The sequence below is a fragment of the Ipomoea nil genome, unplaced genomic scaffold, assembly GCF_001879475.1.
Source record: "Ipomoea nil cultivar Tokyo-kokei standard unplaced genomic scaffold, Asagao_1.1 scaffold0100, whole genome shotgun sequence".
Taxonomy (NCBI): domain Eukaryota; kingdom Viridiplantae; phylum Streptophyta; class Magnoliopsida; order Solanales; family Convolvulaceae; genus Ipomoea; species Ipomoea nil.
Genome location: NW_017616528.1, coordinates 52,898 through 124,986, shown reverse-complemented (window position 1 = coordinate 124,986; position 72,089 = coordinate 52,898). Strand labels below are relative to the sequence as shown.

The 72,089-nt window shown below is 38.8% G+C and overlaps 1 protein-coding gene and 1 long non-coding RNA gene across 2 annotated transcripts; both read left to right on the top strand.

Moving 5' to 3' along the window:
* The first annotated feature begins 35,894 nt into the window (after positions 1-35,894).
* Positions 35,895-44,769, top strand: LOC109185390. The gene is made up of 3 exons (XR_002054977.1): positions 35,895-36,030; positions 37,738-37,745; positions 44,757-44,769. It is a non-coding gene; the product is annotated as an uncharacterized LOC109185390 (long non-coding RNA).
* Positions 44,770-48,088: 3,319 nt separating this feature from the next.
* Positions 48,089-52,526, top strand: LOC109180480 (serine carboxypeptidase-like 51). Its single transcript, XM_019330133.1, has 13 exons — positions 48,089-48,364; positions 48,469-48,563; positions 48,990-49,097; positions 49,214-49,454; positions 49,616-49,659; positions 49,742-49,809; positions 49,901-50,006; positions 50,089-50,288; positions 50,381-50,450; positions 50,813-50,863; positions 51,147-51,199; positions 51,944-52,076; positions 52,247-52,526. The coding sequence occupies exons 1-13, from the start codon at positions 48,232-48,234 to the stop codon at positions 52,319-52,321; spliced, it is 1,377 nt and encodes a 458-aa protein (XP_019185678.1). The 5' UTR covers positions 48,089-48,231; the 3' UTR covers positions 52,322-52,526.
* Positions 52,527-72,089: the final 19,563 nt, after the last annotated feature.

Here is a 72,089-nt window from a genome sequence, read left to right as displayed (position 1 = left end):
AACTAACCAGAAAACCATTCATTAATCCATCAGAAACCTACGACTCTAATGGAGAAGGTGGCCGTCCGGTCGTCTTCTCCCGTGGAAGACGACCGGACGGCCGGAAAATGTGGCCGGTGGCCGGAATTCGTCACCGGTGGCCGGAATCCGTCGCCAGAATTAAAATGACCTGTAATAACAGGTCATTTACCGGTTTTTGGGCTTCATTGACACAATTTGACATGTTTGAGTGTTTAATTGAACTTTTTTAAAGTTTAGGGACCTAATTGACCTTTAGGGTAAAGTTTAAGGGCTTATTTGACCCTTTTCTCAAATAAATATGAAATATGTGTATGTGTATTGCGTTATGCGTTTCTGTGTCTCGTGTTATGCAATTTTGTACCTTAAACGTATGGATTCTGTACCTAAAATAGATTAGTAGTTATGAAACTAACGCCACAACAATCCTAGCACCCTTGGGAGGTTTAAGGAAAGTGTATGCTACACATGACTTGGTCTTCCTTTCTTTTGTTTGGTTGGGTTTATAATCTAGATTTATAAAATCCTATTTTCGTTATTTATTTTTATATAAATAAATTTTGATTTCATACCAAGCGTTGTAATTAATTTTTCCTAAAAATTATATCCTTTTATTTATAAATATAAATAAATAACTATATATATATATATATATATATATATATATATATATATTGAATTCGGTGCACACCCCATAGTTAGCCGAGTCCATGAGCACACTCCCTGATCGTTGATTAAAATATTAATCAGATTTAAATTTTACACTAAATTTCCTAAAATACTCACAAACCGTTACTAATTCCGTTAAAATTTTAAGAATTGCCATTAGTTCACGGTTAACTTACTCATTGATTTCAATAAAAATAAATAAATAAATAAATAAATAAAGGTCTTAGGTTCGAACCTCATCCCAATCAAAGTTGGCATAATTAGTACTCTATTTTACTCTTATTAAATTATATAAATAATAATTTAGTAGTTACAACAAAAAATAATACATATGCATTTCTTTAATTTAGAATTATGTGTCCACAATGCCTTTATTCAAAAAAAAAAATATTCATTATCAATAAATTAAATAAGAGAAATAATTTTATTAGTTATATTGTCTTTATTTTTCTTCAATATAAAAATTCTTTATATTCAAATTTATTAATTGATTATATTCGCTACATTGTCCTTACAATGTCTTTATTCAGTGAAAAAAAATTATTAATTATCAATAAATTAATTAAAAGAAATATTTTCATTAGTTAAATTGTCTTTATTTTTCTCAAATGTAAAAATTTTTACATTCAAATTCATCAATTGATTATATTCACTACATTATCTATTATGTTTTTTGTGCACTATTTTTCTAATTAAATATCAAAGTTATAATACAAAATAATGCTATATATTTATTTACCAAGTATTTTATTAATACTATGAAAAAATTAAAAAAAATATAATTAATAAAGTCAACCATATTAACTACTTTGAGAGATTTTGTGACAAAGAGAGTATTCAAATCACACAACAAATTGAAGTGAGAACTACCTCGCAATGTCCTTGTTTGACAATCCGTAGTTAGCGGATTATACTAGCGAATTTGACCAGCGAATTTATTTAATTATTAACATTGGGTAGAAAAAAATGACCGCCAAATTATTAAATCAAATGAAATGGTTCATATTGTTCAGGTTATAATTTTTTTCTTTTAAGATTTTCTAATTTATCCTTAATTATATGATTATCCATTTAACTTTTCCGTTAATTCACCGTTAGTCTAATTCTAATATTAAAGTTTAATATAGAATTATAACTACACCATTAATCTAATTCTAATATTAAAGTATTAATAGAACTTAACCACAAATCCTAATGTCGGAATCTCCTCAAACAATATTAGTATATATTTAATATTTTATGCCCTAATTTTTATGTGTTCTCCCTTATGTCTCGTATTTGGTTTCAACTATACCTATACAATTATTTTATTAACAATTATAATCAATCTTGATTATATTATCTTGCATTTGTAAACTGAGAATTACCTATTTAACCCGCACGGGCTTAGCTCAATGGTTTAGTGGGTAGTATTTGGGAGAAGAGACCAATGTTTGAACCTCGGCAGCGGCAGTGCGAGAATTATGTCCAAAGTGGGCAGATTCCTTGTGCGTATCAGCATTTGGCCCTGTCTACTGAGCCATTGAGTCAACGCGATTTACAACTTCCCACAATGCTCTGTCGGGCCGGAGTGTGGGGGGCCCTTGGGGTTGAGGACTCAACCTTTGGGAGAAGAATTACCTATTTAAATACGCAAATTAAACCTTCAATTATCTATGCATGAACAATTTCAATATAATCCTGCCTTAATATACTTTAAAGTACTTATTTAAAAAAAAAAAAAAAAAAAAAAACATTGGGCATTCTCCCAATCGCGCAATGCGCGTAAAAAACTAGTATATATATATATATATATATATATATATATATATATATATATATATATATATATATATATATATTTTGAATTCGGTGCACACCCCCTAGTTAGCCGAGTCCATGAGCACACTCCCTGATCGTTGATTTTAATTTTTTGACGATTCAAATTGATTACCACTTGGATCCCATGTTATACTGATTTTAGATGAAGCATGGGTCTTTTTGTCCTTAAGCACTATATTTATTACTTTCCATTTCATTTATTTCCATGTTTATAAAGATTTGTAGCATTATTTCAGCTCTCCTTAATCAATATTTCTCTCTCTCTCTCTTAGTAATTTTCTTTGGAATTTTACGGCGGTGTGTGCGTGTGTGTGGAATGGTGTGTGCGTTTACTGTAACATGGCTCATACACCATGACGTGATGGTTTTTTTTTTTCATAAAATTATGCGTTTTGGTATGTGCGTTTCATGATACAGGCATGTACATTCTGGTTTGTGTTTTACTAGTTTCGGGCGTGTGCGAAACGTAGATATAGTATTGGGCTTGTTGTGTTTTTTTTTTAATTGTGGGGAATTTTATGATTGTGTGTGCGCGGGTGTGGAATGGCGTGTGCGGTTTTCTATAACAGGAGGTGTACACCATGGCAAACTATAAAACGCACACACCATTCCACACCCACGCACACACCGCCGTAAAATTTTCCATAATTTAAAATTTCAGATGTATAAAATATAATCAATTATTACCATTGATAGGGTCCCTAATAATTTAAAATATCAATTTCCATTCATAATCTCCCTAATATAATGCTTAAGATTCCAATTGAATTATATCCACAATTAAACATATATCTACAATTACTATTTAATCCTTTTGATTTAAATATATCCTTAATTACTTTCAAAATTTCTTATAATCTCAACCATTTATGGAAAATGAATCAATGGATATCATGAGATCTCATCTAGTATAGTGGTTGCACCAGATTCGAAGCCTATATATATATATATATATATATATATATATATATATATATATATAATTGCACTCTGGTGCGAATGGAGCGCCCAGGTGCGAATATGCGAATGCCTGATATCCGTCAACGTGTCCAGATCTAATGGATGAGAAACACTGATTTTAAAGAAAAACGCGGTGACATTTTCGTAAATAATTGAACATCGAAGTGCAAGTAAAATGTTGTACAAGTGCATGTAAAATGTATTATAGGTGCAAGTAAAATTTACACTGAGCATCAATACTAAGTGCACATATAGTTATAAGTAGTTGCACCTAGGTGCATGAATGTTTGTGGGTGCTAAACGATGCCAAACAGTACGAACTCAGATCAATGAATGTTAACAAGGCAAAATTGCATGCACTTGCACACGAAAGTAGGTACACTTGTAGGTGAAAGTAGGTGCACCCGATCAATGAATACGGACACGTGGCGTGCGCTGATTGGTTCGCATTTCTCTCCTGGACATTTATTCGCACCTGAATGCGACCCTATATATATATATATATATATATATATATATATATATATATATATATATATATATATATATGATAGAGTCAACTAATTTGATGACAACATATGGTTAAGAGTATGCTTGCAAAGTTTGATAAATATTGGGAAGTTGTGCATTTGATTTTGGTAGTAGCTAATGTTCTTGACCAACGGTATAAGTTAGGAGTTGTTCAATTTTTCTTTGACAATATTATGGACATAAAGTTGGATTAGGAATTGAAAGGATTAAAAGATATTGACATGGCTTTTATTGCGACTTTTGGATATTTAGTAGATGATGTTAAAGAATTGGCATTAGTCATAGGTGATGTCGAATTCCGTTATGTTAGGCGATTTGCGAATTGTGTCGGGCCCACATTGTTACTAGGGAGGCCTTTTCAATGACAGGTTGTGGGGAATGGTTTAATAATCCTCCCGATTTTCTTGTAAGCTGCCTTGCTAATGATTTAATGCAATAAGCTGTTACTCTCAAAAAAAAAAAAAAAGATATTGACATGGTTTGTTGCGTGAATATGAGTGTTCTTCTAATGCAACATTTTCAAGTAAATGCATACAATCTAATTTTGAAAGGGAGAATTTGAATCAAGATTACCCACTTAGGGACAAATTGAAATTCTTTATGCAAACTTCTCACATGGGTCATGGGTGAGCAATCAGAGTTGGACCATTATTTAGAGGCTAAGAGATTACCATTTGATGATGAATTGGATGTTTTACCATGGTGGATGGCAAACTGGATGGAAGGGATATCCATTGTTGAGTAAGATTGCCAAAGAATATATTAGTTATTTCAGTTTCTACCGTTGCTTCAGAATATGTTTTTATTACTAGTGGTAGATTGGCGTCGTATCGATGAGAATTGATTGTATTATATTTTCTGAACTTGATTACAATGAGATCAGATGATGTGAATATATAGAATAGAGAGTCACAGTGTGACAATGATAAGAAGTAGAGAGTCACAGTGTGACAAGGATAAGAAGTTCTAAACAAACTCATATACATAGAGTCCTAATACTCCCCCTCAAGCACAGTGTATACTAGTAACCTGTAGCTTGTCCCTTAAGGAAGAAAATCTAGGTCCAGGCAGAGCTTTGGTGAAGATATCAGCAAGTTGATCCTTTGTGGAGATGAAGTTGACTTGGATATCGCCCGAAGCTACTCGATCACAAACAAAATGATAATCAATCTCCACATGCTTGGTGCGCGCATGAAAGATTGGATTGGCACTCATATATGTAGCTCCTAGATTATCACACCATAATTTTGGAATGGAAATACCTGGAATCTGTATCTCACGCAATAATGACATAATCCATAAAACCTCAGCACAAACATCTACAAGAGCTTTGTATTCAGCCTCAGTGGATGACCTGGCAACAGTTTTCTGTTTCTTGCAAACCCATGATATAAGATTACTCCCCATGAAAACAGCAAAACCACTCGTGGATTTTCGATCGTCAAGACAACCAGCCCAATCAGAATCAGAGAAAGCATGAATGTCTCTAGATGAGCACCGTCATATGCGTAAACCATGATCAACTGTTCCCTTAACATACCTGAGTACCCGTTTGAGCTGCTCCCAGTGTGATATGGTGGGAGCATGCATATGCTGGCATAACTGATTAACTGCAAAGGATAGGTCAGGTCGTGTGACAGTGAGATATTGTAGTGCTCCAGCTAGACTCCTGTACTGTGTGGGATCATCATATAGATCTGAATTGAAGGGGACACTTTTCGAGACAGAGATAGGTGTAGAAAGGGGTTTGCATTCAGACATTCCAGCCCGTTTTAAAATATCATTCATATACCGTTGTTGAGATAAAATAACCCCATTGTCACTCTTAACTATTTCAATACCCAGAAAAAAATTTGGTTCACCAAGATCTCTGATTTTGAATGTAGCAGACAGTTTGGACAAGAGCTGAGACATAATACCCTGATCACTTCCCATTACAAGAATGTCATCCACGTACACCAATAGATAAACCAAAGCAGAGTCTTTAGAGTAATAGAACAGAGAGACATCTATCTTGGATGCTTGAAAGCCAACCGATAGTAAGAACGTATGTAGTCGATTAAACCAAGCTCTGGGAGCTTGTTTTAACCCATACAGAGATCTTTTCAACAAACAAACATGATTCGGGAAGTTAGCATCAATATAACCAGGGGGTTGCTTCATATAAACTGTTTCAGCCAGATTACCATTTAGAAAAGCATTATGAACATCTAGCTGTTTGATAGACCACCCAGATGATAAAGCTAGAGATAGAAGGAGTCTTACAGTCGTAGGCTTTACCACTGGACTAAAAGTGTCGAAGAAGTCCTGACCTGGAACCTGATTAAAACCTTTCGCAACCAGCCTGGCTTTATGCCTTTCAATAGCACCATCAGCCTTTCTCTTCGTACGAAACACCCATTTACAGCCAATAATATTCATACCTGCAGTGGGTGGAACTAGAGACCATGTGTGGTTATGTAGGAGAGCATTGAATTCTTGGTCCATGGCTTCACGCCACTCAGGATATTTGACAGCTTGAGAGTGACATGTGGGTTCCGTGGGATGCACCTGAGCTGCTAGAGCAAAAAGAGGAGCATCTGCGTTGTTGCGAGTGGCCATAGAGTGAGTACGGACATTGGGCCTGATGGACCGCCTACGTGGACGGCCTCGCCGGCGAGCAACAGGCTCCACAGGATCACCCGACGAGGCAGCCTGTCCGGGATCCACGGCTGGTTCGAATGAAGCAGGTAGCGGCGGTTCTGGCAGCTCATCATTGGACACGGCAGGAATAGGTGTGCTGTGACTGAGAACAGATTCCGCCCAAGGTCCAGAAAACAGAGTAGATAGATCCTGCAAAGAAGTTTTAGTAGCAAAGGGGAAAACTTCTTCATCAAATCTGACATGCCTGCATGTGTAAATCTTATTAGTATGTAAGTCCATGCATCTGTACCCCCTAAAGGACTCAGGATAACCTAGGAAGACACATGGAGAAGACCTGCATGACATCTTATGACGATTATATGGTCGAAGATGAGGGTAGCATAAACACCCAAAGACACGAAAAAAAGATAGGAAGGAAGGGATTTATGTAACAGGAGATGAGGACTGGAGTTATTTAATACAGAAGATGACATTTTGTTAATTAAATAGACAGCAGTCTCAAAGGCAAAATCCCAAAATTTCAAAGGAACAAAGGCATGAGCTAGAAGAGCCAGACCAGTTTCAACAATGTGACGATGTTTTCGTTCAACACGACCATTCTGTTCATGTGTATAGGCACAGGATTGTCTATGTTGAATTCCTAATTGAACAAACAAAGAATGCAACTTTTTGTACTCAGCACCTAAATCAGACTGAATGACCTTTATTTTGCAATTAAAGGACCGTTCAACAAGAGTACGAAATTTATCAAAGATGACATAAAGATCAGACTTTAATTTCATAGGGAAGAACCATGTATAACGGGAATAGTCATCCACAAAGATCACAAAATAACGGAAGCCAGAAGTAGATAAAGTGGGCGCGGGACCCCAAATGTCTGTGTAAATAAGATCTAGGACTTGAGAACTAGAGGAAGCAACACGGGGGAGGGGAAAACGGGCAGATTTGCCTAATTGACACGCATTGCATAAAGAATTATGACAACGAATATTATCACGAGACCCACTAACCAAACAAGAACGAAGTATATGGCTAAGAACACGGTTATGAGGATGACCCAGACGATTGTGCCAAGTGGAAGCCGAGGCACGAGCGGAAATAAACGCTGACGGAGCGAACTAGGTAATGAAAGTGTGTATAGTCCCCCCGAACTATTGCCCCGAAGAAGTATTTCCTTGGTATTGATATCTTTCACAACAAAAAAGGAGGGGTGAAACTCAAAAAAGACTTTATTATCGGATGCAAACTTCTGAACAGATAATAAAGAATTAGACAAACGCAGAACGTGAAGTATATCAGACAATGTAAATGATCTAGAAGGGGTATTAAAAGAGGCATGGCCAACATGACTAATAGATAAACCCATACCGTCACCGACAAGTGTACTTCTCCGATGTAGAAAGGGCAGCGATGTTTGGAGTTGCATGATTTGTGGCTCCAGTGTCCGGAACCCAAGTATGAGAATTTGACAAGGTTTTAGCAACTAAACCATTCTGAAACACCAAATTAGCCTGAGAACCCGAAGCCCCTGAATATCGCCGAAAACAGTTGACTGCCGTGAGACCGAAACTTTTGCAAATTTGACACGGATCATTATAGCACCAAAAACAATTGGCTCCCGTGTGACCAAAACGTTTACAAATTTGACACGGATCATCATAGCGCCAAAAACAATTGGCTCACGTGTGACCAAAACGTTTACAAATTTGACACGGATCATCATAGCGCCAAAAACAATTGACCCCTGTGTGGCCGAAACCTTTACAGATTTGACACGGATCATCGAAGTCACGTTGCTGACCTCCACGGTAATTAAGGTTGCCATCGCAGCGCTGCATCTTCTTGATTTTATGAATCACAAAACCCTAGCTTACTGATACCAGATGAGAACTGATTGTATTATTATTATATTTTCTGAACTTGATTACAATGATATCAGATGATGTGAATATATAGAATAGAGAGTTACAGTGTGACAATGATAAGAAGTAGAGAGTCACAGTGTGACAAGGATAAGAAGTTCTAAACAGACTCATATACATAGAGTCCTAATAGTATCATCGTAGTAGACTTTATCCAAATATTTTAGAGGCATTAATTAATGTGTTCTCAAAGTTGGTTGCTTGAAAGTAAAGAATTTTTATTTGAAGTAATCATTTTTAATTGATTATTCTTTACTTTACAATACTAATATAATATTTGTAGGTAACTACATATTGGAAGATTATGAAATTGATGATGATAGTCTGCATGAGTAGCTCAACTGGTCATAGAGGTGAAAGTTTGGAAGAATGAAATTGATGATGATCTATTCCTTCCTCATGAATTAGAAATTTAGAGGTATTTATTAAATTATATTGTTTAAATAACATTCAATTAAATATACATAATTATAATTTTACTATTCAATTTTTTTTTCAGGTTATTAATAAAGAGTTGAAAACTTGAGAAGTTAAAGAGTTTGGGATTAGTTTTAATGAAGAAATTGTTTTGTCAGCCGGATTTTGGGCTGTGCAAGCAGCCCAACAGCACAGGACCCCAAATTTTAGAGAACCCAATATTTAATTTTTACTTAGCTAGTTAACATATTAAAAGATATAAAAATTACAATTAATCTTAAAAGATTACATAGAGGAATGGTAAAAACATGTGACTATTGTCTTTCCTTTGGGAGGTCAAAGGTTTAATTCTAGCTTGTGATATCTTTTTTTTTTTCAAAAAATCCTTTTTATTATTATTAGAAAAAAATTAGGCTTTTAATAGGGTCTCATTTATTTTAAGAACGGGGGCCACACAAAACTTAAGAACAGGGCCACACAAAACTAAAAACCTGCCCTGTGTTTTGTTATATTTGGAGCAGTGAAGCTTTAAACAATTTGAGTATTTGGATATTTGGTTCTTATGTATTTATGTATGGATATTTGAGACTTTGGACATTTTGATTCTATTGATGTATTTTGGACTTTGTTTAAGGATTTGACGGATTAGCATTTGATGAACAATTTTAATATTTATGTATTGTTTAATACTTTAATGTTTTGAAGTATTTTGTAGTCTTTTATAGTTTTATTTGAGATATTTAAAATTTGAATGAATGTTAGGCTAATTTGCAATCTTTCCCAGATCAACAATTAACAAGGCGTTTGGTTGGAGGGATTTTAAATTCCCTTCCCACTTAATTCCCACCTAATTTCAAAGGTCATTAAATTCCGTAGTTTGGTTGGAGGGAATTGCAATTCCCCTATTTTCATGGAATTAAAATCCCATGTCCCCCCTGGTATTTTAATTCCTGGGAAAAAAAGATAGTGATGAGTCAAAATTACCCCTTCTTTTTTTTTTAATCTAAAATTAATGTCTAACAACAATAATGGACATTTTTGACTTTATACTACTTATTCCCTTTCAATTCCCATGTATACCAAACATTGGAATTGAAATTCTCAGTAATTCTATTATTGTCAACCAAACACTGGAATTTAAATTTCCACTTTATTCCCAGTAATTCAACTCCCATGGAATTACAATTCTTTTCCCACATAATTCCACCCCTCCAACCAAACGCCCTGTAAGATGAGTTTTTAGTTTTTACTTGAACACTAGTTCTCTATACGTGAAACAAATCAAATAAAAACTCATGTCCATGTGCATTTCGTAACACTTCGCTATACAATGAAACTAAACTAGAATTGAAATCTATAAAATTTGAAAACAAATTAGTAAGCTTGATACCATGTGTCATTCAAGCTCTGGATGAGATTATAATAGTAATAAATGATATGGTAATATGTATAAATGAATTAATAAATATGACTATAACTTACTACCTCTTACCTCCAAGAACATTGTCAATAATACATATTACCGCCCGTATGGACAGTTTAGTTGATCACAGGGTTAAAACTTAGGAATAATGACCCGAGATCAAGTTTCACTAGCAACAGTGGCTCTGTCTTTTAGGGAAAAGGGTCAAATAAGCCCAAAAAAAAAGTTACACTACCTAAGGTAGCGTTCCAAAATAACTCCTCTTGAGCTAGGAGCCTATTTTGGAATTTTAAGCTACAAGCCCAACTAGGAGCCTATTTTGAAATTTTAAGCTACAAGCCCCTAAATAAGCTCTAACTCCTCTTAAGCTAGGAGCCTATTTTGGAATTTTAAGCTACAAGCCCAGCTAGGAGCCTATTTTGGAATTTTAAGCTACAAGCCCCTAAATAAGCTCTACCAAACAATAGCCCCTAAATAAGCTCTACCAAATAGAGCTAGTGTGAGAAGCAACCTCTCAAAGTGAATGAAGCTCTTTGTGGGCAATAAGAATGTCAATAAAAGATCCTTAATAAAAACTCATGTCCCCATTTAAGAGTTGTGACTTTAAAAGTGTATATTAGCAAACCTACAAGTGCATGCATTCAATGATATGTAAATTAAATAAAGTACTTTGTAGATGTAGCTTGCCCTCTCTGTAATCAGTGTCCGGAGACTCTACATCCCATTTATTCTTTGACTGTGAGTTTCTCTTTGGCAGGAGTTTGCAACTTCTGATTCCCATAATGGTGACATGCAACTGCCTTTGGTTAGTGCTACTGTAGTTTCCAGGGACGTGGTCAAAATTCATGTTGATGCGGCGGTCTTCCCTAATTCTGATGAAGCTTATTTTGGTATTATTTTTTCAGATGGGGATGGAAGTTTTTTGGCAGCAAAAAATGGTTCTTTTAGAAGCCTTCGTGATGCTCATTTAGTGGAAGCCATGGCAATCAAAGAAGCTTTATCCTGGGCAACAGAGGTTTACATAAAATTGTAGTGCATTCGGACGGTCAAACGGTGTGTAATCTTCTCAATGAGACTTCAATAGATCTTTCTTATGCGGGCTGTGTGATCAGTAAATGCAAATCCCTACAAAGACACTTTGAAGTGGTGTCATTTCGATTTACTCCTAAATTAGTGAATAAGGCCGCTCATGCATTAGCAAGGGTAGCCTGTTCTCAAGTCCTTCTGTTTGGTTGTCTTTAATTCCTTCTTGTATTGAACATCGGATATAATAAAGTTCTATATTTTCCTTTCAAAAAATTAAAACAAAAGATTGTACTTAAAGAATGTGTTATGGAGTGCACTTAAAATTTTCAATAATTACCAATATAGCACAACAATTTTTTCTTTGCTGAGGCACAATTAATCTTTCTGGATCAACTTATAGGATTGGTTCTCAATGCGGAGACATAAGATCAATCTCTCTCTCTCTCTCTCTCTCTCTCTCTATATATATATATATATATATATATATATATATATATATATATATATATATTCAAACTAAATTAATGTTCCAAAAGAAAAATAAACTCAATAAACCCTCCAATTCCGTGGTCATTATTAGCCTTTTATTCTTCCGAGAGAACATCACTACAAGAATATATATATAGAAATCAACCAGAACCACCCAGAAAAATTAAATTAGAATGGGAATCCATTCAGAATTTGTATATGGAGGACATGTCATAAATCTCTGCAAGATCTAAGAAATAGGCAAGTTTTAATTAATTAATAAATAAACATATATTCACCTATTCTGATAAATTTAATTTTTAAAAAAATCCAAACTGATATACCATGATTACCATCTATTATAATCAGAATATCAATTTCCCAGGAATGTAATCTTATCATGATCTCCACTTATATATATATGAATTGAATCACATAAGCGAATTCCTACGAATTTTACACGTTCAAACACTACCTTAATCTCCACGTCCGACATATGATAGGTCGTATTCTTGATTTATGTCTGTATATATTTATAAATTCTAATTAAGGAATTTATGTATATATATATATATATATATTTATGTTACAAGAGAGGATCAATATATATTGAATACCTCCTAAATCTGGGAAGAAGTGAAAAGAGAAGAAACTATATATGTAAGATGGATACTTCATTGACTTACGAAGAGTCTCTTCTTTAAAGCAGTAGGTGCAACCCTAGAAAGCTCCGACAGTGACGCAAACAACACCTCTATCTCCTTGCAGCGTCCGCTACTGTTCTCAAAGAAATCAATCTGGGACGACACTTTCCTCTTACCCAGCAACCTTTTCCTGGGTCTCTTGGGCGCCGGCGGGCAGCTCCCGATCGCCGGAATCTTGTGCCGCCGACCAATCGGAGTTCGACAACCCTCGTCGTCGACTTTGGATTGGCCGCCGTCTTCTTCTTCTGCATCTTTGGGTTGTTGATGGTCGTTGGGTTCTGGCATGGCGAATTGAAGAAGCTAAGGTTTGAGGGAAGAAGATAATCTACGATATGATAAGCGTTTGTGGAATTATGGAAGGAGAAGAAGGGAAGAGAAGAGAGCGGCGCCGTGGGGCCCGGGACGAGGATGGAGAAGGGACAAGTTGCAAAAAGTCTGGTCCAAGAAAAAAGAAATTCAAACTGTCATTTTGATTGTTGGTACCATTTTAATTTATTAAGCAAAAGGTGGCATACCTTATGTCCTTATCCCCATCCCCACTACAAATATATATTTTTTTAAAAATTATATATAGTATAGGGAAAATAACGTTTCCGGTCTATATATTTATACAAAATAATGATTTTAATATTTTAATTGTCCCTCAGTAAAAAAAAATGCTAATTATATAGTATAGAGAAAATAATATTTTCGGTCTATATATTTATACAAACGAGTACATGTTTGAATTTTTTTTTTTTTAATTTTTCATGTAGCTTACAAAAAAATATTTTAGTGCAAATTAATTTTCTTCTCTCTCATCTCTTCTCTTCCCTCCAAGTCACCATATATCTCATCGAAACAAGCAAAAAAATTTCTCTTCTAATTTTTTTATAAGGGGATGATTTGGATCCCTGCTAACCTACCTAAACTGTTAAAGTTCAATACTTTTATACGATACATGTAAAGCTTGTTAGTCATCAATATAAGGATAAAGTTATAATTTAATATTTTAAATCTTTAAAAGTTCTTGTTAACCAATTGATTAAATGAAATTGCCTCATGAAAAGAGAGGGAATTTTTTTTTTAGTAACACTCACTTCAATAATTGAGAGAGTAAATTACTAATTTGTATAAATATAGGAATGCTTTTTTTTTTTTTTTTTTTTTTTGGGAAAAGAAGGAATGCTTTTTTTTTTTTTTAATTTAATAAGATTTACTTTGATCTTAAAGGTAAAATAATAAACATAGTTTTGGCCAAATAGGTTCGAGTTGTAGTGGAAGCGATATTGACTAACAGGGTCAATAGTACTCAACAACAAAAAATAGTCTTGATAATAAAAATATTTCCTTATTTAGTGCATTACAATTGGTTAATTACGAATCAAGTAATTCTTTAATTGTAATATTAATTAATTATGATACGGTTACCTAAAAAAATATATTTTTATTTTAAAAGTACATGCATTATTATTCTTCTTAAAGTTAGGGTCCGTTTGGAAAGTAGGAAAATGACTTTTGGAAAATGTTTTCTGGAAAATAAGTCATTTTCCAAAAAACATTTTCCTTTCTTGTATTTGGATGCACAACGGAAAACAATCCTTGCTTGTTTGGTTCATTTTCCAAAAAATGAACAAAATTGTATACTTTAATTTTTTTTTTTTACTTTATTTGATAAGTTCATTTTCTAGAATAACAACTTTAACCCAACAATAAGTTATTTTGTATACTTCAATTATTTTTATTTTTACTCTACTGTGTTCATCTTTCATGACTTACAATTCAGAAAAATAAAGAAATAATTCAATCAAAACAAATAAGCACAAGAACTCTACTGTGTTCTTCTTCCCACTTCATCACTGATTTACGGCTGAGTTTCCGTTCGCAGCCGGAAACCAATTTGGTTTCTGGTTTCCGCATGAACCAGTAACGGTTTCCGATGCGGAAATCAGAGAAATGGTTTCCACATCAGAAACAAAGAACTGGTCGGAAACCAGAAATCAGTTCCCACCGGATTCCGATGCGGAAATCAAATAATGGTTTCCGCATCGAACCAGTTTATCAGAGAACTGGTTTCCGCTGGGAAACCAGTTTCCACTGGTTTCCGATGCGGAAATCGGGAAAATGGTTTCTGCATCGGAAACCAGTGGGAACTGGTTTCCGCGGAAACCAGTTCTAACTAGTTTCCCTGCGGAAACCAGTTGAACTGGTTTCCGATGCGGAAATCAGAAAAATGGTTTCCGTATCGGGAACCAGAGATCTGGTTTCCGACTGCGGAAATCAGTTCCAGAAGAGGAGGTGTTGGGCTTTGGTTTTATGGTTGTAGAATTGTTGAAAGAGGAGGTGTTAGATTGTTGGTGGAGTTTTCTTTGCTGAATGTTGAAGGAGGAGGCGGAGGAAGTAAAGCAGTTTGAGTGTTTAGAAGATGAAAAATGACTTCCCCCCAAAAAAGGGGAAGTCATTTTCCAGAAAATTAGCCTCATTTTCCATTGACTATTCTTCATTTTTCGTTGACCACTCAATTCTCTGTCTAGCCAAACACCAGAAACTCGGAAAATGATTTCCAGAAATCATTTTCCGGGTTTCCAAACAGACCCTTACTATGATGAACACACAATAGAATAATACTTCAAAGTTGGGATAAAGGCTTTATGGAGTTGTTAACATTAGATTAGCATCTACGACCCCATTGGCTAGAAACAATTATATATATATATATATATATATATATATATATATATATATATATATATATATATATATATTAGAGATCAAATGCGGTAATAGGCTTCAGGTAAAAGATGGGGTTTAATCTCAACCCTTTATTAATCAAAATTAACATTCCAGATTAAAAAAAAAAATGTGGTGGTAATTTAGTCTTTTTGCATGTATGTCAAATTTAATGTGTGAGGTTTGTGTGCTTAAGGTGCGTCAGTTGTTGAAACTTAAGGTGTGTCAGCCTAAAATTTTAGGTGCGTAGTTTTCCTTCTTAAGGTGCGTTGTTTTTCTTCTTTAAGGTGTGTGATTTTCCTTCTTAAGCTGCGTTGTTTTCCTTCTTAAGGTGCTTTTTTCCACCAAGTGGCTTGTAGTCATTGGTATCCAGTTGCTCCCCTAAGTGGGAGGTGATAGGTTCGAACTATTTGAGGCAAGTAGTGTGTATATATGGTATCCCCTTTCATAAAAAAATAATAATAAGGTGTTTCTTTTCCCTTCTTAAGGTGTGTCATTTTTTAATTTTTTTTGCAGTCCCAAAAACACAACCACTATCATTTTTCAATCATGTTTCAGCAATCAGTTAATGGACATTGACAAAGTAACACAGAAGAGAAAGTGAGAAAGGAAGTAGAAATGTAAGTTTTATATATTGCTTATGAGTGGCCAGCTATAGCAATCAGTTCGTAAACATTCAACACAACTCGGTAGCAGATCATGGGTTTATAACAACATTTTTTTTGGGTGACAGTCCTTTTTCAATTCAGTAACATCCCAGGGTAACCATTGACCTTTGGTTAAGAATGGATGAGTCCCTTCCACTCCACACCCTCCAAATTATCCCACTTTGATTCTAGTATTATTATGGCATGACCATTTTTGGTCCTCTGTCAACAAAATCATTGAAATGTCATTAAACACAAGAACATTTCGATCTTTTTTATACAAAGTGAGTTCACTCACTATATTTTTATTTTTATTTTTATTTTTTGAAAAAAATATAATTGAAGACCTAAATGCCTTTGTATTTTACATAATTTAAACGATTTTGTTGATGGAGGATAAAAAATGGTCATGCCACAATAATACTAATATGCTGTGAAAAAGGACTAAAAGTGGATTACCACCTATAAATCTAGGACTATATGTGTGTGCGTAGTTTTCCTTCTTAAGGTGCGTTGTTTTTCTTCTTAAGGTGTGTGATTTTCCTTCTTAAGGTGCGTTGTTTTCCTTCTTAAGGTGTTTTTTTCCCTTCTTAATGTGACACCCCATAAATCTAAACGTTAATTGGGATTAATTAAGGAATTAATCCTAGCCTTCATTGATAATTTCTTCCTAAAATCCTGAAATTTCATAGTCGGACTAGAAATTGACTAGTCTTCTTGGTGTACCTTGTGCCTTGTGTGTTGTACCTCAATCCCTTATTCATCCAAACCTTAGTAAGGGTAACTTGGTCTTTTCACTAATGAGAGGTGCTCATGTTGCCCTAGCAAGACCTCTTGTCTTCATTCCATGCTACCCAAAGTTCTAAAAACTCTCCAACCTCTCTCTAAAAGAATCCTAGCTTGCTCTCCAAGCCAAAAAGGGAACTTTCAAGCTTTGCATAGTCTTCCACCAAGATTCCAAATTTCCAACACTACAAGGCTAGGAATGGTAAGATCTATCCTTCCCTACCTTTTCTTTACAAGATTCCCCCATCTTTTCTCTAAATCTTTCTTCTACCTTGTGGGTTTTGGGAGTTTGTAGAAGATCTAGTGGTGGGTGAAGTGCTAGGTTGATCTAGAGGAGCTTTGGTCTTGCTTTGAGGTTGAAGAAGGTGTTCTTGGTCTACAAGAGGTAACACATGCTACACAAAACCTATTTTCACTTGATAATAATGATTATTGGCTTCTATGTGACATTCTTGATGTGTTTGAGTGATTGATGCATTGTCTTGTGGTGATGCATTTTTAGAGCTTTTATTTTAGGGTTCTTGAATGCTATTTTATGAGTTATTCGTAGGTTCAAGTCATATCTTTGTTGTGTGGAAGATTTGGGGTCATTTGGACTTGAACTTGGCCTAAAAAGTGATTTTTCGCGAATGCTGAAATTTGGGTGCAGGGTGTACCCGTGGGTGGAGCCCTACCCGTGGTTCCCCCCGCAGGGAACATGTTTGGAATTGCGGAGATTTGTCCCCCGTGATCCCTTTTTCTTGGTATTTGATGTTTTGACCTCCCGTTGTTGAATTATTGAGCTTTTGTGAGTCTTCTTGATGTTTCGTATGTCTAGAACGATGAGTTAGGAATCCACGTTAGGATTTGGTGTCTTGTATCGTGCTAAGTGTTCAACATTGTGATTCATTGAACTGTGATGAATCTTGTGTGTTCTTCGGAACTACTTTCGGTTTACCCGTTTGATAAGCATGCTAGTTCGGTGTTTATATGCTAGCGTGTGAGTTGTTTGTCCTTTCCTATTGTGGCTGATGACTTGTGTTAATCATTGTTGTTGTCGGATTGTGATCCATTCCTTGATTGAGTATGGTTTCATATCTTCGTTGTGATCTGCTGATTGATTCCTATGATGGTGTTGTGTGTCTGGCTGTACCTTGATTGCACGGTTAATGGTATGGGACATTAATCACCAAGGTACAGATGTGGTCCTCGTGGTGGCGATGAATTGGTGTGATGAGATGATTGAGCTAGTAAAGTGGACAGTGTGGGGACTTATGTGTGAACGGATCGGTAGTGTAACTCCGGATGGCCGTTGGATACTTTACGTGTGGACAACATGGGAAACTTATCCCCGTTGTCAGAGATGGTAACTAACCCGTTGAGCTTGGAATCTCAATAGGGGGTGTATACACTTAAGGTTTCTAGCTCTGTTTCCATTGGGCTGCGGTCCTTGTCATTGCGATGACACTTGCATGTGATCCGGGTCGTTGCGATGACCACGTGAAGCATGATTGTTGATGATTTGGAACCCTCCACAATGATCCACTATGAATCGAGCCATGGTGCTGACTCCACGGTATATGACTTGGTTTGATAGTGTCCTATGTGGACTTGGAACTCGTTATGGTGTGAATCTTGCCTTCCATTGCTTAAGAGCATGTCTATTGTGAATCCTTCGTTGTGTGTCGCATGTTGTACCTTGTTGTTAAGCTTGTTGCTTGTGGTTTTATTGTCTTGTTGAGTATGCTGGTCTTTGACCTTTGTTGTGAGTGATTGATGAGTCCATTGATGTTTCCTCTCTCGGCTTTAAAATGATATATACTGTATACCCAGTTTCAAACGCTTTTGATTATATCTATGTATATATTATGATACTTAACGCGTGTTGATGGGTTACCAGCATTATTCGCTGACCGGGTATTATCCCTTATCTTTTACAAGTTGAGTAGCTTTGGAGAGCGCGTTAGTGGCATGTAGATAGATTAGATCTCTTCCTTTAATAGTTGTTGAGGCCTGTGAGCCTAAGTAGTTGATTTGTTAGACTGTTTAGTGGTTAGTGTTTGCCTGTGCACCTAATGTTGTGTAGGTGTGGCATAACATCTCCCGGATTGGTGTAGTTAGCTTCCGCTTTTCTTATGTTAATGTTTAGACTGCATCTCTTTTCTAAGCTTTAATTGGTTTTAAAGTTATTGAAATTCGGGGGTGTTACACTTAAGGTGTGTCGTGTCTTTTTTTTTTTTTTTTTTTTTTTTGGCAGTCCCAAAACACAACCACTATCATTTTTCAATCATGTTTGAGCAATCAGTTAATGGACATTGCCAAAGTAACACAGAAAAGAAAGTGAGAAAGGAAGTAGAAATGTAAGTTTTATATATTGCTTATGAGTGGCCAACTCTGGTGGTGTTATCAATCAATTATTCGTAAACAAGCTCTGGTGGTGTTATCACATTCAACACAACTCGCCCAGGGTTTCCACTGTCGATCTTTTGGGTGCATTCCCAAAGCCAAAGATAGAACCTTTGACCTTTGGTTAAGAATGGATGAATCCATTCCACTCAACCACACCCTCCAAATTATCCCACTTTGGTTCTAGTATTATTATGGCATGACCATTTTTGGTCCTCTGTCAACAAAATCATTGAAATGTCATTAAATACAAGAATATTTTGATCTTCTTATACAAAGTGAGTTCACTCACTATATTTTTATTTTTATTTTATTTTTTTGAAAAAATTATAATTGAAGACCTAAATGCCCCTGTATTTTACAGAATTTAAACGATTTTGTTGATGGAGGATAAAAATGATCATACCACAATAATACTAGGATGTTGTGAAAAAAGACTAAAAGTGAATTACCACTTATAAATCTAAGACTAGGACATATATGTGTGTGCGTGTGTCTTAATCAATCTATATATATCACAGGGTCTTTTATATATATCTTTTAGGGGTGTTATAATAAGTTTAAATTCTACTGGATTTAATAAATGCTTAGTCATTAATTGTTAATTATTATATATTTATTTAATTTATTAATTAAATATAAAATATACGATATACTTATTGTATAAAAAAATGTGAAAATTTCTTCTTTTTGGTGACGAGAGAAGTCCGCAACATAACGACTACTCGAGAATATGCACTTGGTAAATTCATATCACACAAAGCAAGGTAAATCGTACTAAAAAGAACATGTATGACGGGCTCGACCGCGAGGATTTTTGCAAGAAGCAAACAATTTTAGCTAAGCCTTGGAAACTGCTAGGAGCGGAATATATCCATACCTCTCTTTGCTTGGTTCTTTGTAGGATTCGAATCTTGCACATTGCGTCTACTAGTAAAGTAAAATTTATTAACTTATTTTGGGTCAATTGACTAGTTGAGTTGTGTTTTGAGCAAAATTTATTTATTTTTAACTAGAGTAATGGACATGCACCTCAAGAAAGGTAAAAGAATATAACAAGTCATTAATTAGTCTACACTACACACTCAATAATGAGGAATTTGGAGTCATCATTTTGTCAATACACATTTCAAAAATTAGGTAATAGCTTACATCCACCTTCAAATGTTGGAGCATAAAAATAAATTAATTAATTAAGAATAGAGGGGATGTGGGTAGTAGTCATATATCTTTTGACCTGTAATTTTTGAATATAAACATTATTTTATTTTATTTTTGGGGAATGTTAAAAAATGAATCTTCAATTATTATGAGAAATTTTTTTATTTTTTTTATGCACTATATATATTATTCACAACTACATTTGACTACAAATATATAACATAATTTTCAAGATGAATTACTTTTAATTGTGGTCTCCCAACAGTTAAGTTACTCCCACATATATATGATCTCCAAGTATCATTTTTATCATATTTGGTACACAATTTTCATTTTCGGGTCACATTTAGTTCTTTTAATCAAATCTTTAGTAAAAGAAAGTCAAAATGCGTCATATTTTCAATACAGAATCATATTGAAAAGGATTGTACTCTAATTTCGGGAGCTCCCGTCCACCGCTCTATCTTATCCTGAAAACTTAGTAAATGAGATTAATTTCAGAATGTATCAAGCAGTTGCTATCAAAACTATGCTATCAACTTATTTTGAATTAGTCAATTAGTTGAGTCGTACTAGGGGAGTAGTTCACGACCATACTAACTTGAACATTTTAGCGCTTTTGAAGAGCTAGAAAATATACAGGTTTAAGTTGATGTGTTTTGCTGAAAAATTGATAATTTTAGATACAATGGTGCAGAATGCGCTAGGCGCTGTTGGTGATAATGAACCACAATCGATTTAATATCCATAAAATAATATTTATATATATACACACGAAATATATATAAAATATTATTGGATATATATCCGAAATATATATATACACACAAATATATATAAAACGGACCCAACAGTTATATATACATGTATATCTACGAAAAAGATATACCAATATATATCAACCAAAAAGAAAATATAATCCTAGATTATAATTCCAAAACAACAAGAAAGAACGGATTTTTGCTTAGAGCATAATCCAAAACAAGAAAGAAGGAGAAGGAAGAAAGAAATGTACGAGTTAGGCGAGTGCCTTTCTTTCCTTAAAACCTTATTTGCTACCTCCCAAAAGTGCTAGGAGCGTTGTGGCCTAGGTTTCCCAGGATAAAACGTACAACGGTTCGACGTTTGAGCACCCAAATGAACGAACCCGGCGAACTAGAGCATGGGACGAACACAGCTACAAGAAGGGAGTAGGAGCAGAGATTTTGGAGCTGGGAAAACAGAATTTCAGTGTTGTGTGTGTTGTTTTTCAATCCGTGTAGAAACACTGCTGCTACACCCCTTCTTATATAGGAGGTGAGGAATCAATAGCATTTAGTTTAGCATTTAATCCACGATTTGTAACACCTGAAACAGCCACCATTATTGAGATTTAACTCAAAAATTCAAAATGTGGAATTAATACAAGATTAATCCTGTAATAGTCCAGAACCAACAAATGGTCCGCGCTGTTTCAGCTCAGTTACTTTCGGGATGCACGAAAGTTCGTGCTTCAGTGCACACGAGACTGAACTCTCGTGTGTCACAACACGAGAGTCAAACTCTCGTGTAAGTCACATTTGAGATTCTTGTTGCCAGTATAATTTTGAGTACTCCATTTATTGTTGATGTCTATTGAATGAATGCTTTTTAGTTTTTAATTTGATCATTTTATTCACAAAGTTTAAAGTGGAGAGATTAGAGAAAATACAAAAGCTCTTGCCTTTAGAACTGCTAAAACTCTATTACCGTATAGTGGTTCTTGAAAATTACTCCTAACTTATTTCGAATTTCATTGCAATTACTAATTTATTTACTCACTTTTTACATGTAGTTCCAACAAGTTGAATATGACAAAGCGGTTATTGATCTGGTGCGTTCTGAATGGGCCGATATTATATCAAGTTATATACAGTAGGTATGATTTGATCATTAGAACGTTGTGATCTTTTAGACTTCGTGGAATTGTTTGTTGTAGTATTATGATGACTTCGTCGAATTGTTTTTTGTATTATTATGACTTGGATGATATTTGATTCGATGAGAATTGGTCATGGAAGTATTTACACTTGTTATTTTGAACCTTAGCTTGTGCAAAATTATGTAACTACACTTGGCCATGGTGAATGGATAAATTGTTTTTTGGTATATGATTAAAATTTAAGCAGGTTAAAAACCGTTGAGACAACGGTTAAAAATCGTTGTCTATTTTACAATAGACAACAATTTGAAACTGTTGTCTTTTCTACAAAAGACAACAGTTTATCGGCGTGACTTTTAACAACAGCGATTTCAACAACACACAATAGACAACAGTTTATAACTGTTGTCTTTTAAAGAAAAGACAACAGTTAAAAAACCGTTGTCTATGTGCATCACTTTTAACAACACCGGTTTCAACAACATTGAATAGACAACGGGTCAAAAACCGTTGTCGTTGATAGAAATGACAACGGTTTATAACCGTTGTCTATGTGTGTGACTTTTAACAACACCGGTTTCAACAACACTTAATACACAACGGTTAAAAAACCGTTGTCGTTTATAGAAAAGACAACGGTTAAAAACCGTTGTCTATGTGTGTGACTTTTAACAACACCGGTTTCAACAACACTTAATAGACAACGGTTCGAAAATCGTTGTCGTTACAAGAAAAGACAACGGTTAAAAACCGTTGTCTATGTGTATGACTTTTAACAACACCGGTTTCAACAACATTGAATAGACAACGGTTCGAAAACCGTTGTCGTTTCTAGAAAAGACAACGGTTAAAAACCGTTGTCTATGTGTATGACTTTTAACAACACCGGTTTCAACAACACTTAATAGACAACGGTTCGAAAACCGTTGTCGTTTCAAGAAAAGACAACGGTTTTTAACCGTTGTCTATGTGCGTGACTTTTAACAACACCGGTTTCAACAACACTTAATAGACAACGGTTCGAAAACCGTTGTCGTTTCAAGAAAAGACAACGGTTTTTAACCGTTGTCTATGTGCGTGACTTTTAACAACACCGGTTTCAACAACACTTAATAGACAACGGTTAGAAAACCGTTGTCGTTTCTAGAAATGACAACGGTTTAAAACCGTTGTCTATGTGCGTGACTTTTAACAACACTGGTTTCAACAACACTTAATAGACAACGGTTGAAAAACCGTTGTCGTTTCTAGAAAAGACAACGGTTAAAAACCGTTGTCTATGCGCGTGACCTACAACAACACCGGCTTCAACAACAGAAGTTTTACCCCTACGACAACGGTTATTAACCGTTGTCTATGTGCATTTTTCTTGTAGTGCCCATTGAACCTAGGTGCTAGCTAGGTTGGGTGTCCACTATAGAACTTTTAGTCTAAGGGCTTTAGACCCATTCCTCGTTCCAATTTCTCTATAACCATTTGCTTACCCTCGGGTTAGCTAGTTAGCGGCCGCTACGTTATCTTTTGACATCACGTAGTCAATAGAGATAACCCCCGTTGTGAGAAATTGTTCAATGGTATTATATCTACGACTTATAAGTCTAGACTTGCCATTCCACATTTAACTCTGTACTTAACCAATTTTGGCTTGACTATCGCAATGCACACAAATTGGAGGTACGAGTTCACCACTAGGAACATTCTCGAAATAATGGCATAGCCATTCGGCCTACTCGCTCGCGACACGAGTGTAAGGCTCTCAGCTTTGATCCCGTCGGATCTTAGCTATCACAAATTCATTTCGAGAATTTCCGTCCAACCGATTGCACTGGCCTACGTAAGGACGTAGCCTTTAATGGACTTAGTATCCTTTGATATCCGTGCTATATTTTCCAAGTACAGCTAGATATCTCACTTAGTGCAGTCCAACGTCACGAGCATACCTTGAGTATCTCATAACTTCCACTATTGCCTTCTAGTGCATAACACTAGGGTTACTCGTATGTCACCGAGTTCGTTAACCACTAAGGCAATATCCGGCCTAGTACAACCCATTTGATACAATTAAACTACCAATAATCTGAATGTATTCTCCATGAGAAGTACAATACTCGTGATTATTGGCTAGTTGTACGTTAGTATCTAACGATGTCCAAACCATTTGATTAACATCCTTTGCAAGGATTTAATCAACACAATGAAATTGGCTTAACACGAGACCATACGGTCTTCTCACAATTTTAATCTCAACGATTAGATCTGCCAAGCGCACACCTTTGATCGTATGTCAAATCTCAAATTTAACATGTTCTCGGTAGAATTGATCATGTGATCGGTACTACCCACGTTGAGTTTATCGTGTATAGACAAATAGTGATAACCTTGTCTATCGTACGCATTACGTGGACATTTATCACATTTGTTTATACTAAACTCGTGACACATCATTGTATGATAAAAACTTACATGCCAAGTACTAAGGCAATTGTTTCTTCAAACCAAACAATGATCTCACCAGTTACACACTTTCTTTCCATAGCGCGGAACCACGAAACCCTCGGGTTGTTCCATGTCTATTAAGAAAGCGATACATCCATTTCGATAAACTTCCAAGTCTCGCTAAACAGCTCTTGGGAAGTATCATCCTAATAGATTTCATTCTCATCACAAGAGAATATATATTGAAGTAACTGTGGCACTCGCGTTGCATGTAATTTAAAATTACAGGCTCGGCCATTTTACTTGAATATAACCAACCGGTTTTATCTTCCGACTAGTGATTCACTTAGGATCCAAAGGTTATACAACTTAGAGGAAGAACAACCAGTTCCAAGTATGATTCTCTAAGTTAGAATCTACTTCCCTCTCGATGGCCTCTCTCGGGTTGGTCCATTTGTAAAAGTCACAACTTCTACATATGTTCGAGGCTTGTTTTCTAACAACCATGTCAGAAAATTCAATTTATTTTCTAGTAAACAAGTTAGAATATGCGCGTCACATTCTAGCATGTACGTCAGAAAATCTGGACCAAAGGATTATTCAATCCTAGCTCTCTCGCTACGTCTAGCTTTGAGCTCGGGTTTTATTTCATACCCTCCAACCATAGCTACGCCGAAAGTTCCTTTCAACATGCTAGGTCCTTTATTGATCCTTCACAAAAATACATCTTCCAAGAACGATGAATTTCTTGAATCAATCTTTCGTGTTCTTATGTACATCCAAACTCTTGGACTCGTGTACTAAGAACCAATACACACCTTTGGCAAGGCACCCCCACATTTCGGGCATTAGTAGGAAAGCTTCCTACGTATCCACAATTCGTAAGAATTTCATGTGGGCAACCTTATTTAAAAGGTATCTACTTGTCCAAAGTATTGTCTCACCCCTTATACTTTGAGGTAGACCCGAACATATCAACGTCTTGATATTTATGTTCGGCAATAACGTTCGATTGAGGTGAATACCGTGTCGTACGCTCGAGTACGATACCAATGCTTTCGCAGAAATCACCAAAAAGTGTTTCTTGTTCACCACATCGATTGTTAGTAACCGCGTTAATTCACAATTAATTTGGTTTTTCCTTTTAATTCTTATAAAGAATAAACATGTGCTGCACATTAGCACATCTCGTAAGTGCGAACAGATCAGCACTTACGAATCCATTCGGTTTTGACCGAAAGATCACAAACCCGAATCAGTGCTACTTGGCACTAGGATTATTAGTTAATTTCACAATTAACCAAAAACTCCTTTCGTGCTAATCACATTTTTTTTTTTTTTGAAAGCTCGTGCTAATCACATAACACTTTTACAACGCTAAATTTAATTAGCCACATACTATACGAAAGGTTTAAGCTAAGTAGATTAGCATTATGACCAATCATAATCTAGCACCTTTATTGCTATTACTAAAGCACCAAATGCTTAAGTTTTCAACACCTAAAGGTGCAGCCACCAAGTGGCCGAAAGTGCCTAATGTTACAATGTTTTAATTTGCACTTCCAAGTGCCAAATTAAATTGCACTTTCCATTAGTGCTACAAAAGCACTATTCACCAAAACATAATTTGTCTCAAATTAAATATACTAGTATAATTTGGAATTTTTGATCAAGTTAATTATAACACAATTAACGAGAACAAATCAACCAAATTTTCCAACTAGTTGAATCAAACTCATATAATCGTTCTTAGAATATTATTAAAAATATTCAACACTGGAGCTGTGATGCTCACGATTATATAGTTATTCCAATTTTTTGACAAATTGATCCTTGAAATCCGTATCGTTCTACATGAACCTGAACCAAAGTTCGTTACGGGATCTCAACATGTAACACGCTTGTTACATTTCGTTCCGGCCGTTAAGCCATTTTAGCATTTTCCACATAATGCTCCGTGATGCACTACGCACCCTTATTGAATCTTATATATATTAAAAATATCACACAAGAATATTTAAAATATACAAAGTTCAAAACACACAAATGGAACAATTCATTTTATTCAACAATAAAATGTATCACAAGGATACTACAACATTTATTTAACAAATAAATAAATAGGAAAATTACATTGGAAATTAATTTCCATTATTCCTATTTCGTAGTAATCCTTCAACTCGTGTGCCTTGTTCCATTTTCCAACCGTCCACTCCACGAAGGGTGGTCCATAGTGCACATCGGGGGTACCTTGGTTGTGACCTCACTCGTCCAACCATCCACATGTCTTAAACATAGCGAAGTTGTCCTCAACCTTTTCACCAGGATGACGGTTCGCTTTGTAGTGGCATTTTTCCTTCTTCTCGTAATCTTCTTGAAAGCTAAGCTTCCGCTTCAATTTCCTTCGATTACGGTTGAAGTCATTGGTAACACTACCATAGTCCTCAGACCATGTAGTGATCACAGCATCATAGGATCCTTCGTGGCTTTTAGCCGATCCACTAGACAACACAATAGGTACCAATTATGTGCCATTAGCCACAGGTCTACCGTATCGTGAACCAAAATTCTCCGGAGCACCATCGTGTATCTTTGCAACTCCCATGGAAATATCATTTCCAACGTTGCTGCCGTCAACCGGCATCACGGAATGTGCAACATCGTTGCCGTTCCTACCATTTAAATGTGTACCTCCGGCAACATTCACGGATCCAACACTTTTGGAATCCATCGACTTGTTCATTATCAAAATTAATAAGGTTTTAAGATTGTTGGTGATAATGAACCACAATCGATTTAATATCCATAAAATAATATTTATATATATACACACGAAATATATATAAAATATTATTGGATATATATCCGAAATATATATATACACACAAATATATATAAAACGGACCCAACGGTTATTTATACATGTATATATCTACGAAAAAGATATACCAATATATATCAACCAAAAAGAAAATATAATCCTTAGATTATAATTCCAAAACAACAAGGAAGAACGGATTTTTGCTTAGAGCATAATCCAAAACAAGAAAGAAGGAGAAGGAAGAAAGAAATGTACGAGTTAGGCGAGTGCCTTTCTTTCCTTAAAACCTTATTTGCCACCTCCCAAAAGTTCTAGGAGCGTTGTGGCCTAGGTTTCCCAGGATAAAACGTACAACGGTTCGACGTTTGAGCACCCAAACGAACGAACCCGGCGAACTAGAGCATGGGACGAACACAGCTACAAGAAGGGTGTGGCCATATAGTGTTGGAAAACTGTACAAAAATTGGCATAACTTAGCACGTAAGGCCAGCCAATTTCCGGACGACATTCGTGCCCCCAGGTGCCGGCGCACACGAGCTCGGGCTTGAATCAAGCGTTTTTCAATCTCGTCTAGTTGGCACCCCCCCCCCCCCCGCGAGAGAGCCTCTATGCTATACAATTCTACAAGCTCTAAAAAAGCTCTTGTATAAAAGGGGGGTGAAATCCTCTTTCCAAAACAATGTGGGACAAAGCTCACTTTTCCCTTACATTTTTCCAACTTAATGGGTCTACTTTGAGAATCAATATCTCATTCACCCATTATCCGTTTTGAGCGTGCAATATATCAATCTCTTCGTCTCACTATGAAGAACCCGAATCCACTTTGACCCGACCCAAATCGGAAGTGGACCCCACTGATAATTGTACTACAAAATAGCCACTTAATATGTCATTTTATGCCATTTTAATGCTATTTTTTCCAACAGGCGCTAGTCGAACGCTCGGGGCACCTTGCACCTAGGCAGTGCCTAGGTGCCACCTAGGCGGCTGAGTAATTCGAGTATATTTTCTCCACTTTAGAGTTAAGAGTTGTTAGACTGTTATAATCATTATATTCAAACTAGTCAAATGCATATGTTAGATGGTTAGCTGAGTACATGAATGGAGAAAATATAAAAGAGCAGTAGCCGAGCAGGGTAAAAAAAATCACTCGGTGGAGTTGAGCGCCAACTCGACTGAGTTAGTTGGGCATCGACTCGATCGAGTTAGGCGCCCAACTCGATACTTAAGTCACATAATTTGTCGGTTAGTCAGTCGACCAACTAAAAACCGCTTAGAACTGAGATCGCCTTGGCTTAGGGGTGCCTAGTGCCTAGTTGGTGCCTAGACAACTGCCTAGCGGATTTTACAACCATGTTTACATATAAGGGTTGTAATCATCAATGAACTTAATTATTTATAAATATTATTTTATAGACCTTATCATCTTGTTTCGCAAATCGAAATATAATCCAATTAAATTAAATTAAATGGCCGTGTTGATGTTGTATAAGTCTCCATAGTCCATACCTCGATCGGGGAATGGAATGTCTTGTCGGTATACACATAATCGCATTGGATACCATTGAAGACTTTGTAATATAAATTGCAAGTAGGGGACATCCATTTTATGCTCTCACTTTCTGATTTGGACAGACATGGCAAAAACTTTGCAATTTTCAAACACTAAGTTTGTAGTATATGGCTCATTGCCCACCATCCTAGATAGGATTATATTAATTTAATTATTGCTTCAATCAACACTGTTCTACGTCTCCATCATATCATGCATGCATGTATATATGGCGAGAAAAACAAGTCCAAGAGAGAGTGGATAGAGAGAGAGAGAGAGGATTTTAACATTTGTCCATTAGATATTTTGTTAAGAATCCAATGTGGTTTTCTTATGATCCTAAGACAGCTCAATATCTTCATCGTCTCCTTCTAATAATACTTATGTGGACAACTCGATACAGCTTCCGTTCATGTAGGTATACATTATATTGATAGAATTGTTAGAAAAATTGGAGTAGCGGTTTTTAGTGGCTGAAAGTAATTTTGGAATCTCCGAGAAAATTAATTTTGTGTATTTATACACTTACTTAAGATTAAGGGTGTTAGCCAACAGAGATTTTGGTAAACTATTTATGTTCGTGTTCAGTGCGGGTGAATGCTTCCCGTGCGGTTAATGTGCGTGAGTTTTGTACTTAATGTGTGTGAGTCTTGTGCCTAAGGTGCGTGAGTTGTGTGCTTAATGTGAGTTGTTGTTGAAACTTTAAAAGTGCATGAGTTTTGTATATATATAGGTTTAAGTTCCAATGCGGATGAATGCTTCCCGTGCGGTTGTGCGGGTGATTAATGTTCGTGAGTTTTGTACTTAATGTGTGTGAGTCTTGTGCTTAAGGTCCGTGAGCTTTGTGCTTAATGTGCGTGTGTGTGTAGTGTTTAATGTGCGTGAGTGTGTAGTGTTTAATGTGCGTGAGTTTTGTACTTAAGGTGTGTGAGTCTTGTGCCTAAGGTGCGTGAGTTGTGTGCTTAATGTGCGTGAGTGTGTACTTAATGTGAGTTGTTGTTGAAACTTTAAAAGTGCATGAGTTTTGTGCTTAATGTGCGTGAGTTTTGTGCTTGAGGTGCGTGAGTCTTGTGCTTAAGGTGTGTGAGTTTTATACTTAATGTGCGTGAGTGTGTACTTAATGTGAGTTGTTGTTAAAACTTAAGGTGCGTGTGTTTTTGTGCTTAATGTGCGTGACTTTTGTGCTTAAGGTGCGTGAAGGTTGTGCTTAAGAGGCGTGAGTACTGTTGTGCTTAAGGTGCATGAGTTTGTGTTCTGAATTTATTTTGTTTGTGTTTTATGTGCGTCTGTTGTGTACTTAAAGTGCGTCAGTGTAATGCTTAATGTGAGTCCACTCGCACAACCACACGAGAAGCACCACCCGCACCTGATCACACACACACACACACACACATATATATATATATATATGTGTGTGTGTGTGTGTGTGTGTGTGTGTGTGTGTGTGTGTGTGTATTCAAATGAGGACAAATATATTATAGAGGACTGTGAGGACATATGTAGTGTGTGCCATTAGCCGGTATGTCGTGTGCATGCAGCCGAATGTAGTCGTGTGCCACAATTTGTATGTCGCGTGCTAGATTTGTTAATTTATAGAGCTTGGGTTCGAAACCTGATGTTTACATTTATTCTTGTGTGCCATTATATATTAAGTTGTGTGCTTGATATTAATTTGTTATGTGCCCATTATTTGTCCTCACAGTCCTCTATATATTGTTGTCCTCATTTGAACTCAACTATATATATATATATATATATATATATATATATATATATATATATATATATATATATATATATATATATATAGTTGTGCTGTTTGTTTGGTTATTGTTTGTAAACATAGATTATTTCTTGTTATTAGGACTCTATTATTATTAGTATTCGTTACCTATTGTTACTAGTATTAGTCTTGTATTAGGTTTGCTATTCGCTACTATATATATTCCTGTACAGACTTATTATTTGATTCATTCAGAAATATTATATCCTCATCTGGTATCAGCAGGTTCTTTTTCTCTCTCTATGGCGCACCTCGGTTCTGATGGCGGTTCTGTTGGAAGTTCTGAACGGACTGTTTCTGAGGCTGCGCTTGTGGCACCCCTGCAGTCCGGGGTGTCGTTTTCTTCGGCTCATCACTTCGTTTCCATCAAATTGACATCCCGTAATTTTTTGTTTTGGCGCACTCAGCTTCTTCCGTTCCTGGATGGCCAAGGATTATTGGGTTTTGTCGATGGAACGTCTGTGTGTCCCCCGTTTACTGCGATTACGGTACCTTCTGCCGAGGAGGCTGCTGCTGCCGTGTCTTCGTCGGCCGTATCGTCCGCCGCTCGGAGTGCATGGCTTCGTCAAGATAAGGCCGTGTTCTCCTTGTTGATCTCGTCCTTGTCCGACGAGATGATGCATCTTGCCATCGGTAAAACCTCCTCTCGGCATTTGTGGGTGGCGATCGAACAGGTTCTTGGTTCGACGACTCGGGCCCGTGTTCTTCGGTTGGTGGGCGAACTGCAAGGATTGCGGCAGGGGGATGCTTCGATCCCGGATTATCTTGGGCGTGCTCAGGTGCTTATTGAGGATTTGACACTTGCCGGCCGTCCGGTGACACTAGAAGATCAGAATATGTATATATTCCGGGGCTTGCGGTCCGAATATCGCCCTTTGGTGGCGTCGCTGACGAGGGGTGCTCCGGTGTCTTTACCCGAGTTATCCGATTTTCTTGTTTCGCAGGCCTTTATATGTGCTGATGATGGTGGTGACGTTGCTGCTGCTCCGGTCGCCATGGCGGCTCAGCGAGGTGGAGGTCGCTCGGGCAGGCAGCAGCGTGGCGGCGGCAATCGAGGCCGAGGTCGTGGCAAGGGCCGAGGCCGCGGTCGAGGTGGCGTCGGGGCTGTCCAGTGCCAGATCTGCTCCGGCGAAGGCCACTCGGCCGCTTCGTGCTATCGTCGTTATGATGGCGCTCCGGGGCCGCGGGCACATGTTGCATATTCTGTTGATGATTCGGCTTCGGTTAATCCTCAGCAGTGGTTTCCTGACACTGGTGCGTCGAATCATGCCACTCCGGATCCGTCTTTAATGTCCTCGGCAGTTCCTTATAATGGTCCGGATCATCTTCGTGTTGGTGACGGTAAGTGTTTACCTATTGTTAGTACTGGTTCATCTTCGTTAGCCGCATCTAAAACACTGTTTCGATTGTCTGATGTTCTTCATGTTCCTGGGCTTTCTGCGTCTTTATTGTCTGGGATGCAACCGAGAATGAGGATTATCATTATCCAAAACTCGAGTCGGCATCTTATTGATGAGATAGACCGCAGTCTCAAAGGCATAATCCCAATATCGTTAGCGCTTATGAATGTGAATGAACATGTTCGCAAACATCAGCAAACATGTTCGTGAACGTTAACGAACACTAATAAACACTTAACAAACAAATACGAACAGAATTTTTAAAACCTTAACAAACAAATACGAACAAAAATGCTTCAAAAATCTTAACAAACGAACACGAACGATCTCTGTTAGTTAGTTCATGTTCGATTCATTAACCGCCCAATTAACTTAAAAGGACTAATGGGTAAATAAGTATTCAAACTTGTCACTAATTCCAAGCACTCTGATGTGAGCTAGCGAATCTAACTATGTGAGACACACGCCTCGTTTTTAGTTCATACATCACTGTTGGTGCAATTTGGAAATTAAATTTTTCCAACATGAATATTTATTTATTTATTTATGTATTAGCAAATAAAATGTGTATGTGTGTGTATTTATGAATCAAATAAAATTTAGTGCTCAAGAGAATGATCAACAACTTTAAAGCAAAGGAAAATGTAATAGTATTTTGATAAATATCGGTCTTAAATTAAATTTTAAAGTGCACCGAATAAAATTGCAAAGTGCATCCAATGATTTGTGAACGTGCAATGCACTTTTACTTATCACCTGGTGAACTTTTAGAGTTATAGATGTTGAGTACACATCTACATATCACCATATGCATTTTGTAATTTTTATTCCGTGCATTTTGTAATTGTGCATGATGCACTTTAGAAGTTAAGATATGTATGAAATTGTCACATTGTTTTTCTATATTCCTATTGGTTCAAAGTTGTTGATCCAGAGTCATATCATTTTTCCAAAGTCATATCATTTTATAGGCTAAAACAAGGACTCTTAATATGTGAAGTTAACACATATAAAATATGAATTCTTCACCGATTACACACACACACAACGTTCTGAAGACTGTGTTGGTTAATTAAAAAGAATTAAAGGATAACTTGAAGTCATGAGTTTGAATTTTCGTCAACATATACAAATATTTTAAAACCTTATTTAAAAAATTTAAAAAAAAAATAGACTAACCTTGGACTATTTCCCCTTCAAGCATTGAGATCCTATATGAAATTTAATTATAAACTTATTCAATATTTTTAATAATAGTCAAGTTGAAACAATATTTAATATCAACTTTAAAGTTCATGAATTTGATTCTTTATTTATGTATTTTTAAAAAATTATTATACGGACTCCCTTCTAGTATTGGGCCCGGGGCATGGCGCTCAGCTTGCCCATCCGTCCTTAGGGTCGGGCATGCGTTGATCTTCCCATATCGATGATTAGGACGAGTTTCTCACTTGCTCGTACACACATTCTCTCAAATGGTGTCTAATTATATTCATAGGTAAATATTTGTGGCCAAACTAGCTCACTTGTGAAGTAGGCCCAGCTTGGTCATCGACTCATTAATCGTTATACTATAAATTATAGTTCACGAATCACTAACATAAAACTCATTTTTAGTATACCAAATATACTTTCTCAACCTAATGAAACACATGAGTCAACAACGCCTTCACTAAGACTCGATCTCATGACTTCTCAAATAGAAGAGGTCACTACGTGTCATTTGAGCACAAAGTGCTTGACATCTAAAATAAATATTTAGTATACTAAAAATAAACATTTATCAGTGATCCACAATATAATGTCTAGACTCAGCCTATGAGGTAGATGCCCATTCCAAGAAGCATCAACTTGACTCATGAATTGTTAATTACATACAACCATACTAGTGAATTGGACCATTAATGCCGTGTCACCAAGATGGACAGACAAAGGGATGTCTTCTAGCTCATGTAGTGTCAACTTGCATTCTAAAAACTTTCATGTACATTTAACTCGGTTCATTCTCACTTTGTAATCCATTCATTGTACTCAATTTTTTTTTTTTTTTTTTGAATACTACTGATTTACCTGTGACCTCTCATTTGAGAGAGTTACAGAGATGCTATTGAGTTAGAAACTACTTAGCTAAAAGCCCCTTCCTATTACTGCTTATTTTAACTTAGCTCAATCCATCATATATCATACTCAACTCAATTGTCAGTGTAATGACGATATCATCCTTTTTGATAACCATAATATATTCACATTGGATTCTCATCATTGGGCTCATAAATGAAAAGTTTTTTAATGCCATCAACTACTTGGGCTTCGATGTCAATTAATGTGGCCCATGCATAAATGAATTCTGGCCATTTATATCCTGCACCACGGTGCGCATTGCATTGTGCGCCCAAATGCAAAACGACGTCATTTTAATTTTTTTTTTTTTAAATTTCGCTACCCAGTGTTTAGAAGTTAATTTTCCTTTAAAAAAAACTAATGTTAAAAAATGTACATAATATTATACTAGAATACACATAATTGTATACATGAATTTACATAATTATATAACAAAATACACATAATCTTTTTTAAAAGATAATACACATAATCTAACATAATACATAATAAACATAAACTTTTAACATAATACACATCAACTCTAAACATAATACACAAAAATTTCCTGATTCGGATGTACATAATTGTATAAAAAAAAAGTACATAATTGTATAAAAAATGTACATAATAAAAAATATACATAATTGTATAAACAAATATACATAATCATGTCAAATTTCTACCGCGCCTCCCAAAACGATGTCGTTTTGGGAGGCGCGGGGCGCACAGTGCACTGTGCGCCGTGGTGCAGGGTATAACGATTGATGAATTCTGCTTCGAATTTATTTCATTGCTCCAGTACGTTATGCTGTGAGCACATACCTACCTTGCAAGGTGGGCACGGTTCCATATTCATAATTTTTATACTGTAGATTCATAATTTTTATACTGTAAATTTATAATTTCTATACTGTAGATTCATAAAATTTAGAGAAAAGGTTCAAATAGGCCCCTAAACTTTACCCAAAAGGTCAATTAGGCCCTTAAACTTTACAAAAGTGCAATTAAACCCTCAAACATGTCAAATTGAGTCAATGAAGCCCAAAAATTGATAAATGACCTGTTATTACAGGACATTTCAATTCCCGCAACGAATTCCGGCCACTGGCCACAAAATCCGACCGTCCGGCCGTTTATCCGGTGGAAATTTCCTCGTGAGAAATGCGACTCGTCTGCCTCTTTTTGCTTCGCCTCTTCACCCCCAAATACAGGAGATACAAGAATAGGCTCATAACAATCCCGACATTCGCACCAAAAATGCTCCCAGCAGTCTACGATGTTAGTTTTCGACTACTGCATACATTACTGGTCTCATAGAATTGAAGATTTTTTGTCTTAATGTTGTAATGCTACTTGTTAGTTAGTTGTTTCATCTGCTTTATTTGCAGTGTTTAATGAAAAACATCTAAGGTCTTTCAAGTTAGAGGAGAGTGAATCAGTTAGCAGGTAAATACCAAAAAATTTTGTGGGTACGGTGTTAGTTACTTCTTGATCGACAAAAATACTAAAATAGAATGCATATATGCCGCAGGACATCATTTGAAAGAGCTGCTACGAGAGGCATTCCCCCCAGGAGGATATGATGCTTAGGGGGGAGACGGCGGAAGGAGATAGCGATATGTCATTTGTGAGCTCCAACAGCAGGCCAAGCGGTGATCAGATGTCGTCTTTTCTCAATGATATGGTGGAATTTGGAAAAACTCCACGCCTATCATCAAGCTCAGATGGTAGCTTTGGCTCTGGGCGTTTGGGAAAAGATAATAACAAACTCCTTCCACGGGAGAAGACGACCGTACGGCTGGATTTTGTCGTCGATGGTCGGAATTCTTTGTCCAAATTAAAATGACATGTAATAACAGGTCATTTATCAATTTTTGGGCTTTATTTACCCAATTTGACATGTTTGAGAGTTTAATTGCACTTTTGTAAAGTTTAAGGGTCTAATTGACCTTTGGAGTAAAGTTTAGGGGCCTATTTGACCCTTTTCTCTAAAATTTATACTTTAAATTCATAATTTCTAAACTGTAGATTCATAATTTAAATACAATAGATTCATAATTTCTATACAGTAGATTCATAATTTTTATACTGCAAATTCATAATTTCTGTACTGTAAATTCATAATTTATAAACTGTACAGTTATCAATTATGAACATATAGTTATCCGATTTGTGAAAACAGAGTTCAACAATTGAAATCTAAAGTATAAATTTTATGAATCTACAGTATAGAAATTATGGATCTACCGTATAGAAATTATGAATGTATAGTATAAAAATTATAGATATGAAACCGTGCCCACATTGCAAGGTGGGCACATGTTCACAGCATAATTTACCGTTTACATTTTAAAAATCTCTATTACTCTGTATTTTTTTATACAATATTCAAATACTGCAAGATAAGAGGGAGTGATTTATTGGCATTCTTGGTTTGAACATGTTAACTATAGAAAACTCATGCTGGTTTAATTTCTTGTGATTATCTGCCGGCTAGGATCATAAGACAGAATTTACCCAATGCACATTCTTGAATAGTGATTGCGGATTTTTCTTACCATTAAAAAAATAATCGATGTTTCCTTGTTTTATATATATTTTTTTTTTGAAAATTTCCTTGTTTTATTTTGTTTGGTGATTTTTGTACTAACTTGGAAGAAAGAGAATATGCTCAATGAGTGCACGCGCAAATTGGGCACTTTAGAGTTTATTTTTTATTTTTATTTTTTATTTTGTAGTTTTAATTAGTTATTTTTTTTGGGTCTCCTATTTTTAATTTATTTTTAATTTATATTTAATTTAAAAAATATTTTATGCGTGTCGGTCTTTAGTGCACATGAATGATGAATCCAATGGAAGAGAAATGCTTGAAGGAAGGTGCTATTCACTATTCATTAAAGATGGCGACCGATTATTCTCAGCTTCGTTGGTAAATTACAATTTGACCCCTCATATTGTGTCATTCTATCAATTTTGACTACGATAAATCATTTATTAAAAAAAAAAAAAAAAAGGAAAAAGTGTCAAATTGGCCTCCTAAGTCAAGTGGATAGTGCAATTGAGTCCCCTAAGTGAAAAAGCTTCATTCAATCCCCTAAACCGGTAAAATTGTTCAATTAAGTTCAATTTGACTTGTCTATCAGGTTAAATTAATGCAGTGTTGACACATGTCCTGTTTTTAAAAATATTTTTTATTATATATATATATTTACTATTTGGCCCATTTTCCTTGTAAACTGTCTTTCCCGTGATTTAATAGATTAAATTTTTGAGTTAATACCCAAAATCGTCCTCGACTATAGTGGTTTTTCTCAATTTCGTCCTAAACGACTTTGGTGACCTAATATCGTCCCAGACTTTTGTATTTCGCTCAATTTAGTCCCATACTTTTATATTTTTGCTCAATTTAGTCCCTCATTTGTTATTTTGTCCATTTGGTGTTAAATAAATAGACAATTCCGTAATTTTAATATTGGCATCTCTTTACTCATAGACATATGAACTGCGAAATTTTTTTTTTTTTACGAATTACTCCCAGAATTACTCCTAAAACTGCGAATATAAAATTTGATTTGCATGTCCGGGAGTAATTCTGGGTGTAATTCGTACAAGAAAGATGAATTTCGCACTTCACAAGTTGAAAGTAAAGAGAGATCAATATTGACATTACTGAATTGTCCCTTTATTTAACACAAATTTGACGGAATAACAAATGGAGGACTAAATTGAGCGAAACACAAAAGTCTGGGACGATATTAGGTCACCAAAGTCGTTTAGGACGAAATTGAGAAAAACACTATAGTCGAGGACGATTTTGGGTATTAACTCTTAAATTTTTACTCTAAAAAACTGCAGAACTAGCATACTAATTAGTAATTAGTATCTTAAAATAATTTAAAGTTGTAAAATTTTATTTGTTTCAAATTAGAAAAATTACTTTTACCACTTTTTTGGGGCAATTACTCTTACCACTTACAGGGCGTTTGGTTGGAAAGGGGGAATTACGTGGGAAAGAAATTGCAATTACATGGGAGATGAATTACTGGGAATAAAGTGGGAATTTAAATTCCAGTGTTTGGTTTACAGGAATAGAGTTATTGGGAATTTCAATTCCAATGTTTGGTATACATGGGAATTGAAAGGGAATAAGTAGTATAAAGTCCAAAATGCCAATTTGTTGTTGTTGTATTAATTTTAGGTTAAAAAAAGGGAGGGATAATTTTGTCTCATCACTAGCTTTTTTTCTTCCTAAAATCCCAGGAATTAAAAATACCAGGGGGGACATAGGATTTTAATTCCATGAAATGGAGGAATTGCAATTCCTTCCAACCAAACTAAGGAATTTTATGGCCTTTGGAATTAAGTGGGTTAGTAGTTAGTAGTTGCAATTTGTAAACTTATTCTTATTATTGTTATTACTGTTACAAAATATATTGATTATGGACATTATGTCCCTTTACTGAGATTGATTAGTCATTATGTAGTGATTTGTAACCTACATCACTTTGTACTATAAAGGCTTGTTTCTTCATAATGCAATGACTAACTCTTTCTGGTGTCTTCATACTCTCTCTACCTCCATAATTTGTATTGTCCCTGCAAATCCACCGGCTAGGAGCTAACGGGCCAACGGGCATCAAACATTTTAACACGTTATCGGCACACTCAATCCCGGTGAACGAAATGGCTATTCTCGCAAAAAGATAATTTTCTGAACTCGCCATCGATGGAAGCAATTTCCTCACTTGGGCGCTTGATGTTGAGATATATCTCCAATCTACAGAACTGCTGGACACCATTGAAGAGATATCTACGAGCACTGCAGCCCAGAAGGCAAAAGCGCTCATTTTCCTCCGCCACCATCTTAACCACAACCTCAAGAATGAATACTTAACAGAAAAAGACCCCTATGTCCTCTGGAAATCTCTTAAGGCACGCTTTGACCAACAGACGTCATTAGTCCACCCCCAGGCCCAACATGATTGGCTTAACCTCCGATTTTCAAGACTTAAGTCTGTGACTGAATACAACTCTGCCCTACACAAAATTGTGTCACAATTGAAGCTCTGTAAGCAAAAAATTACGGACGAGGATTTGATTGAAAAAACTCTATCCACGTTCCATCCAAATGACCTTGTGTTCCAGAAGCAGTACAGGAATACAAAGTATGATACGCATCCAGAGCTCATTACGGCTTTACTGGTGGCTGAAAAGCATAGCCAGTTATTGATGCATAATCACAATGCGCGTCCAACTGGCACTGCACCTGTGCCTGAAGCACACACTGTTGCCCAGCAGAGCAACAATCGGCGGGGTCGAGGCCGGGGAAGGGGGAAAGGTCGTGGCAGGGGCCCAAAGCGATGTGGCAGAGGGGGAGCTAGCGGTGTGACTCCCATCCCCAGAACAAGCAAACTCAAAGAAATAGACCAAACAAGTCACAACAGAACTCCGGTCAGTCGCAGTCATGTTATAAATGTGGTTGCAAAGGACATTGGTCTAGGACATGCAGGACTCCTAAGCATCTGGTCGAGGCTTACCAAAAGATACTCCAGCAGGAAGGAGGACAAAAGAAGAACGATTCTAGGCAATCATCTTTGCCTGAAGCAAATGCCCTCATCTTAGGGAATGATGACCTGCTAGGCGATGAACTAGCTGATTATGGAGATCAGGAGTGATACTCCTATTTTTTTTCTCTCTTTTTCCCTTATGGACATCCATTTTACTTCATGCCTGTGTGCATGTTTATATTTGAACTCTTTTGTCCTATATGAATAATGGATCCTTTATTTTTGAACACTTTTGTTCTATTTGAATAAATATAATGGATCCTTCTTACACATTATCTTGATACCCATTCCTTTTCTTTGGAGATATGGGGGATGAATCAACCCTATGCTTGGTTGATTGTGCGACTACGCACACTATTCTGACAGACCAGAGATTTTTCCAAACGTTCAAGGAACACAAAGGCAACCTTTCAACCATAGTGAATGATGACATTCCTATTGTGGGCTCCGGCAGAGCTTCACTTATTCTTCCTAACGGAACAAAGTTGATAATTGATTCAGCCCTCCTATATCCTCAATCAAAAAGAACTTTGCTCAGTTTTAGGAATATTCGGTCCAACTGTTTCCACGTAGAAACTAAAACTAAAAACAATACCGAATTCCTTGTTTTGACCAAAACGGTCAATAACCAGAAAAAGGAAATTGAAGAACTTCCTTCCTTTTCTTCAGGCCTGTATTATTCCTATATCAGGCCCTAGCACTCCTGTGTTGCACTCGCAGTGAAATTTAAAGATACACATCCTTTCAGTCTATGGCATAACCGCTTAGGTCACCTTGGGCAAAAAATGATAGGCCGGATTATTTCAAATTCAACTGGACATAACCTTCTTAAGACAAACATTCTTTCTACAAAAGATTACACATGTGTTCCATGTGCACAGGGAAAAATTATTGTTCGTCCATCGCGTCCTAAGATTGATTTTGAGTCACATGTCTTCCTGCAGAGGCTACAGGGTGATATTTGTGGACCAATTAATCCTTCATCCGGACCATTTCGATATTTTATGGTCCTTATTGATGCTTCCACCCAATGGACACATGTGTGCTTGTTGTCCACTCGAAATATGACATTCGCAAAATTCATGAGCCAAATCATTAGGTTGAATGCCCAATTTCCCGATTATCCTATTAAGAACATAAGAATGGATAATGCTGGTGAATTCACTTCGTCAGCTTTTGACGATTATTGTATGTCCATGGGAATTAAGGTGGAACATCTTGTACCGTACGTCCACACCCAGAATGGTTTAGCTGAATCTCTTATCAAAAGAATTAAACTAATAGCTAGACCATTACTGCAACGGTCCAGTCTACCAGTAAATTGTTGGGGACACGCAGTGTTGCATGCTGCAAATCTAATTCAACTCCGGCCAACTGCATATCACGATTATTCCCCTCTACAACTTGTATGTGGTAATGAGCCAGACATTTCTCATTTGCGTGTCTTTGGCTGTGCGGTTTACGTACCTATACCACCTCCGCATTGTTCTTCAATGGGCCCGCAACGTCGATTAGGTATTTATGTTGGGTATGAATCCCCTTCTATCATTAAATACCTCAAGCCTATGACAGCAGATCAGTTTACTGCACGGTTTGCTGACTGCATTTTTTATGAAGATCATTTCCCGGCATTAGGGGGAGAGAAAAACCCAGCTTTGAAAAAATGCCACGAAATTTCATGGGATGAAAAAGATCTTCAATATCTTGACCCACGTACTAGTCAAACTGAACTTGAAGTTCAGAAAATAATAAATTTGCAAAAACTAGCAAATAATCTGCCAGATGCGTTTACTGATTATAAAAGAGTAACTAGGTCCTATATTCCTGCAGAAAATGCTCCATCAAGGATAATTGTCCCCAAAGGACCAAATACTAACACTGACACTATCTGACGCCAGAAGCGTGGAAGACCAGTTGGTGCAAAAGATGTAAATCCGCGGAAATTTAAAAATAATAAACAATCACAGTTACTCCAAAATCGTCCTGAAGACGAAATACCCAGTGTAAATGCACGTGCTACAAATAAATCTAACACTGGGAATACAGAACACCTTCACCAAGATATGATAGCAAATGAGAAAGACTTGGTTGAAGTAAATATAGAATCTGCCATAACCTTTTTTGAAACAGGAGAAAATCTTAATAGAAGTATAACAGTCGTCGACGACCAATTCGCCTCTACAATTGCTCTTCACATTTCTTTCAATAATATGGATCCAGAACCAAAAACTATAGTGGAGTGCCGGAAGCGCTCCGATTGGTTGAAATGGAAAGAAGCAATTGAGGCTGAGCTCAACTCGCTAAATAAAAAAAAAAAAAGTGTTTAGCCCTCCTGTACTTACCCCTAAAGGCTTGATCCCAGTTAGATCCAAATTGGTATTTGTACGAAGAGGAATGAACAAAATGAGGTGGTCAGATACAAAGCGAGACTGGTAGCTCAAGGGTTCTCACAGAGACCCGGAATAGATTTTGAACAAACTTACTCTCCTGTCTTAGATGGCACATCGTTCCGTTATCTAATATCGATGGCAGTAAAAATGAATTTAGAAATGCAGTTAATGGATGTTGTGACCGCATATTTATATGGGTCACTAGACGCTGATATATATATGAAAGTACCCGAGGGCATCCAAAATCCTTTATGTAAAGGAAATACAAATAAAAATATGTTCAGCGTAAAACTACAAAAGTCATTGTACGGCTTAAAACAATCAGGAAGAATGTGGTATTGTCGATTGAGTGAATTCCTCTTAAAACAAGGATATGAAAATAAAGATATTAGTCCTTGCATCTTTACAAAGAAATCAACTGATGGTTTTTGTATTATATCAATCTATGTAGATGATATAAACATCATAGGGACAAGCAAGGATGTTAAGAGGGCATGCTTGTGCTTAAAGGAGGAATTCAAAATGAAAGACTTGGGAAAAACCAACTTCTGTCTCGGCCTGCAGATTGAGCACCTCCCTGAAGTGATATTCATACACCAATCCAAATACACAGAAAAGTTATTGGAGAAATTCTACATGGATAAGTCCCATCCACTTAGTACTCCAATGGTAGTCCGATCACTTGAAGTTGATAAGGACCCGTACAGACCTAAAGAAGATAATGAGGATATTCTGGGACCAGAAGTTCCTTACTTAAGTGCCATTGGAGCACTTCTATATCTTGCCAACTTCACTAGACCTGATATTGCATTTTCAGTAAACATGCTAGCTCGTTTTAGTGCTGCTCCAACCAGAAGGCATTGGAATGACATAAAACATATCCTCAGATATTTACAAGGTACAAAAGATCTTGAGCTTCTATTTAAAAGAGACCAAGACACCACATTAGTGGGATATGCGGATGCTGGTTTTATGTCTGATCCGCATAATGCTAGATCTCAGACTGGGTATGTGTTTCTTTCAGGAGGTACTGCTATCTCATGGAAATCAGTTAAACAAACATTAGTAGCTACCTCCTCAAACCACTCTGAGATTATTGCCTTATATGAGACCTCCAAAGAATGTGTATGGTTGAGGTCATTAATACACAATATTCAAGACTCATGTGGAATAATGAATAATGGAACGATCCCCACTGTCCTGTATGAGGACAATGCTGCATGTGTTACACAAATGAGTAATGGATATGTTAAAGGTAATCTCACCAAACATATTGCACCAAAATTCTTTTATCCACATGAACTCCAGAAGAGTGGTGAAATACGAGTCCAAAAGATCCAATCAAGTGAAAATCTGGCAGATTTATTCACTAAGTCCTTACCTACATCTACTTTTGAAAAGTATGTATATAAAATTGGTATGCGTAGATTAGGAAGGCTGTTGTCTTCAGGGGGAGCAACAACACTTTAATTATAATGAAATTATTAGTCCAGAAGATTAATTCATTCACTTTGATCCAGAAGATCAAGATATATTATTATGATTTATACCTAAACCCAGAAGGTTTACAGTTGCACTCTTTTTCCCTTACTGAGTTTTTTTCCCACAGGGTTTTCTCAGTGTAAGGTTTTTAATGAGGCAACCGAAGCAACACATGCATTACCCATATGTCGTGTACTCTTTTCTCACTTAGGTTTTTCCCACCGGATTTTTCTAGTGAGTTTTTAACGAGGCATGAATATGGTTAAATAATGTCCAAGGGGGAATGTTACAAAATATATTGATTATGGACATTATGTCCCTTTATTGAGATTGATTAGTCATTATGTAGTGATTTGTAACCTACATCACTTTGTACTATAAAGGCTTGTTTCTTCATAATGTAATGACTAACTCTTTTTGATGTCTTCATACTCTCTCTACCTCCATAGTGTATTTACATTTGTATTGTCCCTGCAAATCCACCGGCTAGGAGCTAACGGGCCAACGGGCATCAAACATTTTAACAATTACATTATTAATTTCTTCATTTTATTGTAATAATTCTTAATTTAAATTATTGAAAGTAAATATGTAAACTTGTAAAGCTAATTTTAAAAAGAAAGCATCACTTAAATGAGTCGATATATAAATTTTAATATTTTTTCTATTTATTTTTATTTTTAGAGCTATGTACCACGTAAAAATTTAAATTTTATTTTTCGACGGGGCCACGCCCAATCGTTATGCTGTGAGCATGTGCCCACCTTGCAAGGTGGTCACGGTTCCATATTCATAATTTTTATACTGTAGATCCATAATTTCTATATTGTAGATTCATAAAATTTATACTTTAGATTCATAATTTCTAAACCATAGATTCATAATTTAAATACAATAGATACATAATTTTTATACAGTAGATTCATAATTTCTATACTGCAGATTCATAATATCTGTACTGTAGATTCATAATTTTTGTACTGTAAATTCATAATTTCTAAACTCTATAGTTATCAAATTATGAACATATAGTTCTCTGATTTATGAAAATAGAGTTCAACAATTGGAATCTAAAGTATAAATTTTATGAATCTATAATATAGAAATTATGAATCTACAGTATAGAAATTATGAATTTACAGTATAGAAATTATGGATATGGAACCGTGCCAACCTTGCAAGGTGGGCACATGTTCACAACATAATTTGCCGGGGCACGCCTGATTCGAAGTTTAATTGGACCGATAGATCCGGTTTGATACAAAAAATAAATAAGCCCAGGCTAGACTGGGCTGGCCCAATCCCGCTCGTTTGACACCTCTACCCCAAATAACTTTTTCATTTTTAGCTTATTGTCATCAATAAGCTAATATCAGAAAGTTGTTACCGAACACTTATTAACCAAGTACCTTCAATATCTAAAACCTAATAAGATTGACTGAATGTTATACTCTTTATTTATGTCCATTTTTTTGTTACTTGTTTTAATAAGTTATGTTATGAGAGTTGTACTATACAATTTTTTGGTAAAAAAAAATATCCATACAATGCACATGCATCCACCATATATTTTCTTACCTTCTTAATAGTAATAATATATAGACATCATATATTGAAGTACTATATTTATTTATTTATGTATATATTGTAAAAGTAGAGTATAAAATTTATCAAAATTGTTTACATTATTATTAAACAAAATATAAATTCTTTCTCTTTTTTTTTTTTTTTTTTCTCTCTCTCGCTCTATAATTTTAAATATGATGGTTAAAATTTACTACCTCAAGAAATTTTTAATTATTTTTATTTATCAATGCCAAACATCTTGTGCTCAGATGGCATGTAGTGACATCTCCCATGTGGGAGGTCATGAGATTGAGCCTTAGTGGAGGCGTTGTTGACTCTGTGTCCTTAGAAAGTATGTTTGAATAGATATTGCAATGTAATAAAGTCAGTAGCATTCAATTTTTTTTATTTATCAATATTAGACATGAATTCTCGCAATTTTTTTTTATTTATCAATATTAGACATGAATTCTCGCGCATAGCACGTACAGAATGCTAGTAAATAATTAGTACGGAGTATAAATATTAATAGAAATCAATGAAAACAATGCTGGTCAAAGATAATTATACTAATAAAAAAATGTTAATTCGTACCTTGAAATTGATAGTCCGTATATTTATAATAAATCATGGTTTTTTTTTTTCTTTTTTTGGTGACAACCAATATGAGTTAATGAAAATTCATAAGGGTATTAAATAGAGTTTTAATCATTTTTTTAAACTCTTTAAAATAAAAAAATGTTTGTAAAAGTCTATATATGTTTGTGATATAAGATTTTTATAAATTCTTATAAAGTCTATAAAAGTCTAAAAAGATTATGTAAAAACAAATTAAAATTTATTAGAATCTCCCATTTTCACCATTTACAAAAATCACGGTCTTTTACATCTCCCTTAGTCGGTAAGGTTGTCAAAGGTTTCCAACCATTAAATACATATACAAATTTTAACCATGGTTTTACTCTTCTCCTTCATCTGAGCTATTTTCCTTCGTTCCCTACCTTCTCTAAAGGCGTTTGGTACTTTCCCATTAATTAAATTTTCAGGAAAATGTTTCTAAAGAATATATTTGATGGAAATAACTTTACTGGAAAAATTAAATAGCATGTTTTGTGTTACCCTAGAAACATAACAATTAAACTACCTAGAAAAATAATTAACACATTTGATTCGTTGAAACTTTTACAGGAAAATTTTTAAAATCTCTAATATATTTTTGTTATATATGAGATTTTTAACATGGCAGTACGTATGACACCAAAAAAAAAAAAGATAAATATATAATTAAATAAAGTTGCAGATTCTCAGTAGGCCAGGAAAAAGAATCTCACATCTCTTAGGTAAGATTTACTTCCCTTGATATCATGTAATGTGATTTCCATTGACATAAACTTTTTTAAGTCAAAGATTACACCAAACGTGAAAATAATAAATTTTCAAAAATGTTCAAACTTTCCTAGCTACTTAATGCCCTCAAATTATCTTCTCTTTCCCTTCATTTTTTTCCCCTTCCAAGTCTCATATCCTCTTTCATCTGGTCTTTCTTCGCTATATAGGAGAAGTAAACATTTCAAAAGTTGGAATGACAATAAAAAAATTTAAATAACCCAAAAAAGTGGTTAGAATTTGGTGGTTGAAAATTAAATATTTTTAAGGTAATGAATTTTTCTGACCACCTTAACATTGTAGTTAGAAAAGTTGAAAATTTTGCTAGTTTTCATCTATTTTAGTTGGTAAAAAGAAATTGGTAATTATTGACGAATTTTCAGTGATGTATTAATTTTAACAAATGAAATTCTCTTGTTAGCTATTACTCCGTACTAATCTAAATAAAAATAAAAACATAATAAGTGTGAATGAAAGTTATACCCCAAATTTATGTCTGTTTTTTCCATTATGTTCTTTTTTGTACATTATGCAATAAAGGTTGTACATTAAAATATTTTGGACAAGCATACCCCTACCGTTATAACTTCCGTTATCTTTTCCACTATTGTTACCATGCACATGCATCCACCACATATTTTCTTATCTTCTTCATTAATAATAATATATACACATTAAATATTTGAGTTATATGTTAATTATTACATAAATATAAATATCAAATTTATAAAAATGATTTACATTATTATTATTATTATTTAGAATAATTTAAATATCTAAACTCTAAATAAATTTAAAATTTTAATATAATGTATTAATATTGGGCACCTATTTTTTGCGCATCGCGCATAAAAATATTAGTATAGTAATATATATGCTACGAAGTACTTCTTAACGAAAATGGATTAATGAGTTATTATTTTCATTTTTTTTTTCTATAAAAAACAAAGAGAAACTATTATGATAAGTAACGTATTTTTTTAATACTAAAATCACTACTTAAATGTTTATTTCTTGATGTTGTATTTTTATGTCTTAATATTTTTTTCTTTTAAATTTTTTTAGTCCTACTGACTCTGTTATAATCTTTTTTAAAAAAAATTAATTCAATATTTAATTAATAATAGATAAATCATTCCACTTAACTACACCTTCCAGATTTATGATTGACTTTATCATGAGTTCACATAAGAATTAAATACAAAAAATTAACAATATTGATATTTTTTAAATTCGCATAGACTCAACTCACTTGTTTAGTAGGCAGTATTTGAATGCACAAACATTTAACCTGGTATATGAGCCATTGAGTCAACGTCCATTATAATGATGGTAATTTTGATGTATTTTCATAAAATCAGGGCATCTTTGTGAATTTATGGTAAATTGGAAACTTCCTCGGTTTGTGTGTAACTTAGCTTGCTTAGAGGCAGAAAAAGAAAGCTCTTCTGAGACTGAGAGTGCCATTCTAATTCTAATTTTCTTTATTTTGATGTTTGGCGCACAGCTTTGAACTCTGAACTCCCAAAGTTGAAGCCTTTTTTAGGCCATTGAGATGGAAAAGTTTCATCTTCTGATTGCTTCTGTGGTTCTTTGTTTCTTGGTCTTTCATGGAAGAACTGGGAATGCCATTGCTTTAAGAGCCCAAGATGGATCAGAAGCTTGGGGATATGTTGAAGTCAGACCAAGTAAAAATGCCTTCTTCTCCCCTTTTTGGATGAAATTTTATGCTGAAATCTTTATTTTTGACATTTTTTTGTATGCTGATGTTGGGATTTATGTATGGACACAGAAGCTCATATGTTCTGGTGGTATTACAGAAGCCCATCCAGAGCTGAAGATCCAAACCAGCCATGGCCAATTATTCTCTGGTTGCAGGGTGGACCTGTAAGTTCTGTCCTTAATAGCATCCAACTTCTGGGAAATTAAACTAAGAGCCTTAGACTAATGTGATTGTTGGATTGAATGTTAGCCAGTATATAAGTTTTGTCTCTATAATTTATCTACATTTGTATTACATTTATAGGATATTCTCTTTTTTTGGGTGACAAGGGAACTGCAACCCCTCTACTCGAGGGTGTGGATTGGGTAAACCCCGTCTTGTGGCCCTAGTCATTAGAGGACCACAAATCAGTTTAGGTTACTCATAGTTGACTCGCTCAAACCATGAAGGCCAATAGGCCGCTCCCACTGAGAGTCGAACTTGGAGCCTTGTTGTTTCTAAACCAACAATCTGACCAACTTGGCTTGAGTTGCACCGAGATATTCTCTTTGTGACTGTGTTTTGAGGTGCAAGAATTCAAATGTGAATAGGGGGCTTCAGGAGTTGGAATTGGAAATTTCGAGGAAGTTGGTCCTCTGGATATTAACTTGAAGCCTAGAAATTCAACATGGTTGAACAAAGCTGATCTCCTCTTTGTGGTAAGTGTCTTACATTCATGAAATTCTTGTAGGTAGAATTGGAAACGAACAAGTTTATTTTAATCTCTTTGGTTCGTCTGCATAGTGTTATTTTCCCCTTCTTCGATTCGATATAGGATTGCCCGGTTGGAACTGGATACAGTTATGTGGAGGATACTAAGCAATTTGTAAAGACTGATTGGGAGGCTGCAACTGATTTGACTACATTGTTGATAGAAGTGTTTAATAGTAATGAGAGTTTACAGAAAAGTCCGTTGTACATAGTTGCAGAGTCCTATGGAGGAAAATTCGCAGTTACTCTTGGATTATCCACTCTGGAAGCCATCGAGGCAGGGAAATTGAAGCTCAAACTTGGTGGTAATAAAGAAAATATTTACTTAGTATTTCGAGTTTGTACATGTTATCAATTCGGGAACAATGGATTCCCGCTTTGGAATACTTAGTTAAGTACAAACTTGCCAATAGTTATTATAAGGTTATCCCGTGACATTAATGCATATGGTTTTGTGTTATTATAGGAGTCGCTTTGGGTGATAGTTGGATCTCACCGGAAGATTTTGTGGTATGCAAATTAATTAAATTTTCTTAGGATATTAACATTTTCTTTTTGAGCTATTCTTGATTGCTTAGTATCAATGCTGCAGTTTTCTTGGGGACCTCTTCTGAAAGACGTATCGAGGCTGGATGAAAATGGCTTCCAACAATCAAACAGGTCCGTATATGATTGTTATTTTTAACTTCTTCAAAACTGTTATTGAACTTTAGAAGTCTCAGTTTTCAATACTCTAACAAGCCGAGCACAGTCTAGCTTTGAAAATTAAGCAGAAGCTTGAAGCGGGTGAGTTCGAAGAAGCAACTAATCTATGGGGTGACCTTGAAAACGCAATAAGTGCTAGCAGTAACTCAGTGGTACATATCCATTTTGTACGGGTTTTTAGTTTTTAAAATCCACCTTAATCATCAAAATTCGTTTACACATTATATTATGCAGGATTTCTACAACTTTATGTTGGACGCCGATATGGATCCTCTATCTGTCGCTGCTTCTGAGCTATCCCAAGCATTGGCGTTGAAACGATACTCGAGATACCTACGATCCCGGAGTTATTCTCTAGGTAGCGATGCTGATCTTAGCAAACTGATGAATGGTCCTATCAGAAAGAAGTTAGGAATCATCCCAGAAAATGTTCTGTAGGTTACTCCTTTTTCGTTTCTCTTTTTAGCATTTTATCCCAATCCTTTTTATATGCCCAATACGAGGACTAAAGATTGTGCTTTTGCAGTTGGGGCGAGGAATCTGGTCGTGTTTTTGAAAATATGTATGGTGACTTCATGAAACCGAGGATCAATGAGGTATGATTGCACATAATTTTCGCCAGTTCTTGAAGAAACGTTTTTTATTGCTACTTTTCTTTCAAGGTAAGTAGTGGACATTGCTTTATCTTCGAGGTTAAGACTTGTTGCTTCCAACTGAATCTACAGATTTAGAAACCCCATCTTATTATTAGTTTACTCGGTTAACAACGATAGAAAGCAGATGAAGAAATGATTGTTTTGGTTGTCTTTTATGCATCAAGACAAGAAAATGCTTTCGTTTCTTTTCCTGTCTCCACTTCAAAAACAAAATTAAATTACAAGTAACAAGATTGTTGCTCGGTGATTTTTTTCGCGGTTTCAATTGTAATAGTGACTTATTGCCTTGTTTTTTTTTATAGGTTGATGAATTATTGGCTAAAGGAGTGAATGTGACTATATACTCTGGACAAGTAAGGCTACATAGGTTTTTTTTTTTTACATAGAATGCATATGAAACTTCAAACTAATCATTGAAAAACATGGGAAAATCTATAATGCCGATTGGCACCAGATACAACCCTATATGCTTTTGGGAGTTGTACCGAGCATTGTCAACTCTTGTTCCCAAGTACCCGATACAACCCCAATAGCATACATGGTTATACCTTATGAAAAAAAATCAATTTCGATCGACAATTTAGAAGTTTTCTACATACAATATATGTTGACATGCCTTGGAAATGGTGGCTGTAGCTTGATGTCATCTGTGCCACAAAGGGAACAGAAGCTTGGATCCAAAAGCTCAAGTAAGATGACTGTTCATAAATTGATTTGCTTGTTTTGGTTTTTTCTCTTTGTGGGCACGACCCGAGCTGAATCCAGATCAGTCTTAATTACAGTGGCGAGGTACTAGATGATGATGATAATAATAAAATCTAAAATCTAATCTAAATCTAATCTAAAAACATAATAAGTCTCAATCAAAGTTTTATCCCTAATTTATGTCCATATTTTTAGTGCTAACCATTTTGTACATTATGCTTTTAAAGTTGTACTATACAAGTTTTTATACAAAAATATCCTTATCGTTATAACTTCCGTTATCTTTTCCATTACTTTTACCATGCACATACATCCAACATATCTTTTCTTATATTCTTTAATGATAATAATATTTGTAAAGACTAGTAATAATAATAAGAGTTAATTCTACCAGAGGTCCCCAACTATTGTTTTTGCCATTTAACATTTCAGAATATTATTTTTTGGACACTTTTAGTCTTTCTCGTGACTTTTTCTATTTTTAGTAAGGACATTTTTTGTTTTTTCATATTTTTCTTTTGTTATTTTTTTCGATTTCAACTGGTTTAATTAGTTTAGAACTTTAGGTAACCTCTGATTTTTAGTAACCATTTTTTTTTTCAACAGACTTTTAGTAAAGTCCTAAATGACAATGGACTTCTGGTGAAATTAACTATAACTATAATAATAATAATAATAATAATAATAATAATAATAATAATAATAATATTTTAATTACGTATTTGCAGGTGGGAAGGGCTGAAAACATTCTTGAGCTTGGAGAGAAGTCCACTATATTGTGGGAATGACAAAACCACAAGGGGTTTCACCAAGTCATACAGAAACCTACATTTCTACTGGATTCTTGGAGCTGGTCACTTTGTAAGTTGACACTTACTACTGTTTGCACTGCAAAATTTATGATCATAGAGACATGATTAAGGTTTATTAATGTAATATTCATTCGGCTTAAACCTTTGACTGTGCTCGAGACGCCTTAGATCACTCGGACATCCTGTGACCTTTGCCCTTTCTTTTTGTTTGTGTTACAGGTTCCGGTGGATCAGCCGTGTGTGGCATTGGACATGGTGGGTAGTATAACACAGTCCCTATCGAGTTCAAAGTGACATCAGTACTTGTAAAGAACTTTTTAATTCAGGGATATAAGTGTGGGACTTGATAAGAGATCACCTCGTGTATATATATATATATATATATATATATATATATATATAAAGTGAGGTTGATACTCCATTGATTTTTCTGCTGCATAATTTAGGACAGACTAACAGAGGGATGTTTTATTTGAAGTATGAGAAACATGTTATACTACACATATAATGTTTTTTTTTAATCAAAATTTAAAGGTTTGTTTAGAAATTTGAAAATTGGAAATAATGAAAATAATTTTTGAAAGTTCATTTTTAGATTTTTTAGGTGTTTGGCTAAGGAAAATGAAGTCAACAAAAAATGCATGTTATAGTTAAATGGAAAACAAAAAATTCATTTCGGCTAAAAATGTCTAGTGATTTTTACTCAGGGATATTTTTCGAATCTCTCTCTCTCTCAACTGTCTCTCTCCTTTCTTCTAGATGGTGTTAAATTAGTGGGCTAGCTTGCCATTTGTTTGGTTACTATTTGAAATGAATTGAGTTAGTTTTATACTGTGGACCATGCTCCAGTACGGGGCAAATTATTGTATGGACCATAATAAAAAGTATATTTTTAATGTATATCCCCTGAATATAATGTACATTACTTTTGTACTGAATGTACAATATTTTACGAGAAAATTTCAATTTTGGTCCACTGACTATTGGAGTTGTGTTAATTGCAACAATTGACTTTTAAAAATGTTAATTTAGTACCTTGACTATGCAATTTCTATTAATTTTGGTCACGCTGATCAAATTGCCGGCCAAATCTCATCAAAAATATTTAATAGGTTAAATAATAAGGGTATTTTAGTCATTTTACCCAACTTTTCTTTCTTCGATGAGCCCATTTCTGACAGACAATTTTTTCTCCGATAAGCTTCTCTCCCAACCTAGATATACGCAAACTTGTAATTCTTCCCTTCACGAGCGCAGTTTTGGAAACAGAGGAATCGTGGGTCCCACACTGGTTAACGCAGAACCCATCGACGGTAACATTCGCGGCAGTCATGACGACGTTGACGGCGTCTTTTCCCTCGCCCTTTCCGACCAGGTCAACGATCTGCTTCTGGGTCAACGATTTCCCCAACGAGTAGCTCTCGTCGAGAACTGTTACAGATTAGCTAAGGTCTAGAAATAAAGAAGTCGTCAGACGACGTCGTAGCAAGAGTAGACGGTTAGAGTTGTTATATGTTTACCATTTTACCCCTTTTCTCCTTCTTTAAAATGTAAACAGATGCAAAGTGTGTGGTATCAGAGCTCGATCTTGGCCAAAATCAATGACGAACAACCAGCGAGAGATTGATGAAGCTATGAGAAACATCGCAGAACTCCAGGAGCAATTGCAGGCAGTACAAACACAGATTACGGAAAATCAGAGAGTGCAAACAGAAGCAATGACAAACCTTCAAGCTGAGGTGAGGCAGTGGATGACCATGATGATGGCACAAGGAGGAGTGAACCGGCCGCCTACGGCAATCGCGCACTCTCCAGCTCTAACCAGACCTCAACAATCGGAAGGGGGAAGTGCTTCGGTGAATCACGCTGCGGGAGGTAATCAATCTATACCTACATATGTTAAAGTAGTTGCTGGAACACATATTGTGAATCCAAAGCAACATAGAAATGTGAACCGTAGACTTGAGAACTACTTGCCGGCTCCCAAGCCGAGGATAGATTTCCCTGATTTTGATGGAACCAATCCAAGGGGGTGGGTTAGGAGATGTAACAAATTTTTCCTGCTGTATGGTGTTCCTGAAGAATTGAAAATGGAATATGTATCATTCCATATCAAAGGGAAAATTGATGCGTGGTTTGATAGTTACATGATAGACCATGGGGGACGAGTGTATTGGGATGAATTTGCTGAGGATGTTTGTAAAAGGTTTAATTTTTACGGGGTTGGAGTGTATTGAGGAAGAGTTTAAAATGCTAAGACAAAATGGATCGGTGGAGGAATATAACAAAAAATATGATGAGTTGAAAGTGCTGATGTTAATAGCTCATCCTACCTTAACTGAGCTTTACTTTGTAAGAAACTACATAAGTGGATTAAAGAGACACATTAGGTGTTTTGTGAAGACTGCAAACCCCTTAACACTTATGGATGCTTACCAGTTTGCCAGACAATTTGAAGAAGGGTTAATGGGCACCGAATTGATGGGTAGGGTAATGAATCAACCTAGAGGGGTGAGTAGCAAAATCAGTGGTTCTATACCTGAAGCTGTAAGTGTGGTTAAGAGTAATTCTGTGGGACACTTGAGCCAAGCAGAGATGGATAAGCTCAGGGAACAGAAATTATGCTTTTTCTGTAGGGAAAAATGGCAACATGGCCACATGTGTAATACTAAATCTGTCCATGTGATAACGGGGGAAGAAGAAGATCCACCGGAAGATATTGCAATACAGAATGACCAAGGGAGTGAGAATAATCACGCTGAAATGGCAGAAGTCTCTCTTCATGCAATGGTTGGTGGGGAAGGCCTTAGTATTATCAAATTGCTAGGGAAGACAGGCAAAAAGGCCTTGGTTATCCTAGTAGATACAGGAAGCACACACAGCTTCCTAGATCCCCAAGTGGTAGAAGATATGAAGCTCAAAACATACCCAACTAAAGGCCTTACAGTCACGGTGGTTAATGGGCAAAAGATGAGGTGTGATGAGGCATGTTGTGAGTTTAAATGGGAAGTACAAGGGCACAAATTCAGCAAGGATTGCAGAATGTTGAAAATGGGGGGTTGTGATATGGTGCTCGGGATGGATTGGGTTGATGAATTTGCCCCTATACAGTTGAATACAAGACCTCTTAGCATATCATTTCAGAGGAATGGGGAATGGATCACACTTAAGGGACTGACTAAAAACCCTGAGGTTAGAGAGGCCACTACCAAACAGGCCAAGAAGTGGTTCAAGAAAGGAGCCATGGGATTTCTCATACATTGCAAACCTAAAAGTGACACTGGGAGTGAGGAGAGGGAGGAGGCTTACTGTAACTCTATTGAAGCAAAGGAAATCCTTGGGGATGTTGAGCCTGCAATTCAACAAGTACTAGATCAGTACTCTGATATTTTTGAGGAACCTAAATCCCTTCCACCCCGAAGAAGACATGATCATGCCATCAATTTAACCCCTGCTGCCCAGCCTGTGAATCTAAAAGCATATAGATACAGTTTTGAGCAAAAGAACATCATAGAAAAGATGGTGGCAGAGATGTTGGTAGCCGGGACTATAATACCTAGCACATAACCGTTTGCCTCTCCAGTATTGCTAGTACCAAAGAAAGATGGGACTTCGAGATTTTGTGTGGACTACAGAGCTTTAAATGCTATGACAATCAAGAATAAATTCCCAATTCCCTTGGTGGAAGACCTCTTCTCTGAACTTGCAGGAGCTAAATACTTTACCAAGGTGGACTTGAGAGCAGGCTATCATCAAATAAGAATGAAAGAAGGGGAAGAATATAAAACTGCATTTAAAACACATCAAGGGTTGTATGAGTTTGTTGTTATGCCCTTCGGCCTAACTAATGCGCCTGCTACTTTTCAGGCTCTCATGAATGATGTATTCTTACCTTACTTAAGGAAGTTTATATTGGTATTTTTTGATGATATATTGATCTACAGTTCCAGCTTAGAGAAGCATGCAGAACATATGGCCACAACATTTCATATTTTGAGAGAAAACAACCTCTATGCTAAGAAGAGTAAATGTTTTTTCTGTCAGCATAGAGTGGAGTATTTGGGGCATTTCATCACTATTGAAGGATTAACTACTGATCCTGCTAAGGTGGATGCAGTCAAATCATGGCCTGTGCCAAACACTATCAAGAAGCTTAGAGGATTCTTGGGACTTGCAAGGTATTACAGAAGGTTTATCAAGGGATATGGAGAAATTAGTAAGCCTTTGACCCAGCTACTCAAAAAGAATGCATTCCAATGGAGTAGTGAGGCTCAAAAGGCCTTTGAACAGTTGAAGAATGCTCTTTGTGCAGCACCTGTCTTAGCCATGCCTGATTTTAATAAAGAATTTGTAGTGGATGCAGATGCAAGCTTCAAGGGAATTGGTGCAGTACTGATGCAAGAGGGAAGACCAATAGCATACTATAGCAAAGCCTTGGGTCCAAAACATTTGGGCATGTCAATATATGAGAAGGAGTACTTATCAATTATAAACGCTGTGGATAAGTGGAGACCCTACTTACAAGGGAAGAAATTTGTGATTAGGACTGACCATCACAGTCTCAAATACTTGCTGGAACAGAAGGTGACTACTATAATTCAGCAAAGGGGACTCACCAAACTCCTAGGATTGGATTACAACATACAATATAGAAAGGGAATTGAGAACAAAGCTGCTGATGCCCTATCAAGAAGAACTGGGGATGAGGGAGAATGTTTAGCTATTTCTGTGGTAAAACCTGCTTGGTTGGAGGAGGTATTGTTGAGCTATGATCAGGACCCTTGGGCCCAAGAGAAGTTGGTAAGTGTGTTGACAGCTCCTGGGACTGAACCAGATCTGCAAGTAAATAAGGGGATTATTACATTCCAAGGGAGAATGTACATAGGGCCAGCAAATGGCTTAAGAAACAAGATTATTGCAGAACTACATGACTCAGCTACTGGGGGGCATTCTGGTGTACAGGTAACCCACCACAGGGTTAAATCTATATTCTATTGGCCAAATATGATCAAGGAAGTAAAGGAATATGTGGCAAGTTGTGATAGTTGTCAAAGAAATAAAGGGGAAAACATCCATCCCCCAGGACTGCTGCAACCCCTAGTTGTGCCGGAACAAGCCTGGTGTCATATCACCATGGACTTCATTGAAGGTCTACCTAGAGCAGGAACCAAAGATGTGATTCTGGTTGTTGTTGACATGATGACTAAGTATGGGCACTTTGTGACCCTCTCACACCCCTTTACTGCAGTGGAAGTGGCAAATGAGTTCATGAATAACATTTATAAACTGCATGGGTTACCACAGAGCATTATCATAGACAGAGACAAGATTTTTGTAGGGAAATTTTGGCAAGAAGTCTTTAAAAGGATGGGGGTTAAGCTAAGTTTAAGCACAGCCTATCACCCTCAGACCGATGGGCAGACCGAAAGAGTTAATAGATGCATAGAAACTTACTTGAGATGTATGACCTCTCATAAACCAAAACAATGGATTAAATGGATTGCCTTGGCTGAACACTGGTATAACACGAACTTCCATTGCTCTCTACAATCTACGCCTTTTCAGGCTTTGTGGCTACCCTCCCCCTCAAATTGCTGTCAATGCTTCAGCTAGAGCTGCTGATGAGAGCTCTGAACAGTGGGTTCAAGAGAGAATGTCCTTCTTAGCTATGATGAGGGATAATTTGCAGAAGGCACAACAGAGAATGAAATTTTATGCAGATAGAAACAGATTGGAAAGGACATTGCAAGTGGGAGATTGGGTGTTCCTCAAACTTCAGCCTTACAGACAATCTTCGGTAGCCATCAGGAGGAATCTCAAGCTGTGTTCCAAGTACTATGGACCTTACCAGGTCCTTGAGAAAATTGGTGCAGTAGCATACAGGTTGCAGTTGCCTGCGGGACTCTAATCCACCCTGTTTTTCATGTGTCACAGCTGAAAAAGAAGGTAGGAAGTAGTGCCATAGCACAGTTACAACCACCATTAGTTGGTCCTGAGGGTCAGTTGCTTTCTGAACCAGTTGCTATATTGGATAGGAGGATCCTAAAGAAAAACAATGCTGCTGTAGTTGAAGTTCTTGTACAGTGGGCAAATCTTTTACCTGAGGAGGCTACATGGGAAGAGTATCACCACTTGAAGGCACAGTTTCCAGAATTTGATCCTTGAGGACAAGGATTTGCTGATGGGAAGGGGTATGTTACATATTAGCTAAGGTCTAGAAATAAAGAAGTCGTTAGACGACGTCGTAGCAAGAGTAGACGGTTAGAGTTGTTATATGTTTACCATTTTACCCCTTTTCTCCTTCTTTAAAATGTAAACAGATGCAAAGTGTGTTGGTTGTTGAATGAAGATTCCAGATTTTTCTTTCACTTTCTTTCAGTTTCTATCTCTAAACTCCTAAGAGCAGTAACAAGAACCTGCTTGTTCAAATACGTCGACAAATGATTTTTGGAGCTGGCTAAGTGGTAGTATTTCTCGGTGATCTTCCACCAGGAGGAGACGGAGGGGTGGGGTTTGGGGGCGGCGGAAAGATAGGATACGAAATCGGCGATTATAGCTCTTTGGGCCGGCTTGAATTTTCCGTACCAGATGAGATTTACAGAGAAACTGATAAACCATTTGCAAAGAGATGATGCGCAGACGCTAGAGTTTATGTTATCAAAATTATCAAATTGATTACCTCTATTTGAATATCTACTATACTAATAAGAGCCCAAGAGAGTTAGGCCTATAATGGGTAGAAAAAATGGCGATCACAGATTTTAATCAAATGAATGGCTCAGATTAATTAAAAGATTGACCAGATTTAAATTTTACACTAAAATTTCCTAAAATACCCACACACCGTTACTAATTCCGTTAAAATTTTAAGAATTGTCGTTAGTTCACCGTTAACTTACTCATTGATTTCAATAAAAAAAGGTCTTAGGTTCGAACCTCATCCCAATCAAAGTTGGCATAATTAGTACTCTATTTTACTCTTATTAAATTATATAAATAATAATTTAGTAGTTACAACAAAAAATAATACATATGCATTTGTTTAATTTAGAATTATGTGTCCACAATGCCTTTATTCAAAAAAAAAAAATATTCATTATCAATCAGTTAAATAAGAGAAATAATTTTATTAGTTATATTGTCTTTATTTTTCTTCAATATAAAAATTCTTTATATTCAAATTTATTAATTGATTATATTCGCTACATTATACTTACAATGTCTTTATTCAGTGAAAAAATTTATTAATTATCAATAAATTAATTAAAAGAAATATTTTCATTAGTTATATTATCTTTATTTTTCTCAAATGTAAAAATTTTTACATTCAAATTCATCAATTGATTATATTCACTACATTATCTATTATCTTTTTTGTGCACTATTTTTCTAATTAAATATCAAAGTTATAATACAAAATAATGCTATATATTTATTTACCAAGTAGTTTATTAATACCATGAAAAAATTTAAAAAAATATAATTAATAAAGTCAACCATATTAACTATTTGAGAGATTTTGTGATAACGAGAGTATTCAAATCATACAACAAATTGAAGTGAGAACTACCTCGCAATGTCCTTGTTTGACAATCAGCAGTTAGCGGTTAACGTTAGCGGATTATACTAGCGGATTTGACCAGCGAATTTATTTAATTATTAACATTGGGTAGAAAAAATGACCGCCAAATTATTAAATCAAATGAATGGTTCATATTGTTCAGGTTTTAATTTTTTCTTTTAAGATTTTCTAATTTATTCTTAATTATATGATTGTCCATTTAACTTTTCCGTTAATTCACCGTTAGTCTAATTCTAATATTAAAGTCTAATATAGAATTATAACTACACCATTAATCTAATTCTAATATTAAAGTCTTAATAGAACTTAATCACAAATCCTAATGTCGGAATCTCCTCAAACAATATTAGTATATATTTAATATCTTATGTCCTAATTTTTATTTGTTCTCCCTTATGTCCCGTATTTGGTTTCAACGATACCTATACAATTATTTTATTGACAATTATAATCAATCTTGACTATATTATCTTGCATTTGTAAACTTAGAGTCACCTATTTAACCCGCACGGGCTTAGCTCAATGGTTTAATGGGTAGTATTTGGGAGAAGATACGAAGGTTTGAACCTCTGCGGCGGCAGTGCGGGAATTATGTCCAAAGTGGGCAGATTCCTTGTGCGTATCAGCATTTGGCCCTGTCTGCTGAAGCATTGAGTCACCGTGATTTACAACTTCCCACAATGCTCTGTCGGGTCGGAGTGTGGGGGCCCTTGGGGTTGGGGACTCAACCTTTGGGAGAAGAATTACCTATTTAAATACGCAAATTCAACCTTCAATTATCTATGCATGAACAATTTCAATATAATCCTGTCTTAATATACTTTAAAGTACTTATTTAAAAAAAAAGCATTGGACATTATCCCAATCGTACAATGCGCGTAAAAAACTAGTTTAAAAACAAATTTCAAAAGAGAAAAGTCTGATTTCTAGTGTAGTGATTTTCTTTTGAATTCATGGCCTAAGTTGAGAGCAAGGAAATGGAGAACAACGTCGTCGAAAATGGAGAAGAACGTCGCCGGAAATGGAGAAGAACGTCAGAGAAGAAAGGAAATGGGTAAAATGACTAAAATACCCTCATTATTTGACCTATTAAATTTTTTCGGTGATATGACCGGCAATTTGACCGGCGTAACCAAAATTGATAGAAATTGCATAGTCAAGGTACTAAATTAACATTTTTGAAAGTCAAGTGTTGCAATTAACACAACTCCAATAGTCAGTGGACCAAAATTGAAATTGCAATGCATATTTGATGTCTGGACCACAATGCATTGTGGACCGCGATCCACAGTATAATTTGTTATACTGTGGACCATGATCCAAAACGGCAGAAACTATAGTGTATCTAAACTGACACTTTTTCACGTATTAGTTTTATTATATTATCAAATGAAACTACAATTGAAATGAAACTGTAATTGTGTTGAAATGAAACTACAGTGTATACAAAATAAAACTGAATAACAATTTACATATTTGAGTGTATATTGTCCAGCGAAACTGTAGTTATATCAAAATGATAATGTAATTGTGTTGAAATGAAACTGGAGTGTATATTTACAATCGTTATGCTGTGGAACCGTGTTCACCAGGGATGGTGAATGATGGGGTGAGAACCCCGGCCCAAGGAAAGAGGCCCAGAAAGAGTGCATGGGCCGAGTCCAGGTCCAAAGAGGGAGGCCCAGTTCAGAGCCCGGAAGGACGGCCCAATGCCAAACAGAGACGAGGAGTCGGCCCAGGCCCGGCCCAGGAGAGGACTCGGTCCAGAGAGCCGTTAAGGGAGCCTTCAAAGCAGTTAAGACAAGGAGCCGTTGAGGCATTAAAGGCCGGACTCGGTCCGCCACAGTTACTAGCCAAAGAGAGCCGTTGGCAGAGTCCGTAACGTCGCCCAACGGCTCGGCACATTGAATGTAATCTTTAAGTCGGCCATCATGAGCCTTTAAGTCAGTAGAGGAGGAGCCACTATAAAAAGGGCTCCTCCACCCTTGTAAGAGGCAGATGGAGAAAACCCGGAGAGGGAATAGAGAGCACTATTGAGCATCATACTTCACTGAAAATCTAGACTTTTTGTGAAAGGTGTATCCTCCAGCTTAAGGTTGTGTTGGACCTCCTTGGGCCCGAAAACCCAAAAACCATCACTGGCGCCGTCTGTGGGGATCGAACGAAGAGTCACGTGTCCTCTTGAGTAAGGCGAGTCCAAGGAACAATAGTTGAATCAGGCAAACTCCAGACATGGCTGGAAGCGAGGAACAGTCGAGCCGTCAAGACAACGGACGAGAGGCCGACTTGAGAAACCAGCTGAATAGAAGAAATGCCCGAAGCCATGAAAACGAGACGACACCGCCGCCGACGCCGCTGAGAAACCCGCAATTACCTCAAGTGTTGCTCACCCCGGAGCAGTTGCGTGCAATCGGACGCGCCTGCGCGGAAGCGAGCCTAGGAGTGAGAGAACAGTCCATCACTCGCCAACTGCAACGCGAGTTGCAACCGCCTCAGAGGCCAGACAATCGGCAATTGAGCCGACGGGCTGAATGCCAACCGGTGCAATCCGTTCATTCCCGGCTAGGTCCCAGCGTCGGACGTCGGTCGGCAAGAGAGCGATTAGGCCGGAAGGAGCCCAGTCGTGCCCCGTTAGTCGCCCGCGACCGACAAGCTGCACGAGAGAAGAGCCGAACCGAAAGAGCCAGGACTGAGACTCGTCGTGTGGAGCAACCTCCCCGCAACCCCGTCCAACCGGCTGAATCTGAAGTCAGCGAAAGCACGGAATCCACGGGAAATCGCACCCGGGAGAGGATCGAAGTGGCCAACCTAGTACAGGAGGTACGAAGTCTGAAAGAGCGGATGGAAGGAAAAACCAAATCCCCAGGACGTACGTTGCTGACCGCCTTACCCTTCTCGGACGAGGTTATGGCCTTTAAGATACCGAGCGACTTTAAGTTCCCGGAGCAAGCCACATTCGACGGATCAGGCGACCCGCGAGAACATCTATTGAGTTACCAAGCTAAGATGCAAGTCCTAGGAGTGCGGGATCCGGTCATGTGCCGTGCCTTCTTACCTACGCTGAAGGGGCCCGCCCAAAGATGGCTTGTAAGTCAGCCCCCAGGGTCGATTCACAGCTTTGAAGAACTGGCAGACCGCTTCATGAGCCACTATGCCGCTAACGTCAAGCCACAGAAGGATCTGACGCACTTAGGCGACATCCATCAGGATGAAGGCGAGTCCTTGAAAGCCTATCTTGCTCGCTGGCAGAAGGAGATCCAGTCGATAGAAGAGGTGGAGGACCAAACAGCGCTCACCTTCTTCATTGAATCTTTGCGATCCGGACAGCTGTATCGAGACCTAAGGGACAACCGCCCGGCGACATACGCGGAGGCTGTCCAGATGGCCAACAAGAGGGCCAACACAGAGCAGGCCATGAAGCATAAACGGCAGCGCGAGGTCGGTGGGTCCGCCAGCGGAAAAAGGACGCGGGTGGAAACGAGAGAAAGGCGTTCGGATGCCGCCCGGCCACCCGAGGTCAGGCGACCGTATGACCGACCAGTCGTTCACACCTATCGACCGGTTCCAGAGCGACCAGTCCACGAAGTACAGGCGGTCGCCCCGCCTCCGCCTCCGCCGATGGACGACCGTGCAGCGGACGAGGATACGGGTAAGACTTCTAAATATTGTCGCTATCACAAGTCTTATACTCACAGCACAGAAGAATGCTACTATCTAAAGAAGATTATGGAGGGGATCATCCAGCAAGGGACACCGCCCCCTAACCAATGGAAGCGAAGGTCGACCAGTCGAGGAGGTGAGGGACCCGTCGCCGACTCAGAAAACAGCCGAGGCAAGCAGCCGGCTTCCGAAGAGGACGAAGCCCAATGGCGCCAGAAGCCGGTCATTAACATGATAGTCGGTGGGCCAGAAAGCGGCGATTCCGCGAACACCCGAAAAGCCTGGGCTCGGCAGCTATATGTCGGAACAGTCTATGGTCGAGAAGAGAGCTCCAAAAAGATATGCCGGGAGCCCATCGTGTTCACCGATAAGGACCTGCCAGCCGGGGAAACCCCGCATCGAGACGCGTTGGTCATCGCCATGGACATCAACGGTGTGGTTGTTCGCCGAATCCTGGTCGACACCGGGAGCAGCGTCAACGTACTGTACCTGGAGACCTCTACCAAGATGGGGCTGACCCGAGAACAGCTCAGGCCTGTGAACACCCCTCTCGCCGGTTTCACCGGGGACTCGGTGGAGGCGGAAGGGTCCATCACTCATCCTGTGGAAATCGGCAGCTATCCGGACGTACAACGGTTGAGCATGAAGTTTATCGTGGTCGATCTAGCCTGCTCACACAACGCCATACTCGGCCGCCCGGGTTTGGAAGACCTCGGGGCCCTGATCTCAATTGAACATTTATGCTTGAAGTTTCGCACGTCAAACGGAATAGGAACGGTGCGTTGTGACCGCAAGGTCGCCCGCGACTGCTATCTGCAAGCATGTAGAGGAATGGGCAAGCGTGGGATGCAGGTCCACGAGATCACCGAGAGGCCCCCTAAGAAAACAGTGATACATCGCCCAGAGCCGGCCGTCGAGCTAGAGGAAATTGAGATCGACTCAGCACAGCCGAACAGGCGAGTGAGAATCGGAGTCGGCCTCTCGGAGAAGTCAAAGGGGGAAATCACGAGAGTACTCCAAGAGCACCGGCAGGTTTTCGCCTGGGGCCCAGAAGATATGCCCGGCGTAGATCGATCGATCATATCGCATCGATTCGCCGTAGACCCGGAGCACCGGCCGGTCGTGCAAAAGAAACGATACTTGGCCAACGACCGGAGGGAGTTTGTGAAGAAAGAAGTCAGCACGTTGTTAACAGCCGGGCACGTCCGTGAGGTCAAGTACCCGGAATGGTTGGCTAACGTGGTCCTTGTGCCCAAGCCCCCGACGTGGCGAATGTGTGTAGACTACACGGATCTCAACAAAGCATGCCCAAAAGATCCGTTTCCTCTGCCCCGAATCGACCAGTTAGTCGACGAGACGGCCGGGTCGGCGCTGCTCAGTTTTATGGACGCCTTCAGGGGGTACCATCAAATATTCATGCACCCGGCGGACGAGGAGAAGACCGCCTTACTAACTCCAGGACAGGAGTTTATTGCTATCGAGTCATGCCATTCGGACTCAAAAATGCCGGGGCTACATACACCCGAATGGTCGCCCGGTTGTTCCACCACCTGCTAGGAAAATCGATGGCCGCATACGTCGACGACATGCTCGTCAAGAGTCGAGAAGAGGACAAGCACGCAGAAGATTTAGCCGACTGCTTTAAAGTAATGATAAAGCACAACCTCCGATTGAACCCCAAAAAGTGTGCGTTCGCCGTCCAGGGCGGCAAGTTTTTGGGCTACATGGTCACCAAGCGAGGCATTGAGCCTAACCCAGAGAAAGTACAAGCCATCCTCGACATGCAGCCTCTTACTACTATCAAGGACCTACAACGCTTGACCGGACGACTGGCCGCTCTCAGCCGTTTTCTGAGCAAATCGGTGGATAAGACTGTGCCTTTCTTCGAAGCCATGAAGAAGAAAGAGGGATTCGCTTGGACTGTCGAATGCCAACAGTCGTTCGAGGAATTAAAACGATATCTGTCGACTCCCCCAGTACTGTCTACCCCCCAGGAGGGCGAGCCCTTACTGTTATACCTCGCCGCCTCGGCCAAAGCGGTAAGTTCGGTGTTGGTTCGAGAGGAGGACCGAGTCCAGCACCTGGTTTACTATGTAAGCCGCTCACTGAAAGCTGCCGAGACACGGTACACCGCCCTGGAAAAGATCGTGTATGCCTTGGTGGTCACCGTGCGCAAGCTGGCGCCTTACTTCCAAGCCCATACCGTCCGGGTCCTGACGGATCAGCCACTTGGGAGCGTGCTACGGAACCCCTTGTCCTCCGCCGGCTGGTAAAGTGGGCCGTCGAGTTGACTCAATACGGGATCGAGTACCAACCCAGGCCCTCCATCAAAGGACAAGCTTTGGCCGACTTTCTGGTCGAATGTACCGCGAGTGAGGAGGAGAAGGAACACGCCTCGGAGAGCCCTCCGGGCGAAGGGTGGGAGATGCATGCGGATGGAGCATCAAGTCGACAGCACTGCGGAGGTGGCGTTGTGCTCATCACTCCGGAGGGATTTCGGCTGTATTACGCCTTAAGGTACCTGTTCTCTGCATCGAATAACGAGGCCGAGTACGAAGCAGTGTTGAACGGCCTCCGACTCGCCAAGGATCTAGGAGTCGAACGGCTACGAGTCAAAACCGACTCTCGACTAGTAGTCGGGCAGATCTCGGGCACGTGCGAAGCTAAGAACGCGAGGATGGCATTGTACAAAGAATGTGCCATTAAGATGTTGAAGGGGTTCGAAGCTTATGAAATAGAATACATATCTCGGGCGGACAATATAGAGGCCGACATCTTGTCTAAAATCGCCCTGGAAGGGGTGCCTGACCGCTTAATAAAGATTTGCCAGAAGGAGGAGCTGAGTCGGCCGAGTGTTGAAGAGGCGCCGCTAGGTGTCCAGCAAGTAAACACCGAAGGATGGGATCGAGAGGAAAATCCGGAGATGTTCTGGATAGATGACATCCGGCGATTCAAGGAAATGGGCGAGTTGCCAACTGACCCGGCAGTCGCAGCGAGGATTCGGCGAAAAGCCCCCTCCTTCCGGATCGTTGGCGGAGACCTGTATAAACAGTCGTTCGGAGGACCCCTGTTGAAATGCCTACTTAAGCCTGAGGCCGAGAAGGTAATGGACGAAGCCCATAGAGGCATTTGCGCTGCGCACCAGGGTGCTCACACGCTCGCCCGAAAATTGGTCGTTCAAGGGTATTACTGGCCGACCATGATGCGAGATTGTGTTGAACGGATGTCCAAATGTGGCGTTTGTCAGGCATTCGCTAGGAAAGACACTCGGCCAGCCACCTTCTATACACCGATCACCACCGCCATTCCCTTCGCCAAATGGGGAATAGACCTGTTAGGACCATTACCCGTCGCCCCGGGAGGATTGAAGTTTTGCGTCGTGGCCATCGATTACTTCACCAAGTGGGTCGAGGCGGAACCCTTGGCTACCATCACCGAGTACCAGTGTCGACGTTTTCTGTGGAAAAAGGTGATTTGTCGCTTCGGTTTGCCCGAGCACATCGTCAGCGATAATGGGCGACAGTTTGATTGCCAGGCATTCGCCGAATTCTGCCGCCAACACGGCATTAAGCATACCAAGGTGTCGGTGGCCTACCCCCAAGCAAATGGGCAGGTTGAGAATGTGAACCGAACTTTGGTCGATGGGATCCGGAAGAAACTCGAAGACGTCCGAGGACACTGGGCGGACGAGCTTGATCAAGTCCTATGGGCCTATCGCACTACCCAGCGGCGAGCAACGGGAGAGAGTCCGTTCTCGCTCGCATACGGCTTTGAGGCCAAGGTTCCCGTCGAAGTGGTCGAACCCACCCACCGGGTTCGCACCTACTCGGACGCAACAAATGAGGAGAGCCTGCAGATTGAGAAAAATTTCCTAGAAGAAAGAAGGGAAGCCGCGAGTGCGCGAATGGCTGAGTACCAGCAGGCAGTGAAAAGATACCGCGACCGTAGAACTCGCCCGCGAACCTTCCAGGTTGGCGACCTAGTGCTACGGGATCGACAAGCCAGCCAGCCTACCGAAGGAGGCAAGCTCGCGGTCAAGTGGGAAGGGCCGTACCGCATCGCGGCTGCAGTTCAGGCCGGAACTTACAAATTAGAGACCATGGAAGGCAAGCTTATAGATCGTATATGGAATGCTACGCATTTGAAAAGGTTTGACCAGTAGCCAATGATAGGTCATGTATGAGATCGAGGATTCCAAGAAATCTGAATAAAGTGCATGGATTGTAGCTAATCGTCCCAGGGACTCGGCGAGAGAAAGATAGGAAACAAGGGCCCAGACCCTTAGACGTTTCCGTGAAAAAGCCAAAAGAAGTCGCCTCGACTGAGGGACTCGGCAAGTATATATATAGAAACAACGGGGCACTGGCCCTAAACCGTTTCTGAGAACAGAAAAAGCCTAAAGGGTCGCCGCGACTGAGGGACTCGGCGAGAGAAAGATAGGAAACAAGGGCCCAGACCCTTAGACGTTTCCGTGAAAAAGCCAAAAGAAGTCGCCTCGACTGAGGGACTCGGCAAGTATATATATAGAAACAACGGGGCACTGACCCTAAATCGTTTCTGAGAACAGAAAAAGCCTAAAGGGTCGCCTCGACTAAGGGACTCGGCGAGAGAAAGATAGGAAACAAGGGCCCAGACCCTTAGACGTTTCCGTGAAAAAGCCAAAAGAAGTCGCCTCGACTGAGGGACTCGGCAAGTATATATATAGAAACAACGGGGCACTGACCCAAAAACCGTTTCTGAGAACAGAAAAAGCCTAAAGGGTCGCCTCGACTGAGGGACTCGGCGAGAGAAAGATAGGAAACAAGGGCCCAGACCCTTAGACGTTTCCGTGAAAAAGCCAAAAGAAGTCGCCTCGACTGAGGGACTCGGCAAGTATATATATAGAAACAACGGGGCACTGACCCTAAACCGTTTCTGAGAACAGAAAAAGCCTAAAGGGTCGCCGCGACTGAGGGACTCGGCGAGAGAAAGATAGGAAACAAGGGCCCAGACCCTTAGACGTTTCCGTGAAAAAGCCAAAAGAAGTCGCCTCGACTGAGGGACTCGGCAAGTATATATATAGAAACAACGGGGCACTGACCCTAAATCGTTTCTGAGAACAGAAAAAGCCTAAAGGGTCGCCTCGACTAAGGGACTCGGCGAGAGAAAGATAGGAAACAAGGGCCCAGACCCTTAGACGTTTCCGTGAAAAAGCCAAAAGAAGTCGCCTCGACTGAGGGACTCGGCAAGTATATATATAGAAACAACGGGGCACTGACCCAAAAACCGTTTCTGAGAACAGAAAAAGCCTAAAGGGTCGCCTCGACTGAGGGACTCGGCGAGAGAAAGATAGGAAACAAGGGCCCAGACCCTTAGACGTTTCCGTGAAAAAGCCAAAAGGAGTCGCCTCGACTGAGGGACTCGGCAAGTATATATATATAGAAACAACGGGGTACTGAACCTAAACCGTTTCTGAGAATGGAGAAAGCTTAAAGGGTCGCCTCGACTGAGGGACTCGGCAAAAGGAGGCTAGGGGACGAGGGCCCCGACCCCCGATCCTTAGACGCTTCCAAGAGAAAAGCGTAAAGAAGTCGCCTCGACTGAGGGACTCGGCGAGAAAGGGCTGGGAGACAAATTGTTTCTCGGAGGAAGCATAAAAGAGTCGCCTCGATTGAGGAACTCGGCGAGGAAAAAGTAAGGTTCAAAACCTTAGAAGAATGCCAATATTAAGAGAGCCCCAAAAACAAACTTCGTAAAAAAAAGAAGGGAAAGCTGTTTTTTATTAAAAAACGGCCGATAAGGAGGCCAGCCCTTACAAAAGAGGGTCTATTCTAAAAAGACCCTAGGCTACAGGGGGAGGGGTATCGACGGCGACCCCTTCAACTTGCGCCCCCGCCGATGGTCCATCAAGGGGAACAGAGGAAGGGTCCTCCGCCTGAGGAAAGGACTCGGCGAGCTCTGGAGGCGTCGCCGCAGGAAGAGTCGCCGGGTCAGTAAGCGCGGCCGACCCCTCAGCGTCCAGCACCGGCTTGAGGCCCCAGCTCTCGGGGGTGAACGAAGAGTCGCGGGCCAACAAGGTGGCGTGAATCTCCATCTGCGCCTCGCAGAAGCCGAGGCGGTAATCTCGCTCGCCCAGGTCGAGGAGGAAATCATCGCCCTCTGGGGTCGCCAGCCACTCCTTGGCCACCTCTCTCCTCCGAGCTGCCACCGCCGCCTGCACATCCGCCTCGAAGGCCGCCGACTTCTTATAATCTGCGACAGAAGTCGCGGCGATCGTGGCCACTTTGCCCCTCTCCTCCTCCCATTGACGGGTGACCCTCAGCAGCTCGGCGTTGTGCACCTCCACCATCTTGAGTTGCTTCGCCTGCTCTTCCAGGAGAGCTTCCTCTGTCTGGCGCTGTTTGGCGGTCATGGCCCGCATATCATTCCTAAAGCCCTGGAACCGATTGCCCAGTTCCATCTGGAGGGTGAGGTCCTGCACACCAAACCGTCAGTCGAACGGAAAAGGAAAAAAGAGAGTAAACAGAGGGAAAGGCCGAGTGGGTAACACTTACGCGATACGACTGCCGGAGCAAGGCCTCGATGATGAACCCGTCGCCAAGAGCACGGGTCGACTCCACGTCCTTTGGCAGAAGGACATCTTTGCACCACTTGCGAATGGAGGTGTTGCCCATCCAGATTTGGGCATCCTCGTCCACCTCGTGGCACAGCTTAATCCTCTTCGGAGTCGGCCCCTCCGTATGCTCAGCAGGCCGCTTAGAGCTCGGACTCTCAGTAGAAGGAGGAGGCGGCTGCCGACTGGGCGATACCACGGGCGAAGGCGTGAGGTCGACCACGTTGTGGGAAGGTGGAGGAGTCGGTCGAACCACCGGCGACGGCTGAGAAGAGGACGCAGTGGCAGCACCGGTAGAGCGTTGCGTCAGGCGACGCCTCATCTTTTCCGCTCTATTTGCCATCTCAGGAGTCGGTGCGATTGCTTCGCCGGAGCTGGAAGAGTCGGAATCGTACGGACCTGTAAAAGAAATTCGCTCATTCGTGAGTGTTCCCATAGGAAATAAGAAGCAAGTCGAGAAAGAAATGAAAAAGACGCTACCTACGGTGGCGGCGCCCTCCGGCAGAAGGCCATGCTTGGCCATGGCCTGGACTCGGGACCAGTACTTGACGGAGTACGGCCCGAAGCTCTTCAAGAAGTCGCCGCCCATGACAGCATCCTCCGTAAAGACGGCGCGCCGAGAGCAGGGCTTGAAGAGAGTCGCCGGCCAGAGGGTCGGGAAGGTGAAGGAAGAGGAGCGAGGTCGGACGAATAAATAAAGGGGTTTCCACTCTTTTATCGAGTCGGACAACCCCTCGAAAAGTTGTCGCCCCGGACGGGCGGCGACTTGGATGAAGCCGGGTGAGTGAGAGCCGACCTTGTTCACGGTAAAGAGGTACCGGAATAGGTCCAAATCTGGCTCGCACTGCCACCAATGGCAGAGATTGATGAAGCTGGTCAGGAGTCGGTGAGAGTTAGGCACTAACTGGCCCGGGACCAAGTTATAATGCCGAAAGAGAAGCGAAAGAAATGGGTGTGGGGGCACTCGGAAGCCGAATGCAACCGAGTGCAAATGGATACCCACAAAACCCTCCGGCGGGTCGTGGATAGGCCGGCTCTCCGCCGCGACGACCATGGCCGAAGGGCCAAGCAGAAAGCGGGCCATATCCAGGTCCGCCGCTGTGGCCGACGACGGAAGACCGGACGGCCGGACAACCGAGTCAAACTTGCCTCGCGGCCGTACAACGCCGCCCGGCAAAGCCGCCACCGTAGTTAACGGGGCTGGGCTCATCGGAGTGGCCGCCCCAGAAGAAGAAGGGGCTAAGAGGGAAGAAGAAGACACCGCCTGGAAGCCCGCCGGCATTTCCAGGCGGCGGACGACGGAAGAAGAAGAAGAGGATGATGGAGAGGTCCCCGCCGGATTGTCAAAAGACGGCCGACGGGAGGAAGAAGAAGAATGAGAAGAGGAAGGCATTACTTACAGATTGGAGTTGAGGCTGAGAAGACGATGAAAGAGCAGAAGCTTGGTGGGAGAATTGAAGAAGAAAAATGGAAGGAAAAGGCCTTTTAAAGGGAGAAGGAAGTCCAAGAGGCTGCCACGCGGCACCTCCGTAGTGGAGGAATCGGAGGCGACAAGACGTCGAAGGGACGCCGCATTTAATGCCTCGATGGGCGGAACGACGGTTCAGGCCTAGGGCTAGCCTGCAAGCGGCGCGTCTACCCTAGGCCAAGGCTGAGTGACGATGACCCGGCGTGCCAGGCCAAAGGCCCATCAAGGCAAAAGCTATGGGGGCCCATCCAGATCGCGCTAGAAGTTTCTAGAAGTGACCCGGCTAGGTCCGGCCAAATAGAGAAGCCCGGACGAGCTTCAGGTTGCAAGGTCGGCCGACAAATTTGCCGAGTCCTTCACCCACAGGGCTTAGTCGGACAGAGTCTACAAGTCGGTCATGACGACCAAGAGTCGGCCAAAGGAACACGCAAAAACCAAGAACCGAGAAGTAAAAACGAGATTTTATTCCATAAAGACAGGGGTACAAGGCCGAGGACTCGGCCACAAGCATTACACAGAAAAGACGGGCCTAGGGCTTAACTTCCTCCTCCTCCGCGTGACGCACCGGCTGCGGACCCTCCAAGTAGTAGTGAGGGCGGAAAGGCAACGGACTCGGCTCAGGCTCGGGCTCGGGCAGTTCATCCAGATACACAGCGGGCTTCCCATCCACGACCATCCGCAGGGGCTTCTCCAGAGCACTCGGTGACATGGCCACGCCAAAAAGCGGAGGAGCCTCCCAGTCTAGGTCCCCCTCTGGCTC

Coding starts and splice junctions, on each gene's coding strand:
- LOC109180480 (XM_019330133.1), top strand. CDS start 48,232: ATGGAAAAGTTTCATCTTCTGATTGCTTCTGTGGTTCTTTGTTTCTTG. Junction 50,007..50,088: donor GTGCTAGCAGTAACTCAGTG/GTACATATCCAT, acceptor TATATTATGCAG/GATTTCTACAACTTTATGTT. Junction 52,077..52,246: donor TTCTTGGAGCTGGTCACTTT/GTAAGTTGACAC, acceptor TTTGTGTTACAG/GTTCCGGTGGATCAGCCGTG.